We start from the raw sequence: 68,665 nt of genomic DNA, 5'->3' as shown, positions 1-68,665 counted from the left end.
TTGAAAAGTATAAAGAAATATAGAAATGCATGGCATCATTTTTAGTTCTGTTCTAACCTGGAACACTTCATAGGCTGCACAACTTCCTTTTTCTCCTCAGGGCAGCTCTTATAATGTTCCGCATAAGATCACTCTTGTATGGAGACATTTGAAGGCAGAAATGACTGACTTCTCATGATAATACAGTCACTTGTAGATGCTTCTACCAGTGATAGTGACTCAGCCAGAGGACCCTCTTGGCAGAGTCTGGGATGGGATGGACCCTGGCTGCTTACAGCCATGTGTCCATTGTCCTGAGCTCATTTTATGCCTTTGTGCAATTCCCTTCAAGGTACATGACTCCAGCTTCAGGCTCAGCCCTGGAGCAAGTGCTATCTGTGCAGTACAGTGTGGTGATCCCGCTACTGAACCCCCTTATCTACAGTCTGAAGAACCAAGAGGTGAAGGCAGCTCTAAGACGGATGCTGGCCAGGAAGCCCAGGCTTAACTTCTAAGCCAGGCTCTACTGCCTCCTCACAACTGGAAAAAAAATCAAGAGAAGGAAGAGGAGATAGCTTCATTTCTTAGATATCTCAGCATGAATTCTTGTCCAAATGGAAGTCTTAGTTCCTCTGACCCTTGTGCCCTCCCTTAGTCAACCGAGATGGAAGAACCTCCACAGAACTGATGGCATCCATCCACAGATGACCCAGTCACTACACAAGAAAACTTTCTCAAAAACCATATAGAGGAATTCTCAAAAAGTGAAAAATAGAAACACCAAATGTCCCAGCAACTCCACTTCTCGGAATAGAGCCAAAGAAAATGAAAACACTAACTCAAAAAGATATATGCAAGAACGTCTATGGTGCTCCAGTGGTAAAGAATCTGTCTTGCAACGCAAGGGACGTAGGTTCAATCCCTGGTCAGGGAACTAAGATCCCACATACAGAGGAGCAACTAGGTCAACGAGCTACAGCTACTGAGCCTGCACACTCTAGAGCCCATGAAACCAGGCCCCTCAAGAAGCCTTTGGAGAGCAGTGAGAGAAGCCTCTGTGGGGCAAATAAATACACCCACAGCCACCTCAGCTAGAGAAATTTTGCACAACTCCCTGACCCTAGGGGCCACAACAAAGACCCAGCACAGCCAATAAGTAAATAAATAATAAATATCTTTTTTAAATTTATGAGCTCCCATGTTGTTGCAAGCATGTGACTCTTTCTGACCCTATGGACTGTAGCCCTCCAAGCTCCTCTGTCCATGGGATTATCCACCCAAGAATACTGGAGTGCATTGCCATTTCCTCCTCCAAGGGATCTTCACAACCCAGGGATTAAATCCCTGTCTCCTGTGCCTCCTGCATTCCAGGCAAATTCTTTATCACTGAGCCGTGGGGGAAGTCCCAAGTTCATAGCAGCATTATTTACGGTACCCAAGGCATGGAAAGAACCTAGGTGTTCATTAATGGATGAATGGATAATAAAAGGTATGGAAAAAGCAATGGAATATTATTCAGCCTTAAAAATGAGGAAATTCTACCACTTGTGACAACATGGAAGCTCCTTGAAGGCATTATGCTGAGTGAAATGGGTCAGACATAGAAAGAAAAATGCAATATGATGTCACATACATGTGGAACCTAGAGATCAGCCAAACCCATAGAAAAAGATATCAGACGTGTAGTTATCAGGAGTGGAGGGTGGGAGGAAGGTGATCAAAAGGTACAAATTTCCACTGTAAAATATGTACTACAGATGTACACGACATGGTAACTATAATTAACACCACTGTATGATATACAAGGAATCTGTTAAGAGAGTTAATCCTAAGAGTTCTCATCACAGACAGAAAAGATTTTCCTCTTTCTTCTTTCTTTTCTTTATGTGATATCTTTATGAGATAATGGGATTTTGTTTTTAGGAATAGAGGAGTTTTGTTTGAGCCAAATTTAGGGCTATAGCCCAGGAGACGACAGCCTCTCAGATAACTCTGAGAAACTTCCCCACTGAAGCATGATTTTTACCATGATCACCTACCTTATCAGAACAAAGAACATACATCAAACATAACAGGGGTATATTCCTCAAGTGTCCAAAAAGAGGCAGCTATAGTCCATATAGAGCGAGACAGCAGGACCCTAATGTCTGGGAACAGAAACATACTTTGAGGATGTTAATGTGTATGTCATGTGAAGGGAGTTTATTATCCTTATTTTCAAAACAGACATTCTTTATCACGGAGCTTAAAACAGATAACCTCCGTGAGTTTGACAGGCTGTTCTAGTTCAACAAAATTCAAGCTGAACCATGTAGGGACCAAAAAGACTTTCCCTTACCTCAATGTGTGAAAATGTTCTACATCAGAGAGAACTCTCAGGATTTTCCCAATTAGTTCTTTTGAGATGATGCATATTAATTAAACCTATTGCAATGCATAGATATAGATATAGATATAGATATAGATATAGATATAGATATAGATATAGATACAGATACATGCATGCGTGCTCAGTCACTTCAGTCGTGTTCAACTCTTTGCAAGCTTATGGACTGTGGCCCACCAGGCTCCTCTGTCCATGGGATTCTCCAGGCAAGAATACTGCAGAGGATTGCCCGTTCTTCCTCCAATATATATATCTATAAAACGATCATGCTGTAAGCCTAGAATTTACACATTAATTTATGTCAATTATCTCTCCATAAAACTAGGGGGAAAAGGTAAAAAAATCTTTACAATCCCATCAGCCATTTCCACAGCTTTTGCTTTTTCTCCCATTTCTTGCCCTTTCCACAGCTCCTCTTCGCCTCTCCCTCGCTTCTTTTACTTCTGTCTATGCACAAAGTAGAAATCTGACCACTAGTAATTACCCCACTTCATTCCGTGCAAGTCCCATCTCAGTACCGAGAACTTCTTTGTTTTCATACCAAAAACTGCCTGGCAAAATCTAGAGCTCCAGAGTAACTTGGAAAGAAATGAAATAAAATCAATATATTCTCTTGTCTTTGTCTTTAATAAGTAACACATGAAGTAGAACACTGCAAATGTAAATCCTCAATAACTATTTGCTGATTATGGGGTGAATGAAGGAATGAATAGTGGACCTGTCTGAGGAGTCCATTCTCTTATATGGTCCTAGGAAATAGGAGGGACTATCCTCCTCTAACGGAGAAGGCAATGGCACCCCACTCCTGGGTTGCCTGGAAAATCCCATGGACGGAGGAGTCTGGTAGGCTGCAGTCCATGGGGTCGTGAAGAGTCGGACACGACTGAGCGACTTCATTTTCACTTTTCACTTTCATGCATTGGAGAAGGAAATGGCAACCCACTGCAGTGTTCTTGCTTGGAGAATCCCAGGGACAGAGGAGCCTCATGGGCTGCCGTCTATGGGGTCGCACAGAGTCGGACACGACTGAAGTGACTTAGCAGCAGCAGCAGCAGCATCCTCCTCTAAGGACGTTCTAGGTGGCACTAGTAGTAAAGTCAATGCCAGAGGCATAGGAGATGTGAGTTCAACCCCTGGGTTGGGAAGATTCCCCTGTAGGAGGACATGGCAACTGACTCCAGTATTCTTGCTGGGGAATTCCATGGACAGAGGATCCTGGCAGGCTACAGTCCATAGTGTCGGAAAGAGACACAACTGAGCAACTTAGCACATATGCACATATCCTCCTTTAAAACCTTGTCTAACAGACTCTATATCTCCAATGTTTAGTATGTTCCATTAGTATTAATAAAGTGTCAAATCTCTCAGTCCTGTCTGACTCTTTGCAACCCCCATGAGCTATACAGTCTATGGGATTCTTCAGGCCAGAGTACTGAAATGGGTAGCTTTTCCCTTCTCCAGGGGATCTTCCCCACCCAGGGATCAAACCCAGATCTCCCTCATTGCAGGCGGATTCTTTACCAGCTGAGCTACCAGGGAATAGTGTGCAAAGAAAAAAATGAATTAGAGAGAAGGAGCATATGAAAAAAAGAAAAATGTGTGTCCTTCATGACAATACAGATGTCAGAGGGAAGTACTATAGGAGAGATCCGGATCCAAAGAGATAAGAGTCCAAATTTCGGTTCACCACCCAAGGTCATTATCACAAGAGCTTGCCAAAACATGGGCACTCTGACCCCCTGCCCAGAGTCTCTCCATCACCTATCTGAGCCTGAACCATTTCAGATCCCTGACTTGGTTCAAAACCTGTTCCAGGCATAGAGGAAGGAAGAGGAGTTAGAGAATGCAGAACAAATGCTCAACTGCCACCCCATCTCCCATTCAGCTCTCAAGAGTGTTCTCAGAAAGACAGCAGCAATTGTTCTACCCAAAAACTGACAGGTCACATCAGCCAAGACCACTTCCATGCCAGCTCCCTGAATTCTATCTGTTCTTGATCCTTTGACCCTCAGGCTAAGATCCTCTCTGCAATTGTGTTTCCTTCAGCAAAGCCCTCTGAAAATCATGGGCTCATATGTGGTACATTCACAGGGGAAATTTCCAAGATGAGGCTATTTCTTTGGAGGTGAAGGCCAGGGATGTGGAACTGAGCCAAACAGTTCCAGCTTCAGCAGCATTTCTGCTCTGCACACTTGGTGGAGCTGGTCCTTTATAATTTCCAGAGCATATGCCTTCCTGGGGGTGTAACTAAGGCAAAATAATATGTAGATGTACAAGATCAGTGGAGGAATGGCCATTCAATCCTCCCCACCCACACACAACACACAGGAATTATTCCTAAAACCCTATAGATTGGGAAGACTATTATCTCATAATTGGGGAAGAAAATACATGCAATATCCCTGGGAGATGTGTCACATTGTGTTCAAATTCAGATTAAAATCATGTTATGAAAGCCAAGTTATTTCCTGAGAGTTTGGTTTCATTAACTATAAGATAGGGCTGTCTTGTCCACCACTTGCCAGGGCCTATATGTCCTTTAACAGGCTATGGAGGCTTCATTTGGGAGATGCTGTTCCCTGAGACAAGAGAAATATGGTCTGAATGCCAAAAGTACCAGTGGGTATAGAGTGTAGGAAGAGAGAATTAGGAAATAAATAACTTGGCTAAGACAGAAATGGGGTATCTTGTTTTTGGTTTTTTTCCCCAATTGTTTTTATTAGTTGGAGGCTAATTACTTTACACTATTGTAGTGGTTTCTGTCATACATTGACATGAATCAGCCATGGATTTACATGTGTTCCCCATCCTGGACCCCCCTCCCACCTCCCTCCACATCCCATCCCTCTGGGTCATCCCAGTGCACCAGCCCCAGGCACTTGTCTCATACATCCAACCTGGACTGGCGATCTCATTCACCCTTGATAATATACATGTCTCGATGCTATTCTCTCAGATTATCCCACCCTCGCCTTCTCCAATAGAGTTCAAAAGTCTGTTCTGTACTTCTGTGTCTCTTTTTCTGTTTTGCATATTGGTTTATCATTACCATCTTTTTAAATTCCATATATATACATTAGTATACTGTATTGGTCTTTATCTTTCTGGCTTACTTCACTCTGTATAATGGGCTCCAGTTTCATCCATCTCATTAGAACTGCCTCAAATGTATTCTTTTTAATGGCTAAGTAATATTCCATGGTGTATATGTACCACAGCTTCCTTATCCATTCGTCTGCTGATGGGCATCTAGGTTGCTTCCATGTTCTGGCTATTATAAACAGTGCTGCGATGAACATTGGGGTGCACGTGTCTCTTTCAGATCTAGTTTCCTCAGTGTGTATGCCCAGGAGTGGTATTGCTGGGTCATATGGCAGTTCTATTTTCAGTTTTTTATGGAATCTCCACACTATTCTCCATAGTGGCTGTACTCGTTTGCATTCCCACCAACAGTGTAAGAGGGTTCCTTTTCTCCACACCCTCTCCAGCATTTATTGCTTGTAGACTTTTGGATAGCAGCCATTCTGACTGGCGTGTAATGGTACCTCACTGAGGTTTTGATTTGCAAGAAATGGGGTATCTTGAATGGAATTTTGGCAAGGTGAATTGTCAAAGCAGGATGAGGTCTCAGAAAAATCACTGGACCAAAACCTTCATTTAATGATGAAAAAATTGAGCGACAGAGACAGAGATGACATGCCCAGATTTGGACCATCAGTGTGAAGCATAAACAGACTTTAGGACTAGATCTAATTTCCTTCTTTCACATTTCCCATGATTGAATTACAATAAAGTTCTGCAAACCCACCCTTTAAAGGCCAGTAAAGCAGCAAGGAAGAGTAACGGAGTGCAGGGTCCTAACCACAGGCCCCAGCTGTTCAAATGTTTCAACTGCTAAGTTACTGTCATATATATATATTTTTTTTTAATCAGTTAATTTTTATGGCAGTATAGCTGCTTCCCTGTAGCTCAAACAGTAAAGAATCTGCCTGCAAGGCAGGAGACCAGGGTTCAATCCCTGGGTGGGGAAGTTCCTCTGAAGAAGGGAATGCAATCCACTCCACTATTCTTGCCTGGAGAATTGCATGGACAGAGAAGCCTGGTAGGACACAGTCCATGGGGTCAAAAAGAGTTGGACCCGACTGAGTGACTAACACACACACATAGATGCTTTGTAAGGCTCTTAGCTTCTGCTGCACAGCAAAATGAATCAACCATATATATATATATCTTCCCTTTTAGATTTCCCTCCCATTTAGGATACCACTTTATGTGCATCAAGAGGCATTCTCTGTGTTTTACACTATGTTCCCATCAGTTGTCTATTTTATGCACAACATCAGTAGTGTGTATGTATCAATCCCAATCCCCCAATTACTCCAACCCTTTCCGCCTAGGTATCCATACATTTCTTCTGTCTCTATTTCTGCTTTGCAAAGAAGATCATCTATACAATTGCTGAGCACCAAAGAATTGATGCTTTTGAACTCTGGTATTGGAGAAGATTTTTCAGAGTCCCTTAGACTGCAAGGAGATCCAACAAGTCCATCCTAAAGGAAATTAGTCCTGAATATTGATTGGAAGGATTGATGCTGAAGCTGAAACTCCAATATTTTGGCCACTTGATGCAAAGAACTGACTCACTGGAAAAGACCCTGATGCTGGAAAAGATTGAAGTTGGGAGGAGAAGGGGACAACAGAGGATGAGATGGTTGGATGGCATCACCAACGCGATGGACATCAGTTTGAGTAAGCTCCTGAAGTTGGTAATGGCCAGGGAAGCCTAGCATGCTGCAGTCCATGGGGTCGCAAAGAGTTGGACACAACTAAGCAACTGAACTGAACTGATACCATTTGTCTAGATTCCACATATATGCATTAATATATGATATTTGTTTTTCTCTTTCTGACTTACTTCACTCTGGACTAACTAGTCCATCCATGTCTCTACAAAAGAAAAGATTTTGTTCCTTTTTATGGGTAATAGCCCATTGTATAATCTCCAAAGTATCAAAGCAGCCCATGCAGTTCAAAATCAAAAAAAAATTTTTTTAAGGGACAGAAGACCTAGATACACATTTCTCCAAAACAGACATACAGATGGCCAACAAACGCAAGAAAAGATGCTCAACATCACCAATTATTAGAAAGATGCAAATCAAAATTGCAATGTGGTATCACCTCACACCAGTCAGAATGGCCATCATCAAAAAATCTACAAGCAATAAAGCTAGTGAGGGTGTGGAGAAAAGGGAAACGTTACACTGTTAGTGGGAATGTAAACTGTAAATATGTAATGTGAAATGTATGTATGTATGAATGTAAATGTATGTAAATGTAATGTAATATACATTATGAATGTATGAATGTAAATACATTTTGAATGTAATTGTAAATGTATGTATGAATGTAAATGTAAAAATATGAATGCAAAATGTAAATATGGAAAACTATCTGGAGGTTCCTTAAAAACTAAAACTAAGACTTCCCTGATGGTCCAGTGGTTGAGCATGCCAATTGGGAACACAGGTTGGATCTTTGGTCTGTGAAGGTTCCAGGTGCCACAGGGCAACTCAGCCTGTGTGCCAAAACTACCGAAGCCCACGTGCCCTAGAGCATGTGCTCTGCACAAAGAAGCCATCACAATGACAAGCCCATACACTGAAACTAAAGGGCATCCCCACTCGCCACAGCTAGAGAAAGCTCATGTGCAACAGTGAAGACCCAATACAGGCAAAAACAACACATAATTTTTCAACTGTACTCTACTCTCTGAGAGGGCTTCCCAGGTGGTGCTAGTGGTAACGAACCCGCCTGCCACTGCAGGAGACATAAGAGACATGGGTTCGATCCATGGGTCAGGAAGATCCCCTGGAGAAGGGTATGACAACCCACTCCAGTATTCTTGCCTGGAGAATCCCTTGGACAGAGGAGCCTGATGGGCTACAGTCCAACCAAGGCAGAAAAGGCAGTATGAATTATTAGATGTAACTGGGTAGGAGACATTCTCCTGATTTTCCTTGATCTTAGAATGCATGGGAAAGAAGGGACCCTACAGTCCATAGGGTCACAAAGAGTCAGACACAGCTGAAGTGACTTAGCACACACACACTCTCTGAGATTGTTTTCTTCAAATGAGTCATGGATTACTGGGAGAGAAATGGAAGCCTGGCCAACCAGATGAGCACGAAATGGCTCACACAAACTATCCTCACATTCCATAGAGTGAAACACAGATTTCTGCTATTCGGTGTTTTAGTGATGTTGATGAACTATTGATACCCTTTGCTTCACATACTTTTCTCTCAGACTGAGGTAGCCGTATTTGGTTATCTATACCAACATTTCTTATTGTTTCCAAATATCCACATGACTGCCTTTTAGAAAGTTTGATCTGGACATAAGTTACCATCTCTACATTGATTCTGTGGTATTAAATGCTAAAAGGGTCATTGCCATTTAAAAGTAATTAATAAATTGTTTAAAAAACTAAAAATAAAAAAAAATTTTAATAAAAAATACTTAAAAAAACATACACACCGAGGAAACCAGATCTGAAAGAGACACGTGCACCCCAATATTCATCGAGCACTGTTTAAAATAGCCAGGACATGGAAGCAACCTAGATGCCCATCAGCAGATGAATGGATAAGGAAGCTGTGGTACATATACACCATGGAATATTACTCAGCCGATAAAAAAGAATTCATTTGAATCAGTTCTAATGAGATGGATGAAACTGGAGCCCATTATAGAGTGAAGTAAGCCAGAAAGATAAAGAACATTACAGCATACTAACACATATATATGGAATTTAGAAAGATGGTAACGATAACCCTATATGCAAAACAGAAAAAGAGACACAGAAGTACAGAACAGACTTTTGAACTCCGTGGGAGAAGGTGAGGGTGGGATGTTTCGAAAGAACAGCATGTATATTATCACAGGTGAAACAGATCACTAGCCCAGGTGAGATGCATGAGACAAGTGCTCGGGCCTGGTGCACTGGGAGGACCCAGAGGAATCGGGTGGAGAGGCAGGTGGGAGGGGGGATCAGGATGGGGAATACGTGTAACTCTATGGGTGATTCATGTCAATGTATGACAAAACCCACTGAAATGTTGTGAAGTAATTAGCCTCCAACTAATAAAATAAAATTTAAATAAATAAATAAATAAAAAACTAAAAATAGAACTACCATCTGACCCAACAATCCCACTGCTGGGCATTACCCAGAGAAAACCATAATTCAAAAAGACACATGCACCCAAATGTTTATTGCAGCAGCATGAAAGCAACCAAAATGTCCATCAGCAGAGGAGTGGATAAAGAGATGTGGGACACCTATTGTTTCTAGAAAGATTTCCTCTCATAGCAATTTCTGAAGGGTATGTTCTTATCTCAGGGTAAGGAAATACCTCAACCCCCTTCAAGTTACCCGTTTCAGATTCTTGGAGTCCCTGCGCTTCCTGTCCTTTTCCCACTCCACATCTCTACCTGTGAAAATCCCACCAACATTTCAGAAAAGCTTAAATTCATTCCTGTGCCGTTGTGGGCGCTGAGCAAGGATCAAAAGTCAGAGCACCAGTAACGTATCCCTGGAGAATAGTCCCTGCATGTCCAATGGTGTCACTACAGGGCCCGGGGCTCAGACACAAATTAGCTTCAAGAAAGTACAAAGAAGCAAAATAAGGTGGCCACAGGGAAAAGGAGTTCCAGGAACAGAAAGAGGGCAGAAGCAGCAAAGACAGCAGGTGTTCACAGCTTCTCATAGAGCTGCTGACCCAGCTTCTCAGAACAGAATGCTTTATGGGCCAACCTGATCAAAAAGGAGACAAGGCAGGTTGACTGACAGGATCTTAGCTTGACTTCCATCTACCTTTGTCCCCAGGAAAGCTGAGGTGGAAGAGTGAGGGTGAAAATTAAAACCAAAAAGATTTTCCTGGCCAGCTTGCAACAGACACTGAGCCACCTCCATTTTTTTTTTTTTTAAACTCCGAGAAGATAGTAGGGCCGTGGTACAAAGAGCTTGCCTTAGGGTTTAGGTCTAAACAAGTCAAATTAAATGTGCAAGACCCATTAAAGGAAATCCTCGGTTTCAGCCCTCTATTAGGGAATCGTTGTTAGGAAAATTGTTAAACAAAAGTGGAGTAAGTGAGGCTTGAAATCTGAGTCTGCTTGATGATTTCTGTTTAGAAGACTACATTCTAGCTTAAAATACCAGGATATAAAGAAAAAGGGCTATGGTAATAGAACTAAAGAGCTCAGAAGGAGAAGAAGGTAAAGGAGAAAATAGAACGGGGACTCTCCAGGAGTTAATTCCTACTTTATCCAGAACCTTCTTGACACACATAATGTCATCAGTAAGGTCATCATCCAGGAACTCTGGCAGGAGTTACGGGGGGGTGGGGCATGAGAGAACTAAGTGTTACCCAGAAAGGTAATGAGTGTCTCTGTTCCCTGGTCCTTCTCGGAACTAGAGATTTGTGCTTGTTGTCTTTCCATATGAGAAATCCAATGCAATAATGCCTCCCACTAGGTAAGGACTCCCTTCGCTTTTCTCAGGCATCACCAGAGTAATTACCATCTTCATCAACTGAATTACTCTGAAAACGCCAGAGTATTAGACTTCAAGATCCCCAAAGAGCTCACAATGTCTCCCCGTGAACTTCAATAAGCTATCTGTGAATTTAGTGATGATGAAAATTTCTAACAGCCTCTTGCTCAGTGTTATCAAGACCCACAGTTGATGTGGAATCCAAGACAGTGAAGCGAGAGGTGTGCTTGATACCAAAAAGAAGATTGTCACAGGAGTAGGCAATCTCAAAAAGAAAATCAAACCTGGAGGCTCACACTTCCCATTTTTATGTGTTAGTACAAAGCAATAGCAAATAAAACACTATGAGATTATGAGGCATAAAGACATACATATAGATGAATGAAACGGGTTGGAGATCCAAGAAATCAACCCACCATCTATGGTGAACTGATGTTAGACAACAGTTAGCAATATTAACTTGTAGGAAAATGGTGTTTTTAACAAATAGTGCTGGGCAATTTTCTATCCACATGAAATTGAACCCTTTCCTCCTACCATATACGTAAATAACTCAAAATACATAAAAAGCTTGAACGTTAATAAGTAAAATTACAACCAACACACCATATCCATGGATTCAACCAACTCCAGATTGAAAATATTAGGAAAAAGAAATTACAATGTTTCAAAAAGTAAAACTAGAATTTTCCCTATACCAGCAAATATTTACATAGTATTTACATTGCAGGTACAATATTTATATAGCATTTACATTATATTAACTGACATAAGTAATCCAGAAATTATTTAAAGCAAATAGAAAGATGTGCCTATGTTATATAGAAATACTATACCATTTTACATAAGAGACTTCAGCACACATGGATTTTGATGTGCCTGGATGTCTTTGAACCAATGCTCCACAGATACCAAACGGTGACTCTATAAATGCTCCAATAAAACATTGAGATAAATCTTGAATTTATTGGTGATTTCTTAGACTTGAGAGCAAAGCACAAGCAATGAAAGAAAAAATAGATAAAATGGATTTCCTCAAAATTAAAAACCTTTTTGCATCAAAAGTTACAAATCAGAAAGTGAAAATATAGCCCATAGTATTTAAGAAAGTATTTGCACATTATTTATCTGATGTATCATTATCCAGAGTATATCAAGAACATTTGCAATTTGACAACATAAAGACAAACAATCCAAGTTTAAAAATGAGTAAATGACTTCAACAGACCATTCTCCACACAAGACATATAAATAGTCAACAAGTAGATGAAAACATGTCAAACAGCATTAGTCATGATGGAAATGCAAATTAAAACAGCAATGCAACAATTCCTTCGCATACTCTATAATGGTTAAAATCAAGAAATCTAAAAATAACATAGGTTGGCAACAGTGTGCAGAAATTAGAAGTTTTAAACATTATTTGAAAAAATGGAAAAGATGCAGCCTAGGTTAAGACTATAAATATACAATTAACATATGGTTCAACAACTCCACTCCTAGATATATACCTCCAAAGAAATGATAACAGATATACAGATATATTGATAACAGCACTGTTCACGATAGCCAATAGGTAAAAACAAGGCAAATGTCCATCAATGGATAAAGGGATAAACAAAATGAATACATCCATAGACAACCGTATTATTGACCATACGAGGAATAAAGTAAGATGATTCGGCCACTGTGGAAAATAGTATGGCCAATCTTGAAAAACTTAAACATAGAATTAAAGTATGATCAATCAATTCCACATAAGAGTATATACTCAAAGGACTGAAAGCAGGGACTAGAAAAGATATAGGTACACTTATATTCATAGCAGCATTAACCACAAGAGCAAATGGATAAACTAAATGTGGCATAGACACAAAGTAATATAATTCAGCCTTAAAAACAGAAGCAACCATACATAGGTGTTGGATTTTTTCCAAAGATTTTTCTGCAATTATTGAGGTTATCATATGATTTTTATCTTTCAGTTTGTTAATATGGTATATCACATTGATTAATTTGCATATATTGAAGAATCCTTGCATCCCTGGCATAAACCCCACTTGATTATGGTATATGATCCTTTGAATGTGTTGATGGATTCAGTTTACTAGTATTTTGTTAAGAATGTTTGCATTGGTGTTCATCAGTGATGTTGTTCAGTTGCTAGGTCATGTCCAACTCTTTGCGACCCCATGAACTGCAGCACGCCTGTCTTTCAATATCTCCCGGAGTTTGCTCAAATTCATGCCCATTGAGTCAGTGATACCATCCACCCACCTCGTCCTCTGTTTCACCCTTCGTCTCCTGCTTTCAATCTTTCTCAGCATCAGGGTCTTTTCCAATGAGTCGGCATTTCCCGTCAGGAGGCCAAAGGATCAGAGTTTCAGCTTCAGCGTCAGTCCCTCCAATGAATTATCAGGACTGATTTCCTTAGGATTGACTGGTTTGATCTCCTTGCAGTCCAACAGACTCTCAAGAATCTTCTCCAACACCACAGTTCAAAAGCATCAATTCATTGGCCCTCAACATTCTTTATGGTCCAACTCTCAGATCTGTACATGACTACTTGAAAAACCACTGCTTTGTTTAGACAGACCTTTGTTGGCAAAGTGATGTCTCTGCTTTTTAATACACTGTTTAGATTTGTCATAGTTTTTTTCCAAGGAATAAGTCTCTTTTAATTTCATGACTGCAGTCACCATCTGAAGTGATTTTGGAGCCCAAGAAAATAAGTCTGTCACTTTCCATTGTTTCCCCATCTATTTGCCATGAAGTGATGGGACCAGATGCCATGATCTTCATTTTCTGAATGTTGAATTTTAGCCAGTTTTTTCATTCTCCTCTTTCACCTTCTTCAAGAGGCTCTTTAGTTCCTCTTTGCTTTCTGCCATTAGGGTGGTGTCATCTGCATATCTGAGGTTTTTGATATTTCTCCCAGCAATCTTGATTCCAGTTTCTGCTTCACCCAGCCCAGCATTTAGCCTGATGTACTCTGCATACAAGTTAAATAAGCAGGCTGACTATAAAACAGCCTTGGCATACTCCTTTCCCATTTTGAACCAGTCCTTTGTTCCATATCCAGTTCATCAGTGATACAGGCCTGTAATTCTTTTTTTGTGGTATCTTTGTCTTGTTTTGATATCAGGGTGATGGTGGCCTCTTAGAATGAGTTTGGGAGTGTTATTCCCTTTGCAATTTAATGAAAGAGTTTAAGGATAGGTGTTAGCTTTTCTCTAAACTTTTGATAGAATTCACCTATGAAAGCTTCTGACCCTGAGCTTTTGTTTGTTGGAAGATTTTTTTCATAGTTTCCATTTCAGTGCTTGTGACTGGTCTGCTCATATTTTCTGTTTATTCCTGGTTCATTTCGGAAGGTTCTACTTCTCTAAGAATTTGTCTGTTTCTTTAAGGTTGCCCATTTAATTAGCATATAGTTGCTGGTAGTAGTCTCTTAGGATCTTTTGTATTTCTGCATAGTCTGCTATAACTTCTCCGTTTTCATTCCTAATTTTATTGATTTGAGTCCTCTCCCTTTTTTTCTTTATGAGTCTGGCTAATGCCTTATCAATTTTGTTTATCTTCTCAAAGAACTAGCTTTTAGTCTTATTGATCTTTGTTTTCTTTTTCTTCACTTCTATTTCATTTATTTCTGCTCTGGTTTTTATGATTTCTTTACTTGTACTAACTGTGGGAAGGTTTTCATTCTTCTTTTTCTAGATGCTGTAGATGAGAGGTTAGGATGCTTATATGAAGTATTTCTCATTTCTAGAGGTAGGATTGTGTTGCTATCAACTTCTCTTTTAGAAGTGTTTTGCTGCATCCCAGAGGTTTTGGGTTATCATGTTTTTATTGTCATTTGCTTCTAGGTATTTTTTATTTCTTTTTAAATTTGTTCAGTGATCTCTTGGTTATATAGAAGTGTATAAAATAGCTTCAATATCTTTTTTCACCTTAAATGTATCATCATTTTATTTTTATAACCATAAATATTATTTAAAGTGTGACAAAATGAGACAGAATGGAAGGAGGGAGGGAAGAGAGGTAGGAATTCCAAGCTTTGAAATAAGAAACCTTAGAACTCTATTATATTTTTTCTTTAAAAATTATTGGCCACCCAAGGGTACCTCTTAGGTGATGCAACTCTCTGAAACAAGACTAATACAGGGAAGAAATAGCTGGCCCTGGAGAACTCATTCAGATCAGAACAAGCCTCCATCTTAAGGGCCTCTCCAGGGATCCTTTAGACACTCTCCAAGGTCTAAAACTGAGATAAAGTCCCTCTAGCCATTGTTATTCTGGAGGCAGAGTCAGAAGTCATCCCATTGGACAGAAGGACTATAGGAATATTTCCTTGCTCAGAAGCCCCACCTATGCATCTTCTAAGGGAAAGTTGAAGGAACCGCATGAAGTCTTACTTATAACCGTGGCTTTGCTCCAGTGTTAAAAAGAATGCTATTCAGGTATCCTCCACTGAGAACATCTTCTTGTTGACCTAAGGAACGCAGGGGAAGAAAAATATCCTTCTCATTCAGCTACATCTTCTCCTAAAACTATCCAATCTGGGAACTTGTGAGTGTACAAGCCACAAATAGGACCTGGATCCTCATTCATCATCCTCTTGGTTAGCCTTCAAGAGGAGAGAGGCCATCACTTGGTGTTCTTGTGGTCTAGACTAACCCCTCTCACTGTCCATCTTACCAGGTATTCTAGGGAGTCTTTTTTCTCTGCTCTTTTTTTTACTATCACACTACTGTCTCTGTGATGCACAGACGTGGTCCAAATTTGACTTGACTTTATCCATATCCTCTGGTACCAACTCAGAGAATTCATTGCTTTCATAGACTCTAGCATTAAGTCCTGAAATTACAGTGTGAACAGTGACCATTATAAATTCATGGAAATTCTGAAATGGGAACCTGTTGGAATAACTGATGTGCACAGCCCTCACCTCCAAGTTGAAGGTTTCCTCGTGCCTGGCTCCCATGAAACCAGACTATGACTGTGCCACTTCTGTATGGGTTGACACAGAAGGGGAGAAATTTCCATTTAGTACCAGAGATATCCAAGGAAGATTGTCTTCAATCTGTTTTGTTTAAATATGTTTATTTTTATTTATTTATTTGGCTGTCCTGGGTCTTAGTTGTGGCACTCAAGGTTTTCAATCTTTGTTTTGTGGTATGGTGGATTTTTAGTTGTGGTATGAGAACACTTAGTTGAGGCATGTAGGATCTAGTTACCTGACCAAGGTTTGAACCTTGGCTGCCTGCATTGGGAGTGCAACATCTCAGCCATTGGCCCACTAGGGAAGTTCATCTGCAGTCTTCAGAATTTCTAAGGTGGTATGGACTTTAGAAACAATCTAAAGTTTTCCAAGTTTTTTTTTAAATAAGAAGTGCAAGTGACTTATTCATGAACTTACAGTGACAGAGAAACGTTCTGTGCTATCATCAACTCTCACAATACTTGTATTAATCATTCAATGTGCATCATGCACTATCAGCCAGATGGTTGGTCAATATCTTTATTGCTTACTAACTATGCCTGTGAGGCTTCCTGTGGTTTGAACTCTGTTGCTTTCATAACTGGAACAGCACTTCTCAGTGCCCTGGAGACTATTTCCACTCCTTTCGTTTCCTTCTTCAGTCTGAATAATGTCTTTTCTCTTCTCCTTCCTTTCTAGGTTTGATTCTCTACACTCTTCCTTCTCACCTTCTCCACCTTATCCAACAGATTATTGCCCTGAGTTGGGCAGGGTTGATGAGATCTGACATGGCTAGGCTGCCCCTGCTACATGAACTGTCCTTGGTCAGTCCTAAAGCTTTATTCATAACACCTCATCCCCAGCCATGCTGAGACTCATAGCACACTGGAACATTCTTTTCTGTTCTTGTCCCACTGAAGGGACTCTCTAATGCTCCATGGAAGTTGGCAACAAAACCAGAGTCACTGTGTTTGTTCTTCAAGGACTATCCAACAACCCTCACATCCAGATAGTACTATTTGTAACTTTCCTGGTGATTTACCTCCTGATCCTCACAGTGAACCTGCTGATGCTGCTGGTGATCAGGACTGATGCCCACCTCCACGCCCCCATGTACTTCTTCCTCAGTCAGCTTTCCTTCCTGGATGCTTTCTATTCCTCAGTCATTGTGCCTAAGCTGCTAGAGAACCTGCTTTCTAAGCAGAAGACTATATCCCTCCTTGAGTGTTTCACCCAGATCTCCTTGGTTATATTTTCAGGGGGCACTGAAACCTGCCTCCTTTCAGTCATGGCCTATGACCGGTACCAGGCTGTGTGCCACCCGCTGCTGTATGTGGTGACCATGAACAAGAAGATATGTATTGGCCTGGTGGGAGCCTCCTGGGCCATAGGAATGGGGACTGGCCTACTTAACACCATTCTCCTGGCTCAGCAGGATTTCTGTGGCCCCAACCTCATCCGCAATTTTGCCTGCGAGTTTCCTCCAGTGCTCCTGTTGGCCTGTTCTGACCCCTACGTGACCATTGCCTCCATCCTGACCACCATGGTGGTCCTTGGCCTTGGCACCTTTGTCCTAGTGCTGGTTTCTTACACTCATATCATCATGACAGCCTTGGGGATCGACTCTGCCTCAGGTCAGAAGAAGATCTTCTCTACCTGCTCATCTCATGTTCTTGTGGTCACCATCTTTTACGGTTCAGGAATTTTCAGGTATGTCATTGTTATACCTCGGGAATGTAAATGCAGGATATTTCTCACTCTAAGATAATCTTGAACTACAGAACAAAACATTGCAAAGTAGCAGAAAAAGAGTTGTACTGGAATTCAGAAGTCCTGGGTCCTATTTATGGCTCGTTTGTGAACTCGATGTGTGAATTATAAAACATCCATTTTCTTTCTGAGAGTTGAGTTTTTACACATCTAAGCTCAACTTTAATATGTATTACATCACAAAAGAAATATTATTAACTTCATTTTCCAATTAGAAACCTGAGTTTCAGAAGTAACCTGGTACTTTATCAAAGTTGCCGGAACAACTAGGAATCAAATCAAAATATAAACCAAGTCTCACCGACTTGAAACCTCAACCCCTTTTCTACCAAGGTTCTCTCAAGCATAAACAGCTGTAGCTAATGTATAATCCCAGGAAACAAAGTAACTAATGGCCTGTGCTCTCTCCAAGTGAACTAGAGATGGATTTGCACAAGTCACTCTATACTTTCCTCATCTGGTTGTTACTTGGAGGGAACTCAGGAGTGGGAAAGAATAAGGAATGATCTAGAAGAGTTCACTTGAGCCTGAGAGCAAATCTCTCCAGCTATCTTTGTCTCAGTTTCCTCATTTGCCATAAAGGTGTAATAAAATTACTCCCACCCACATCACAGAAATGTTTGGAGGAATAAACTAAAAGATAAAAAATAAGAATAAAATGAGTATATTTTTAACTTAGCATGCAAAACCCACAAGGACCATTCCAATGAAAATAGCACAATTCCAAAAAAAAAAAAAAATTTGTGCTTCTTTGGGAAATACTCCTTGTGACACTTAAGTACACTAAAAATTTTAATATTACTATTTTGAATTCATATCTCATGCTGGACACATATTTATCTTTCATTTTATTTGCATAGCTTGGATTATTTTCTAAGCCAAAGACAAACGTGCTTAAAAGGACAAGTGATTGTTCCACTAAGCATTAGAATAATAATGTGCTGTGATTCAGGGGTATTTCTCAGAGTCATAAATGTTAGAAAAATGATATCATTATTGGACTAGCATTTAGTTTTGTAAGGAACAATCATCACAAGATTGGAACATGCATATATAGGGAAAAGAAGAGGGAAAAAAAATTCTCTTATTATCATCATAACTATTAAAGTAAGTCACTTTGAAAACTGTGAAGTGCTATAGAAATACCTGACATTTTCTTTAGTTCTAGTCTAACCTGTACCATTTGATATCCTGAAGAGCTTCCTTTTCCTTTGGAAACTCCTCTAACATTTTGCATAATATCACTCATGTATGGAAGCATTTGAAGGCAAAAATAACTGACTTCTCACTAATAATACAGCCATTTCTAGACGCTTCTACCAATGATAGTTGACTCAGCTCTGAGGACCCTCTTGGCCAGTCTGGGATGGGATGGATTGTGGCTGGCAATGGCATTGTGGCCACTGTCCTGAGCTCGATTTATTCCTTTGTGCAATTCCCTTCAAGGTACATGACTCCAGCTTCCGGCTCAGCCCTGGAGCAAGTGCTATCCATGCAGTACAGTGTGGTGACCCCACTACTGAACCCCCTTATCTACAGTCTGAAGAACCAGGAGGTGAAGGCAGCTCTTAGGAGGATGCTGACCAGGAAGCCCAGGCTTAGCTTCTAAGCCAGCCTCTACTGCCTCCTCATAATCGAAGAAAAAGTCAAGAGAAGGAAGAGGAGATATAAAGAGCTTCACTTTTAAGCTATCTCAGCATGAATTCTTCTCCACAACAGACGTCTTAGTTCCTCTGACCCCTGTGCCCTCATCCGGTCAAGCAAAATGGGGAAACCTCCACAGAACTGATGGCACTCCTCCACAGATGACCCAGTCACCACACAGGAAAATCTTCTCAAAACCCATACAGAGGAATTCTCAAAAAACTAAAAATAGAACCACCCTATGTCCCAGCAATTCCACTTCTGGAAACATGTTCAAAGGATATGAAAATACTAACTTAAAAAGATATCTACACACTCATGTTCATAGCAGCATTATTTACAATAGTCAACATATGGAAAAGAATCTAGGTTTTCTTAATGGGTAAATGGATAAAGAAGGCATGGAAAAGCAACTGAATATTATCCAGCCATAAAAATGAGGAAATTCTACCATTTGTGACAACATGGATGGACACTGAAGGCATTATACTCAGTGAAATAAGTCAAAGAAACACAAACACTATATGATCTCACATGCAGAACCTAGGGAAAAACCAAACTCATAGATAATAACCATGTAGTTGTCAGGAGTGGAGGGTAGGAAGAAAGGGAACTGGAGGAAGGTGATAAAAAAGTACAAATTTTCAGTGTAAGGTAAGTACTAGGGATGTAATGTACAACATAATGACTAACACCACTGAATGATACATTTTGGGGGCTCCAAAATCACTGCAGATGGTGATTGCAGCCATGAAATTAAAAGACGCTTACTTCTTGGAAGGAAAGTTATGACCAACCTAGATAGTATATTAAAAATCAGAGACATTACTTTGCCAACAAAGGTCCGTCTAGTCAAGGCTATGGTTTTTCCACTGGTCATGTATGGATGTGAGAGGTGAACTGTGAAGAAAGCTGAGAGTCGAAGAATTGATGCTTTTGTACTGTGGTGTTGGAGAAGACTCTTGAGAGTCCCTTGGACTGCAAGGAAAGTCAGCCAGTCCATCCTAAAGGAGATCAGTCCTGGGTGTTCATTGGAAGGACTGATGTTGAAGCTGAAACTCCAATACTTTGGCCACCTCATGCGAAGAGTTGACTCATTGGAAAAGACCCTGATGCTGGGAGGGATTGGGGGTAGGAGGAGAAGGGGATGACAGAGGATGAGATGGCTGGATGGCATCACCGACTCGATGGACATGAGTTTGAGTAAACTCTGGGAGTTGGTGATGGACAGGGAGGCCTGGCGTGCTGCAATTCATGGGGTCGCAAAGAGTCGGACACAGTTGAGCGACTGAACTGAACTAATGATACATAGAAAATATGTTAAGAGAGTAAATCCTAAGAGTGCTCATCACAAAGAAAAAAATTTTTTGTCTTTTTTTTTGCTTTTGCTTTTCTGTTTTTTATATATTTATTTTTAGGACATGATGGACTTTTTAGGAATAGAAGAGTTATATTTGAGTACCAGTGAGGACTGTAGCCCAGGAGACAGCTCTCAGATAACTCTGGGAAATTGGTCAGTTGAATCTTTTTTTTTTTAATAGTAATATAACTTATCAGAGCACAGAACATACATCAAACATGACAGGGGTATGTATATTCCTTCAAGTTTCCAAAAGAGAGAAGTTTAGTAAAGATAGGGTGAGACAGCATGATGGTCATGTCTGGAAATAGAAACTTATCTTTCAGGGAATGTTAATATGGATGTCAAAAGGAGGGAGATTTTTATCCCTGTCTTCATAACAGACATTCTTTGCCTTAAATATTGAAGCAGATATGCTGTGTATGACTGACAGGCTCACCACATAAAATTCAGGCTGAACAGTATATTATATTAGTCCAAATGACTTCCCCAAAACTCAATGTGTGAAAATTCTCTCCATCAGAGGGAATTTTCAGGTTTTCCCAGTTTGGAGTTTTGTGATGACGGATATCAACCGAACCTATTGCAATACTCATTTGTATATGTATATAAGAACATCCTGCTATATACATTGAAACTATACAGACTTATACAGTAATGTATGTCAATTATCTCTCCATGAAACAGGGAGTCGGGAGAGTAAAGATTATCTTCACAGATCCCCAGCTGTTTCCACAGCTATTGCTTTTCCCTCTCATTTCCTGCCTATTCAGCCCCTCCCTTTTGACTCAGCCTCACTCCTTTATTTTGTCTATACACAAAGTGGAAATCTGACCACTAGAAAATTTACAACTTGATTTTGGGAGAATTCCATCTTAGTACTGAGAGCCAGCTCCTCCTTTGTTCCCATACCAAAAACTCCCTGCCAAAACCTACAGCTCCAGAGAAACTTGGTTTTAGAAAAGGCAGAGGAACCAGAGATCAAATCACCAACATCTGCTGGATCATCGAAAAAGTAAGAGAGTTTCAGAAAAGCATCTATTTCTGCTTTATTGACTATGCCAAAGTCTTTGACTGTGTGGATCACAATAAATGGGAAAATTCTGAAAGAGATGGGAATACCAGACCACCTGACCTGCCTCTTGAGAAAAGTTTATGCAAGTCAGGAAGCAACAATTAGATCTGGACATGGAACAACAGACTGGTTCCAAATAGGGAAATGAGTACATCAAGGCTGTATATTGTAATCCTACTTATTTAACTTATATGCAGAGTACATCATGAGAAATGCTGGGCTCAATGAAGCACAAGCTGTTACCAAGATTGCTGGGAGAAATATCAATAATCTCAGATATGCAGATGACACTAACCTTATGACAGAAAGTGAAGAAGAACTAAAGAGTCTCTTGATGAAAGTGAAAGAGGAGAATGAAAAAGTTGGGTTAAAACTCAATATTCAGAAAACTAAGATCATGACATCCGGTCCCATCACTTCATGGGAAATAGATGGGGAAACAGTGGAAACAGTGGCTGACTATGTTTTTTGGGCTCCAGAATCACTGTGTATGGTGATTGCAGCCATGAAATTAAGAGTCTTACTCCTTGGAAGGAAAGTTATGACCAACCTAGACAGCATATTAAAAAGCAGAGACATTACTTTGTCAACAAAGGTCCATCTAGTCAAGGCTATGGTTTTTCCAGTGGTCATGTATGGATGTGAGAGGTGGGCTGTGAAGAAAGCTGAGGGCCGAAGAATTGATGCTTTTGAACTATGGTGTTGGAGAAGACTCTTGAGAGTCCCTTGGACTGCAAGGAGATCCAACCAGTCCATCCTAAAGGAGATCAGTCCTGGGTGTTCATTGGAAGGACTGATGTTGAAGCTGAAACTCCAATATTTTGGTCACCTGATGCAAAAAGCTGACTCATTTGAAAAGACCCTCTTCTTGGGAAAGATTGAAGGCAGGAGAAGGAGGGGATGACAGAGGATGAGATGATTAGATGGCATCACGGACTCAATGGACATGAGTTTGTGTTAACACCGGGAGTTGGTGATGGACAGAGAGGCCTGGCATGCTGCGGTTCACGGGACCGCAAAGAGTCGGACATGACTGAGCAACTGAACTGAAATGAACTGAAAGTAGAACATTGAAAACAGTAAATCCTCGATAACTATTTGTTGATTATGGAGTGAATGAAGGAATGAATGGTGGATCAGTCTGAGGAGTCCTTTCTCTTGTATGATCTTAGGATATAGAAGGGACTATCTACCTGTAAGCCTTGGAATATAGCAGACAAAGGTGTGATATTTAGCAATCAGAGAAACACATGGCATAAAAGGTCTTATAGAGTTCTGTCTCATCACAGTCATTTTAAACAAGGAACTAATATCGAGAAAGTTAATGTACACTGGAGTTGAAGTTTTTAAAATAAACAAATTTACCTAAATAAATAAAATTTTTAAATGAAGTGTAAGTCTTGAGAGCAAAACCATATCTAAGCCTTCCGTATTCCCAGTGTCTAATAGGTCCTGTTACTTAATTGGCTAACAATTAGTGTGCAAAAAATAATAATAATAAGAGAGAAGGAACATATGAAAAGAAACATTTAATTTTGTTTAGTAAAACTGCTGCCTTCACGACAATACAGATGTCAGAGGAAAGTAGCATGGAGGAGAGATCGGGATAGAAAAAAAGAAAAAGAGTCCATATTTTGAGACATCATCCTGGGTATTCTTCCCAAAAGCTCGCTGAAACCTGTGCATTATGACAACTCCTGACTTGAATCTCTCCACCACCCACCTGAGCCTGGACTACTTCAGATCCTTGACTGGTTCAAGACCTCTTTCACGCTTACAGGAAGGAGAAGTAGTTGGGGAGAGCAGAACAAGTGTTATGCTTCCACCCCATCTCCCCTTCAGCTCCAAAGAGAGTTCTCAGAAAGACAACAGCAACTGTTCCATCCACATACTGACAGGTCAACATCAGCCAAGACCACTTCCATGCCAGCTCCCTGAATTCTATCTGTTCTTGATCCTTTGACCCTCAGGCTAAGATCCCCTCCTCAGTTGTCAGGTTCCTTCATCAAAGCCCTCTGAAAATCATGGCCTCATATGTAGTACACTCACAGGGGAAATTTCCAAGATGAGGATATTTCTCTGTAGATGAAGGCCAAGGATGTAGAGCCAAGCAAAACAGTCCCAGCTTCAGCTGCATTTCTGCTCTGACCATTTGGAGAAACTTATGCTTTACATTTTCCAGAGCATATGCCTTCTTGAGGCTGAAACTGAGGCAAAGTTAAGTAGATGTGTGAGATCAGTGGGAGGAATGGCCATTCAATCCTGCCTTCACATACAACCCAACCACATACAGGGATTATTCCTACAACCCTGTCAACTTGGAGGAAAGTCCTTTACCCCATGATTAGGGAGGGAAATGTATACAGTACCCTCTGGGCGATGTGTCACATTATGTTCAAATTCAGACTAAAATCATAGGATAAATACCAAGTTATTTCTTGAGGCTTAGTTTTCATTAAGTATAGGAGAGAGATGTCCTGCCCACCATTTGCCTGGCCCTTTATGTCCCTAAACAGGCTATGGGACCTTCATTAGGGAGCTGCTGGGCTCTGAGACAAGAGGAATATGGTCTAAATACCAAAAACTCGAGTGTGTATATAGGGTAAGAAGAGGGAATTAGAAAATGTAACTTGGCTAATACAGAAATGGGCAATTTAAATGGAACTTTGGAATACTTTGTTTTGGAATGTCAAAGCAGGAAGAGATCTCAGAAAAATCACTAGACCAAAACCTTCATTTAATAATGAGGAAACTGAGCCACAGAGGCAGAGATGACTTGCCCAGCTTTGGACCATCAGTGAGAAGCAGAAACAGATTTAGAACTCAGATCTCCTGATTACCCTTCTTTCACATTTTTCATAATCAAATTAGAATAAAGGAAACATCCTCCTTAATGATCAACCAAGAAGTAGGAGTAATGAAATCGAGTCCCAACAACAAGGTCCCAGGGGTCCAGATTCTTCCATTGCTCAGCTCTCCTCCTCTATTGTTTTCAGAAAGAGTTCCTCTCACAGCAATTTGTGAAAGGTATTTTTTTACCTCAGAGGTAAGGAAATAACTCAAACCCCCTTCAAGTCACTCATTTCAAATACTTTGAGCTCCTGCCCTGGCTGTCCTTTTCGCATCACACATCTTTACTTGTCAGAATCCCACACCAATACTTCAAAGCAAGCTTAAATGTCACTCCTCTCATGAATCTTTCCTTGAGCACTTTTCCCCACAGCTCCCCCACCAAATATAAATTATCTTTCCTCTTAAGAACACTTAGGGCACATTTCTAATCTCTCTCATGATACTTGTGACACTATAGCTTGCATTTTAATTAATTCTTAATGTTTATCTTATCTTTCTTACTATTCCTTGAGGAAAGAGATGGTTTCAGCCAACTTTAGATTCCCTCCATCTAAGGTGATGATGGAATTCCAGCTGAGCTATCTCAAATCCTAAAAGATGATGCTGTTAAAGTGCTGCACTCAATATGTCAGCAAATATGGAAAACTCAGCAGTCACCACAGGATTAGAAAAGGTCAGCTTTCACTCCAATCGCAATGAAGGGCAATGCCAAAGAATGTTCAAATTACTGTAAAATTTTGCTCATTCCACATGCTAGTAAGGTTATGCTCAAAATTCTTCAAGCTAGATTTCAGCAGTACGTGAACTGAGAACTTCCAGATGTACCAGCTGGTTTAGAAAAGGCAGAGGAAGCAGAGATCAAGTGGTCAACATTCACTGAATCATGAGAAAGCAAAGGGATTCCAGAAAATCATCTACTTCTGCTTCATTGACTATGCTAAAGCCTTTGACTGTGTGGATCACAACAAACTATGGGAAATTCTTAATGAGATGGGAATACCAGATCACCTTACCAGTCTCCTGAGAAACCTGTATGGAGGTCACGAAGCAATAGTTAGAACCAGACATGGAACAATAGACTGGTTAAAAATTGGGAAAGGAGTACATCAAGTCTATATATTGTTACCTTGCTTATTTAACTTCTTTGCAGAGTACATCATATGAAATGCTGGGCTGGGTGAATCACAAACTGGGATCCAGATTGCCAGAAGAAATATCAACAATCTCAGATATGCATATGATATCACTCTAATGGCAGAAAATGAAGAGGAACCAAATAGTTTGTTGATGGAGTAAAAGAGGAGAGTGAAAATACTGTCTTAAAACTCAACACTCAAAAGACTAAGATCATTTGTCCCATCACTTCATGGCAAACAGATGGGGAAAAAGTGGAAGCAATGAAAGGTTTTATTTTATTGGGCTCCAAAATCACTGCAAACAATGACTGCAACCATGAAATTAAAAATTACTTGCCAACCTAGATGTCCATCAACAAAGAAGCTGTGGTACATGTATACAATGGAATACTGCTCAGCTATAAAAAGGAATGATGCACATGAGTCAGTTCTAATGAGATGGATGAACCTATAGCCTATTACACAGAGTGAAGTGAGTCAGAAAGAGAAATATAAATATTATATACTGACACATATAAATATACGGAATCTAAAAATATGGCACTGATGAATTTATTTTCAGGATAGCAATGGAAAAATAGACATAGAGAACAGACCTATGGATGTGGGGGGAAGGGAGGAGGGAGAAGATGAGATGAATGGGGAGAGTAACATGGAAACTTACAATACCATATGTAAAATAGATAGCCAATAAGAATTAACTGTGTGACTCAGGGAAGTCAAACAAGGACTCTGTGACAGGCTGAAGGGACAGGTGGGGAGATGGGAAGGAGGTTCAAGAGGGAGGGGCCATGGGTGTGCCTATGGGTGATTCTTGTTGATATATGACAGAAAACCACAAAATTCTGTAAAGCAATTATCCTTCAATTAAAAAAAATTTTTGAAAAGTGGCTTCCTCCTTGGAAGGAAAGTTATGACAAACATAGACAGTATGTTAAAAAGCAGAAACATTACTTTCTGTCATCAAAGATCCATATATTCAAAGCTATGGTTCTTCCAGTAGTCATATATGGATATGATAGTTGGACCATAAAGAAACCTGAGCATTGAAAAATTGATGCTTTTTAATTGTGGTGCTGGAGAAGATTCCTGAGAGTCCCTTGAACTGCAAGGAGATCAAACCAGTCAATCCCAAAGGAAACCAACCCTGAATATTCATTGGAAGGACTGATACTGAAGCTGAAACTCCAATCCTTTGGCCACCTGATGTGAAGAGCCAACTCATTGGAAAAGACCCTGATGCTGGGAAAGATTGAAACCAAAAGGAGAAGGGGGCAGTGAAGGACGAGATGGTTAGACAGCATCACCAACTCAATGGACATGAATTTGAGCAAACATCGGGAGACAGTGGAACAGAGGGGCCTGGCATGCTGCAATCCATGGGGTCACAAAGAGTTAGATACTTCATAGCAATTGAACAACAACACTGGATCTATTTGTCACCTCCACTGTATTATCATAAGAGATTTGATAATATTATCATAAGGATCATACCTGAATATCCTGGGGATTTTCCCTACTTTCTTCAATTTAAGTCTGAATTTTGCAATAAAGAGTTCATGATCTCAACCACAGTTAGCTCTAGGTCTTATTTTTTTGCTGACCATATAGAGCTTCTTCATCTTCAGCTGCAGACACTATAATCAGTCTAATTTCAGTATTGACCATCTGCTGATGTCCATGTATAGAGTTGTCTTGTGTTGTTGGAAGAGGCTGTTTGCTATGACCAGTAGGTTCTCTTGGCAAAACTTTGCCTGCTTCACTTTGTACTCCAAGGCCAAACTTGCCTGTTATACTGGGTATCTCTTGACTATATACTTTTGCATTTCAATCCCGTATGATGAAAAGGACATCCTTTTTTGGTGTTAGTTCTAGAAGGTCTTGTAGGTCCTCATAGAACCATTCAACTTAAGCTTCTTTGGCGCTAGTGTTGGTGCATCAACTTGTATTACTGTGATGTTAAATGGTTTGCCTTGGAAACGAACTGAGATCATTCTGTCATTTTTGAGATTGCACCCAAGTACTGCATTTCAGACTCTTTTATTGAGGGCTACTCCATTTCTTCTAGGAGATTCTTGCACACAGTAATAGATACAATGGTCATCTGAATTAAATTCACCCATTCCTGTTCATTTTAGTTCACTGTTTCCTAAAACGTTGATATTCACTCTTGCCACATCCTGCTTGACCATGTCCAATTTACCTTGATCCGTGGACCTAACATTCCAGGTTTCTATGTAATATTGCTCTTTATAGCATTGGACTTTACTTTCACCACCAGACACATGCACAACTGTGTGTCATTTCTGCTTTGGCCCAGCTCTCTTTCTGGACCTATTTCTCTACTCTTCCCCAGTGGTATATTGGACACATTCTGACCTAGGAGGCTCATCTTCTGGTGTCATATCTTTTTGCCTTTTTATACAGTTCATGGGGTTCTCAAGGCGAGAATACTGAAGTGGTTTGCCATTCCATTCTCCAGTGAACCATGTTTTGTCATAACTTCATTGAGTTACACAAGTCCTTTTGCAACAGCAATGCTGTGATCCATGTGATCATTTTGGTTAGCTTTCAGGGATTGTGGTTTTTATCATGGAGGTTGTGGGACTCTAGTTCTTGTTTCTTCTGACTGCCTTCTGATGGATGAGAATTCAAGGCTTATGCAAGCTTCCAGGATGGGAGGGACTGGCTGTGCAGAAAGCTGAATCTTCTTCTGGTAGGCAGAGCTCTGCTCAGTAAAATTTTAATCTAAATGTCTGCTGATGGGTGGGGTTGTGCTCCCTCCCTGTTAGTTGTTTGTCCTGAGGCAACCCAGTCTACAGAGTCTACAGGCTCTATAGTAGGGCTATTGGAGAACTTCAAGAGGACTTACGCCAACACGTGCCTCCCAAGACTATTACTACCAGTGCCCCAGTCCTGAGGCAGGCCACTGTTGACCCGCACCTCTGCACGAGACCCTCAAACACTCACAGGCAGGTCTGTCTCAGCTCCTGTGTGGTCACTACTTTTTCCCCTGGATCCTGGCATACACAGGGTTTTGTTCGTGCCCACCAAGAGTCTCTGTTTCCCCCAGTCTAGTGAAAGTTCTGTAATCAAATCCTGCTGCCCTTAAAAGTCAGATTCCCCGGGGATTCTCAGTCCCTCTGTCAGATCACCAGGCTGGGAAGACTGACGTAGGGCTCAGAACCTTCACAACAGTGTGAGAATTTCTTTGGTATTATTATTCTCCAATTTGTGGGTCACCCACCTGACTGGGAAAGGATTTGATTTTAACATGACTACACCCCTCCTACGGTCTCATTTCAGCTTCTCCTTTCTCTTTGGATATAAGGTATCTTTTTTGTGTGTGGGTTCCAGCATCTTCCTGTGTCATAATATTTTACAAGACTGCTTGTGCTCCTCCTTCGGCCATCACCCATGCCTTGCAGGCTTGCCCTGGTCTACTACTCAATTTCTGCCAGCTTTTCCTGGTTTTCCTTGAGCTCCCTACTGTAGGCTCTAACCACCACTGCCACCACCAACAACCAGCTGCCCAGCTGAGCACATCCAGCTTCAATCATGTGTGAAGTAAGGGTGTTCCTGGCTGAAGCTGCTCACATGTGCCCACGTTCCTGGCTGATCTAAAGAATGAGCACATACACATAAGTGACAGGAAAAGCCCAGCAGAAAATCAAATCCAGAGCATCCCAACTTTGAATATGCTCTTCAACACCTATCCTTGTAGCTAATAGAGCACCTAATGTACCTCTCAAACATAATAGACTTGCTTCTAGTGTCTATTCATAATAGACAATAAAAAAAAAATGCAACCTTATTTTTTGTAGTGGGTAGTTGGAGGTAATTGGTCAGCTAGGAAATCTGTTTTAGAAAGATAAAGATTTAACCTATTACAGAAGAGATCCCAAAATAAAGTGCATCAAACAAAATGAAAGATTATTTTTCTCTTAACCCCAGACATGAACCTGATAGTCCAAAGTGAAAACTCCAAGTTCCTTCTACATTGTTCTTTGTTATCTCCTAGGGACATTTCATGCAAATATGGGCACAATAAAGGACAGAAATGGTATGGACGTAACAGAAACAGAAGATATTAAGAAGAGGTGGCAAAAATACACTGAAGAACTATACAAAAAAGATCTTCATGACCCAGATAATCACGATGGTGTGATCACCAACCTAGAGCCAGACATCTTGGAATGTGAAATCAAGTGGGCCTTAGGAAGCATCACTACAAAAAAGCTAGTGGATGTGATGGAATTCCAGTTGAGCTATTTCAAATCTTAAAAGAAGATGCTGTGAAAGTGCTGCACTCAATATGTCAACAAATTTGGAAAACTTGGCAGTGGCCACAGGACTGGAAAAGGTCAGTTTTCATTCCAATTCCAAAGAAAGGCAATGCCAAAGAATGCTCAAACTACCACACAATTGCACTCATCTCACACGCTAGCAAAATAATGCTCAAAATTCTCCAAGCCAGGCTTCAACAGCATGTGAATCGTGAACTTCCAAACGTTCAAGCTGGATTTAGAAAAGGTCGGAAAACCAGAAATCAAATTGCCAACATCTGTTGTATCATTGAAAAAGCAAGAGTGTTCCAGAAAAACATCTACTTCTGCTTTATTGACTATGACAAAGTCTTTGACTGTGTGGATCACAATAAGCTGTGGAAAATTCTGAAAGAGATGGGAATACCAGATCATCTGACCTGCCTCCTGAGAAATCTGTGTGCAGGTCAGGAAGCAATAGAAAGAACTGGACATAGAACAACAGACTGGTTCCAAATAGGGAAAGGAGTATGTCAAGGCTGTTTATTGTCACCCTGTTTATTTAACTTATATGCAGAGTACATCTTGAGAAACACTGGACTGGATGAAGCACAACTGGAATCAAGATTGCCGGGAGAAATATCAATAACCTCAGATATGCAGATGACACCACCTTGATGGTAGAAAGTGAAGAACTAAAAAGCCTCATGATGAAAGTGAAAGAGGAGAGTGAAAAAGTTGGCTTAAAGCTCAGCATTCAGAAAACTTAAGACCATGGCATCTGGTCCCATCACTTCATGGCAAATAGATGGGGAAACAGTGGAAACAGTGACAGAATTTATTTTGAGGGGGCTCATAATCACTGCAGATGGTGACTACAGCCATGAAATTAAAAGATGCTTACTCCTTGGAAGAAAAGTTATGACCAACCTAGACAGCATATTCAAAAGCAGAGACATTACTTTGCCAACAAAGGTCTGTCTAGTCAAAGCTTTGGTTTTTCCAGTAGTCGTGTATGGATGTGAGAGGTGGACTATAAAGAAAGCTGAGGGCTGAAGAATTGATGCTTTTGAACAGTGGTGTTGGGGAAGACTCTTGAGAGTCCCCTGGACTGCAAGGAGATCCAACCAGTCCATCCTAAAGGAAAACAGTCTTGAGTATTCATTGGAAGGACTGATGCTGAAGCTGAAACTCCAACACTTTGGCCACTGGATGCAAAGAGCTGACTCATTGGAAAAGACCCTGTTGCTGGGAAAGGTTGAAGGCAGGAGGAAAAGGGGATGACAGAGGATGAGATGGCTGGATGGCATCACCTACTCAATGGACATGAGTTTGAGTAAACTCCAGGAGTTGGTGATGGACAGGGAGGCCTGGCATGCTGCAGTCAATGAGGTCACAAAGAGTTGGACGTGACTGAGTGACTGAGCTGAACTGAACTGATCTCCTAGGGATTTATTCAGTCAACCATCATTAGGTCCTTATCCATGGCAAAGACTGATAATGGTTCTTCAATACCTATCCTTCCCTTCTTCCTTTGAACAAGTCCATGTTTAGATGCTTGACGGTTCATATAGCATAGAGATCACATTTTTCAGTCCATGTGGTCAAAGATGGATAATAGTCAATGAGTTGATAATTGCTGAAGCTGGATAATGGATACAGAAGGATTATTACAGTATTCTTTTTATTTTAATACGTCTAAATTTTTCCATAATAAAAAGTTTTTATCACAGTTAAAAAAATTTTAAGTTTTTTTCCTTTCTTAATTGAAGTTAGATGACTTAAAATATTGAGTTAATTTCGGATGTACATAAAAAAACTTCAGCTATGCACATATATATTCTTTTTTATATTCTTTTCCATTATGGTTTATGACAGTATATTGACAATACTTCTCTGTGCTACACAGTAGGAACTTGTTGTTTATTCATTTTATACATGCTACTTTGCATCTGCTAACCCAAAACAGTTTTATGATTTTTAATCGATTGGATTTTTCTGAATTGCAATAAATAAAAGAATTAGTTTTGGATACCATAATAAATTTGTATTTTCTCTTGCTATCATGAAAATATCTTTAGTATACTTATTCAATTTTATAACACCTAAAATATCTTTTCTCCTATTATAGATATTATCATTATATTTCTATATCATAAATATTATATAAACTTGGAAAAAGAGGACATCCCTGGTGATGCAATGAATGGGAATCTGCCTGCCAATGAAGGGGACATGAGTTCTATCCCTAGTCCAGGATATTCCACATGTCAGGGAGCAACTCACTTCCCGCATCACAACTTCTGAGTATTCATTCTAGAGCCTGCAAGCCACACAGCAATGAAGAGTAGCCCCCACTCTCTGCATCCAGAGAAACCACACACTCAGCAACGAAGACCCACTGCAACCAAAAATAAATTTGAACAAATAAATGCGTGTGTGTATTAAAAGAGAAGGAAAGAAAGGAGGGAGGGAAGAGGAAAAGGAATTCCAAGGTTTAGAACTAAGAAAATTTAGGACTCTCTCTATACTTTTATTTTTAGAAATTATTGGCCACTCAAGGGTAACTCCTGGATGATGAAACTCGCTGAAACAAGAATAACACAGGGAAGGAACTCTGGCTCTGGAGAACAGGCCTCCTGCTTAAGGGCCTCTCCAGGGACCACCAACACTCTCCAAGGTCTAGAGCTGATATCAAGTCCCACTGGTCATGATTTTAGAGGCAAAGTCAAGAAAACTTCCCCTTGGACAGGACTATAGGGATATTTCCTTCCTCAGAAGCACCACCTCTGCATCTTCTAAAGGAAGGACAAAGTTCAGGAAAGCTCATGAAACTGAAACCCTAGCCATTTCTGTGGCTTTTGCTCCAGTGTTGGAAAGAATGACAATCAGGTGCCCTCCATGAAGCCCTAGCCATATCTGGGGCTTTTGCTTCAGTGTTGGAAAGAATGACAATCAGGTGCCCTCCACTGTGAGCATCTCTTGTTGACCTAGGGAGCCCAGGTAAAGACAAATATTATTCTCATTCAGCTCCATCTTATCTTAAAACTCTCCATTCTGAGAACTCATGACAGTACAAGGCATAAATAGAAATCAGGTTCTCATTTATCACCCTCCTGAGTCACAACACCTCCTGAGTTCAAGGGGAGAGAAGTGAATATTATATCTTGCTTTGCTCTATACTAAATGCTCTAATTCTCCACTTAGCCACATGTTCTAGGTGGCCTTTTATTTCTCCTCTTTTTTTCTTTTACCATCTCTGTGATGCACAGAAGGTGCTCCAAGTTTGAGTTGGCTTCATCCAAATCTTCTAGTACCAACTCATAGAATACCACAGTCTTCATGAACTCTCATGTTAAGTACAGAGATGACAGTGCAAACAGTGGACATTATAAATTCACAAAAACCCTGGAATGGGAAGCCCTTGGAGTCACTGCAATATATAACCCTTGTCTCCCATTTGAGGGCTTCCTTCTACCAGGTTTCTGTGAAATGAGGCTATTCCTGTGCTGCTTCTGCTTGTGTTGACACAAAAGGGGAGAGAATTTCCATTTAGTACCAGAAACACCCAAAGATTATCCCCCATTCTTTAGAATTTCTAAGCTGGAAAGAACTTTTCTAGTTTTCCTAGATTATTCTTTAATGAGAAACCCAAGTTACTTATTCATGAACTTACAGTGATAGAGAAAGGTTCTGTGCCATCAACAGCTGTCACAATACCTCTGCCAGTCATTCAAACATGCATCATAGACTATCAGCCAGATGATCGGGCAATATCTTTATTGCTTACACACACTATGCCAGTGGGCCTTCCAGTTGTTTGAACTCTGTTCCTTTTGAAACTGGAGAATGGTAATTCTCAGGGCATTGGGGTCTATTTCCGTTCCCTTCATTTCCTTCTTCAGCCTGTATAAACTCTTTTCTCTTCCCCTTTCTTTCTAGGTTTGATTCTCTATTTATTTCTTTCCCACATCTCCACCTTAGCCAATAGATTACTGCCCTGAGCTGGGCAGACGTGATGAGGTCTGACATGGCAAGGTTGCCTCTGCTGAAGCTTGATTCATAGCATCTCATCTCCAGACATTCTCTGAGACTCATAGCACATTGGAGCATTCTTTTCTGTTCTTGTCCCTCTGAAGGGAATCTCTAATGCTCCATGGAAGCTGCCAACACAACCAGAGTCACTGTGTTTGTTCTCCAAGGACTATCCAACAACCCTCACATCCAGATAGTACTATTTGTAATATTCCTGGTGATTTACCTCCTGACCCTCACAGGGAACCTGCTGATGCTGCTGGTGATCAGGACTGATTCCCACCTCCACACCCCCATGTACTTCTTCCTCAGTCAACTCTCCTTCCTGGATGCTTTCTATTCCTCAGTCATTGTGCCTAAGTTGCTAGAGAACCTGCTTTCCAAGCGGAAGACTATATCCTTCCTTGAATGTTTCACCCAGATTGCCTTAGTCATATTTGCTGGGGCCACTGAAGCTTGCCTCCTTTCAGTCATGGCCTATGACCGGTACCAGGCTGTGTGCCACCCACTGCTGTATGTGGTGACCATGAACAAGAAGGTGTGTGCTGGCCTGGTGGGAGCTTCCTGGGCCATAGGAATGGGGACTGGCCTACTTAACACCATTCTCCTGGCTCAACAGCAATTCTGCGGCCCCAACTACATCCGCAGCTTTGCCTGTGAGTTTCCTCCAGTGCTCCTGTTGGCCTGTTCTGACCCCTACATTAGCATTGCCTCCATCCTGACCACCATGGTGGTCTTGGGCCTTGGCACCCTTGTCCTACTCCTGGGATCCTATACCCATATCATCATGACAGCCTTGGGGATCAACGCTGCCTCAGGTCAGAACAAGATCTTCTCTACCTGCTCATCTCATTTTCTTGTGGTCACCATTTTTTATGGCTCAGGCGTTTTCAGGTATGTCATTGCTATACCTCCGGAATGTGGATGTAGGATATTTTTCACTTGAAATCAATGGTGATCTGTAGAACAGAGCACTGCAAAGTAGTAAGAAAAGAACTGCACAAGAATTTGGGAAGCCCTGAGTTCTAGTTCTCGCTCTGATGTGTGAAGTCTTAAAAATTTATTTTCTTTCTGAGACCCCAATTGTCTAACTCTGAAAAATAAGCTTATACAAGGACTAAAGGGTTTCCTAATTTCATTAACCTATGATCTTAGAGTGTCAGAAGGAAATCAGAGAGACTTTAGTAGGCTTTTATTCAGAGTTGGACAAAACATGTATAAAATATATCATACTTGAAACAAATGCCATTTCTCTTTCCCACTGAAAGATCCAAAGCCTATTTGTCCTGTAACTATTGATTAGGCAGCTACTTACAACTGCTTTGTACAATCAAGATCAATTTTAGTATGTGTCATACCACAAGATAAATGTTATTAATCTCATTTTTGGATTTAAAAAAAAAATGAGTTTCAGGAGTAACCAGGTGCTTTATCAAAGTTGCCAGAACAAGCTAAGAATGGAGGCAAAATATAAACCGAGTCTCACTGGCTTGAAAACCTCAAGCTCTTTTCTACCATGTTTCTCTCAAACATAAACAGCTCTGGTTTATGAGCGCTTGGTTCCCAGGAAATAGAGTCACTACTGGCCTGTCCTCTCTACTAGTGAATCTGGAGATGGATTTGCACAATTAGTCTTACCATTATTGGATTCATAATCATTTAGCATTCATATCATACTAAACATACTTTTATCTTTCACTTTATTTACAGATCTTGGCTTCTATTCTAAGCCAAATTTGATAAATGCTTGAAAAAGGACAAATATTTCTTCCACTGAGCATTAGAAAAATAATGTGCTGTCATTCTGGGGTAATTCCAAGAACCATAAATGTTGGGGGAAATGACAGCATTATTGGACTATCATATAGTTTTGTAAGGAACAATCATGACAAGATGGGAACATACAGTTGTATATATATAAAAAAAAGAAAAAACATTCTTCATATTCTCTACATAACTACTAAGGAAAGACGCTTTGAAAAGTATGAAGTACTATAGAAATGCATGACATCATTTTTAGTTCTGTTCTAACCTGGAACACTTCATAGGCTGCAGAATTTCCTTTTTCTCCTCAGGGCAGCTCTTATAATGTTCGGCATAAGATCACTCTTGTATGGAGGCATTTGAAGGCAGAAATGACTGACTTCTCATGATAATACAGTCACTTGTAGATGCTTCTACCAGTGATAGTGACTCAGCCAGAGGACCCACTTTGCAGAGTCTGGGATGGGATGGACCCTGGCTGCTTACAGCCATGTGTCCATTGTCCTGAGCTCATTTTATGCCTTTGTGCAATTCCCTTCAAGGTACATGACTCCAGCTTCTGGCTCAGCCTTGGAGCAAGTTCTATCCGTGCAGTACAGTGTGGTGACCCCGCTACTGAACCCCCTTATCTACAGTCTGAAGAACCAGGAGGTAAAGGCAGCTCTAAGAAGGATGCTGGCCAGGAAGCCCAGGCTTACCTTCTAAGCCAGGCTCTACTGCCTCCTCATAATTGGAGAAAAACTCAAGGGAAGGAAGAGGAGATAGCTTCATTTCTTAGATATCTCAGCATGAATTCTAGTCCAAATGGAAGTCTTAGTTCCTCTAACCCTTGTGCCCTCCCCTAGTCAAGCGAGATGGAAGAACCTCCACAGAACTGATGGCATCCATCCACAGATGACCCAGTCACTACACAAGAAAACCTTCTCAAAAACCACATAGAGGAATTCTCAAAAAGTGAAAAATAGAAACACCAAATGTCCCAGCAACTCCACTCCTGGGAATAGAGTCAAAGGAAATGAAAACACTAACTCAAAAAGATATATGCAAGAATGTCTATGGTGCTCCAGTGGTAAAGAATCTGTCTTGCAATGCAGGGGACGTAGGTTCAATCCCTGGTCAGGGAACTAAGATCCCACATACAGAGGAACAACTAGGTCAACAAGCTACAGCTACTGAGCCTGCACACTCTAGAGCCCATGAAACCAGGCCCCTCAAGAAGCCTTTGGAGAGCAGTGAGAGAAGCCTGTGTGGGGCAAATAAATACACCCACAGCCACCTCAGCTAGAGAAATTTTGCACAACTCCCTGACCCTAGGGGCCACAACAAAGACCCAGCACAACCAATAAGTTAATACATAATAAATATCTTTTTAAAATATATGAGCTCCCATGTTGTTGCAAGCATGCTCAGTCACACCTGACTCTGTGTGACCCTATGGACTGTAGCCCTCCAGGCTCCTCTGTCCATGGGATTATCCACCCAAGAATACTGGAATGCATTGCCATTTCCTCCTCCAAGGGATCTTTACAACCCAGGGATTAAATCCCTGTCTCCTGTGCCTCCCGCATTCCAGGCAAATTCTTTATCACTGAGCCATGGGGGAAGTCCCAAGTTCATAGCAGCATTATTTACAGTACCCAAGGCATGGAAAGAACCTAGGTGTTCATTAATGGATGAATGGATAAAAAAAGGTATGGAAAAAGCAATGGAATATTATTCAGCCTTAAAAATGAGGAAATTCTACCACTTGTGACAACATGGAAGCTCCTTGAAGGCATTATGCTGAGTGAAATGGGTCAGACATAGAAAGAAAAATGCAATGTGATGTCACATACATGTGGAACCTAGAGATCAACCAAACCCATAGAAAAAGATATCAGACGTGTAGTTATCAGGAGTGGAGGGTGGGAGGAAGGTGATCAAAAGGTACAAATTTCCACTGTAAAATATGTACTACAGATGTACACGACATGGTGACTATAATTAACACCACTGTATGATATACAAGGAATCTGTTAAGAGAGTTAATCCTAAGAGTTCTCATCACAGACAGAAAAGATTTTCCTCTTTCTTCTTTCTTTTCTTTATATGATATCTTTATGAGATAATGGGATTTTGTCTTTAGGAATAGAGGAGTTTTATTTGAGCCAAATTTAGGGCTATAGCCCAGGAGACGACAGCCTCTCAGATAACTCTGAGAAACTTCCCCACTGAAGCATGATTTTTACCATGATCACCTACCTTATCAGAACAAAGAACATACATCAAACATAACAGGGGTATATTCCTCAAGTGTCCAAAAAGAGGCAGCTATAGTCCATATAGAGCGAGACAGCAGGACCCTAGTGTCTGGGAACGGAACCATACTTTTGAGGATGTTAATGTGTATGTCATGTGAAGGGAGTTTATTATCCTTATTTTCCAAACAGACATTCTTTATCTCAGTGGTTAAAACAGATATGCTCCGTGAGTTTGACAGGCTGTTCCAGTTCAACAAAATTCAAGCTGAACCATGTAGGGACCAAAAAGACTTTCCCTTACCTCAATGTGTGAAAATGTTCTACATCAGAGAGAACTCTCAGGATTTTCCCAATTAGTTCTTTTGAGATGATGCATATTAATTAAACCTATTGCAATGCATAGATATAGATATAGATATAGATATAGATACAGATACATGCATGCGTGCTCAGTCACTTCAGTCGTGTTCAACTCTTTGCAAGCTTATGGACTGTGGCCCACCAGGCTCCTCTGTCCATGGGATTCTCCAGGCAAGAATACTGCAGTGGATTGCCCCTTCTTCCTCCTATATATATATATATAAAATGATCATGCTGTAAGCCTAGAATTTACACATTAATTTATGTCAATTATCTCTCCACAAAACTAGGGGGAAAAGGTAAAAAAATCTTTACAATCCCATCAGTCATTTCCACAGCTTTTGCTTTTTCTCCCATTTTTTGCCCTTTCCACAGCTCCTCTTCGCCTCTCCCTCACTTGTTTTACTTCTGTCTATGCACAAAGCAGAAATCTGACCACTAGTAAATACCCCACTTCATTCCGCGAGAGTCCCCTCTCAGTACTGAGAACTTCTTTCTTCCCATACCAAAAACTGCGTGGCAAAATCTAGAGCTCCAGAGTAACTTGGAAAGAAATGAAGTAAAATCAATGTCTCCTCTTGTCTTTGTCCTTAATAAGTAACACAAGAAGTAGAACACTGCAAATAGTAAATACTCAATAACTATTTGCTGATTATGGAGTGAATGAAGGAATGAATAGTGGACCTGTCTGAGGAGTCCATTCTCTTATATGGTCCTAGGAAATAGGAGGGACTATCCTCCTCTAACGGAGAAGGCAATGGCACCCCACTCCTGGGTTGCCTGGAAAATCCCATGGACGGAGGAGCCTGGTAGGCAGCCGTCCATGGGGTCTCGAAGAGTCGGACATGATGAGCAACTTCACTTTCATTTTCACTTTCATGCATTGGAGAAGGAAATGGCAACCCACTGCAGTGTTCTTGCTTGGAGAATCCCAGGGAGGGAGGAGCCTCATGGGCTGCCGTCTATGGGGTCGCACACGACTGAAGTGACTTAGCAGCAGCATCCTCCTCTAAGAACTTTCTAGGTGGCACTAGTAGTAAAGTCAATGCTGAAGGCATAGGAGATGTGAGTTCAACCCCTGGGTTGGGAAGATTCCCCTGTAGGAGGACATGGCAACTGACTCCAGTATTCTTGCTGGGGAATTCCATGGACAGAGGATCCTGGCAGGCTATAGTCCATAGTGTCGGAGATACAATTGAGCGACTTAGCACATATGCACACATCCTCCTTTAAAACCTTGTCTAACAGACTCTGTATCTTCAATGTTTAGTACGGTTCCTTAGTGTTAATGAAGTGTGAAATCTCTCAGTCCTGTCTGACTCTTTGCAACCCCCATGAGCTATATAGTCTATGGAGTTCTTCAGGCCAGAGTACTGGAGTGGGTAGCTTCTCCCTTCTCCAGGGGATCTTCCCCACCCAGGGATCAAACCCAGATCTCCCTCATTGCAGGCGGATTCTTTACCAGCTGGGCTACCAGGGAATAGTGTGCAAAGAAAAAGAATGAATTAGAGAGAAGGGGGTGAGAGAAGGAGCATATGAAAAAAAAAAAAAATGTGTGTCCTTCATGACAATACAGATGTCAGAGGGAAGTACTATAGGAGAGATCGGGATCCAAAGAGGTAAGAGTCCAAATTTCGGTTCACCACTCAAGGTCATTATCACAAGAGCTTGCTAAAACATGGGCACTCTGACCCCCTGCCCAGAGTCTCTCCATCACCTATCTGAGCCTGGTTCATTTAAGATCCCTGACTTGGTTCAAAACCTGTTCCAGGCATAGAAGAAGGAGAAGGAATAGAGAATGCAGAACAGATGCTCAACTGCCACCCCATCTCCCATTCAGCTCTCAAGAGAGTTCTCAGAAAGACAGCAGCAATTGTTCTACCCAAAAACTGACAGGTCACATCAGCCAAGACCACTTCCGTGCCAGCTCCCTGAATTCTATCTGTTCTTGATCCTTTGACCCTCAGGCTAAGATCCTCTCTGCAATTGTGTTTCCTTCAGCAAAGCCCTCTGAAAATCATGGTCTCATATGTGGTACACTCACAGGGGAAATTTCCAAGGTGAGGCTATTTCTCTGGAGATGAAGGCCAGTGATGTGGAACTGAGCCAAACAGTCTCAGCTTCAGCAGCATTTCTGCTCTGCACACTTGGTGGAGCTGGTCCTTTACATTTTCCAGAGCATATATGCCTTCCTGGGGGTGTAACTAAGGCAAAATAATATGTAGATGTGCAAGATCCGTGGAGGAATGGCCATTTAATCCTGCCTGCACACAAACAAACACACACAGAGATTATTCCTAAAACCCTGTTGACTTGGGGGAAAGCCTTTTGTCCCATAATTAGGGTAGGAAGAGCATGGGAATACACTGGGTTCAAATTCAAAATAAAATTATGTGATGAATACCAAGTTGTTTTCTGAGTCTTAATTTTCATTAAGAACAGGTGAGGAACTATTTCTGCTGTATGACCCCTAAAGGTATGGTAACATTTTCCAGTTTCTACACTCCATAGTTTACAAGTCTTATCAAAGGAACCAGTGGCAATTTTGTCACTAAGATTTAAAAAATATATATGTGGAATTTGAAAACAAAATCAATCACAGTATTTGATACACAGAATTAAGACAAGACATTAACACACGGATCTCTATTTAGAAATCTACTTCACTTTTTATACTTCAATAAAATTAATTTTAAAAAACAAATAAGCAATTTATTACTCAGTAATTTATTTACCCTCAGGAGTCCTGAGGATGGGAAGTGACACTCTCCACCCTACCCCCACAAAAAATTTTATTTCACTTTTAAAATAATAAGCAATCCAGTAAATCAACTATACTCCAATATAAAATAAAAAATTTAAATAAGCTAAAAAAAAAAAAAAGAACAGGTGAGGAATGTCCTAGCCACCCCTTGCCCAATACTATATGTCCCTAAGCAGGCTATGGGGACTTCATTAGGGAGCTGGTGGACTCTGAAACAAGAGAAATATGGTCTGAATGCCAAAAGCCCTATTGGGTATATAGGGTAGGAAAAGGGAATTAGAAAATATAACTTGGCTAATACAGAAATGGGGTAATTTAAATTGGATTTTGGGTAGGCTGGATTGTCAAAGCAGGAAAAGATCTCATAAAAATCACTAGACCAAAACCTTCATTTAAAAATGAGGAAAGTGAGCCACAGAGACAAAGATAACTTTCCCAGGTTTAGACCATCAGTAAGAAGCAGAAACAGAGTTTAGGACTCATATCTCCTGCTTCTCCATCTTTCACATTCCTTATAATCAAATTAGAATAAAGCTCTGCAAACATCCTCCTATAAATCAGAGAAGCAGCAAGGAGTAATAGTGTGCAGGGTCCCAACCAAATGGCCCCAAGTGTCCAGATTCTTCAGTTACTGAGCTGTTTTAATCTATTCTTTTTATTTATTTTTATTAATTAATTTTTATTGCAGTATAGTTCCTTCAAAATGTTGTATTAGTTTCTACTCCATAGCAAAGTAATCAGCCTACATACACATATATCACTTCCCTTTGTGATTTCACCATTTGGGATACCACAGTGCATTAATTGGAGTACCTGTACTATACAGTATGTTCCCATCTTTTGTCTATTTCGTACACAGTATCCAACCCCAATGTGTCAACCCCAATCTCCCAATTCCCTCCCTATCCCTTTCTCCCTTGATCTCCATACATTTGTTCTCTAAGTCTCTATTTCTGCTTTGGAAATGTGGCAGTGAAAAGGAAAAAAAAGAGAGAATGAGTTTTTTTTCTTTCTCTTTCCTGAGAACAAAGAAGATAAAGAGAACAGTGAGCAGGACTGAACATTTCTAGTGTTTTGTTTTGTTTTTTTCCCTTTAACTGCTCCTAATTCTGCATGTCTATAACTAAGTTTGTTTTTCTGCCCCTAACTCTGCAGGAGCTACACTTTGCACCTATTTTCCTTTGTCTCTGTGCTCAATACATCCTGAATATTTAGGTGTTTACCCTTATAACACCCTTCCCCTTGTAGTTAAATATTAGAAAGAAGGCCACAGAGCCACTGAACTGCCACGCTCAGTTACTGTGTTACAGATGCCAGCCTATGGCTGCTTTTGACAAGATCCTAAAATCCTTGCTCCTCATCATAGATTCCTGCCTGGGAACCCTCATCTTAGAATATAAGCCTCTAGAATCTTCATGGAGTGGGAGCACAGTTCTTGAGGCATGAACCTACTATATTCCCCTCTCTGCCAGCTGAGAATTAAATCAACTCTCTATCTCCAAACTCTGTCTCCATATTTTTTATTCAGCTCTGGTGGACAGAGTAAGCCAAGATTTTGGCCAGCAACAGAAATAAGGTCATCAATACCACTTTTCTAGATGACAAACACATGAGAAGATGCTTAACATCACTAATTACTAGAAAACTACTGTAAGGTGTACCCTCACACACGTCAGAATGGCTATCATCAAAAAATCTACAAACAATAAACGCTGGAGAGGGTGTGGAGAAGAGAAACTCTTACACTGTTGGTGCTAATGTGAACTGATAGAGCCACTGTGGAAAACAATACGGAGTTTCCTTAAAAAACTAAAAATAGAACTACCATATGACCCAGCAATCCCACTCCCAGGCATAGACCCAGAGAAAATCATAATTCAAAAAGACACATGCACCACTATGTTCATAGCAGCAGTATTTACAAAAGCCAGGACATGAAAGCAACCTAAATTTCCATCAACAGAGAAACAGATAAAGAAGGTATGGTACATCTAGATGGTAACCAATTTGTGAAGGGTATTTTCTTATCTTAGGGGTAAGGAAGTACCTCAACCCCCTTCAAGTCACCCATTTCAGATTCTTGGAGCCCCTGCTCTTCCTGTCCTTTTCCCACTCCACAGCTTTACCTGTCAAAATCCCACCAATACTTCAAAATGAGCTTAAATTCACTCTTGTCATGAATCTTTCCTTGAGCCCTTTTTCTCACAGCCTCCCACCAAATATAAATTATCTTTCCTCTTATCAATACTCAAGGCACCTTCCTAACCTCTCATAATATTAATGATACTGTATCTTGTATTATAAGTATTTATTAATGTTTATTTTATGAGTCCAACTAGTCCATGAGGGAAGTGATGTTTTTAGCCAGCTTTAGAGTCCCTCCAAAGCTCTTTGAATTATGCTAGGTGATCAATAAAACTTGGTTGAATTGAATTGATACAGAAAGGAATCTCCATCTTTGAGTTGTTGTAAGTTCAGCCTATTTCCTCTTTGGTAGAGATGAAGGTGGCTATGACCCTTGGCCATGTCCACCTTTCAGCCTGTTGCCTCTCTCTCCCTCCAGGAAGAAAATAACAGCCAACCACTCAAAATCAAGCCCTTTATTTAGGACACAGGAAAGTGTAGTGAAAGTGCCACTGGAGGCCCTGAGCACGAGTCAGAAGCCTCAGAGCACTGTTCACCCATCCCTGGAGAACAGCCCTTGTATGTCCAACAATACCACTAGAGGGCCCGCATCTCAGAGACAAATTAGCTTCAAGGGGTACAAAGAAGCAAAATGAGGTAGCCAGAGGGCAGAGGAATTTTCAGGAACAGAAAGAGGGCAGAAGCAAAGGCAATAGGTGTTCACAACTTCTCACAGAGCCACTGATCCTGCTTCTCAGAACAGAATGCTTTATGGGCCAACCTGATCATGAAGAAGGAGACAAGGCACGTTGACCAACTGGATTTTAGCTCAAACTCCCATTCAGTTTTATCCTCAGGAGGGCTGAGGTGGAAGTGTGGGTGAAAACTACAGACAGAAAGACTTTCCTGGCCAGGTAGCAAGGGACACTGAGCCACCTAGTGGAATAAGGTCCATTTTCTTAAACTCCAAGAAAATTGTAGGGCGGTGGTAACAAGGGTTTGTCTTAGGGTTTAGGACTAAACAAGTCAAATCAGATGTTCAAGTCCAGGTGAAGGAAATCCTGGGACTCAACTCTCTACTAAGGAATCCTTGTTAGGAAAGTTGCTAAACAGCAGTGGAATAAGTGGGGCTTGAAAATTGGAAAGCTGAGTCAGCTTGATGAGTTTTGTTTTGAAAACGATATTCTAGCTTAAAACCAGGAAATAGAGAGAAAGGGGTATGGTGCTGGAACTAAAGGGCTGAGAAGAGGGAGAGGAAGTGTAAAATAGAAGATAGAATGGAGACTCACAGTAGTTAATTCCTACTTTATCCAGAATCTTCTTGACACACATAATGTTATCAGTAAGGTCATCATCCAGGAACTCTGGCAGGAGTTATAGGTGGAAAAAATGAGAGAGTTAAGTATTGCCCAGAAAGGTAATGAGTTTCCCTCTTCCCTGGTCCTTCTCTGAATTAGAGGCTTAAGCCTGTTGCCTTTTATGTGAGCAATCCAATACAGTAATGCCTCCCCCTCGGTAAAGACTCCCTTCCCTTCTCTGGGGTATCTCTGGAGGAATTATCAACTTCATCAGCTGACTTCCTCTGAAAATGCAGAGTATTAGACTTCAAGATCCCCAAACAACTCAGATCATCTACCCATGAACTTGAAGGGACTGTCTGGGGATTTGGTGATAATGAAAATTTCTAACAGCCTCTTAATAATATCAGTTCAAGTCCCACACTTGATGTAGAGTCCTAGGCAGTGAAGCCAGAGGTGCACTTGACCCGGAAAAAAGAATTTATCTGAGAAGTAGGCAATCTTAAAAAAGAAGATCAAAGTCGGATGCTGTCTCACTGTATTTCACGATGCGCACTGTTCGCTGAACCCATGGTAGGCACAGTGTGAGCTGGGAAGCTGGAAGAAAACTCAAGGAGCTGGAGGAGCTGCAGACGTGTTCATTCTCTCCTGGCTGCGCAGCAGGAGTGGCAGCAAACACACTACATTCTCTTCCTCTCATGGCTCATCCAGCAATATAACCATAGGCAGTCACACGGAGCCATAAGGCCGCCTCAAGGACTTCTCAGATGGTGCTTCTACAGGCATATTGCACAAGGTAGTCATGACCAAGTGTACAGTGACACGCATGTACAGTGCTATAAATGATCTCAGATGTTACATAACCATGCATTTTTTAAGTTTTATTTATTTATCTATTTATTTTATATTGTAGTGGTTTTTGCCATACATTGACATGAATCAGCCATGGACTTACATGTGTTCCCCATTCTGATCCCCCCTCCCGCCTCCCTCCCCATTCCATATCTCTGGGTCTTCCCAGTGCACCAGCCCTGAGAACTTGTCTCATGCATCCAACCTGGGCTGGTGATCTGTTTCAAAACCCTTGATACTATACTTGTTTCAATGCTATTCTCTCAGAACATCCCACCCTCGCCTTTTCCCAGAGAGTCTAAAAGTCTGTTCCGTACATCTGTGTCTCTTTTTCTGTTTTGCATATAGGGTTATCATTACCAACTTTTTAAATTCCAAAAAATATGGAATGCCTCACGAATTTGCACGTCATCCTTGTGCAGGGCCATGCTAATCTTCTCTGTATCATTCCAATTTTAGTATATGTGTTGCCGAAGCAAGCACCATAACCATGTATTTACCAAACGTGGGGCAAGAGAGCCTGACCACCATCTTGGCTAATTTGCTCTCTCCTATAGATGCTCACACTTCCCATTTTTACACATTAATATAAAAAACACTAAATAAAACACTATGAGACTAGCATAAAGATATACAAAGAGATGAATGAAATTGAAAGGAAATCACAGAAATAAACCCAACCATCTATGGTGAACTCATTTTAGACAATAGTCAACAACATTAAATTGGGGGAGGGTGGGGAAAGGGTGTTTTCAACAAACAGTGCTAAGCAATTGGTCATCCACATGCATAGCAATGAAACTGGACTCTCTCCTCCTTCCACATACAAACATAACTCAAAATACATAAGAGGCTTAAATGTAAGAAGTGAAATTACAGTCAACATCCAATATCCACAGGCTTCACATTTCTAGAGTTCATTTAAAGCATACAGGATTTAAGAAAATATTTGCACATTATATAGCTGATAAATCATTATCCAAAGTATCTCAAGAACGTTTACAACTCACCAACACAAAGATCACAAAAATAATTGTAATAACGGATAAATGACTTCAATAAACTATTCTCCACACAGGTCTTACAAATTGGTCACCAAGCACATGAAACCATGTCAAAGATCATTAGTCATGATGGAGATGCAAATTAAAACCGCAATGCAGCAACTCCTTCACATATTCTAAAATGGTTAAAATAAAGAAATCTAAAAATAACAAGGGTTCACAACAATGTAAAGAAATTGGAAACTTTAAACATTACTTGTAAAAATAGAAAAGGGTGCAACCTACATTTACAATGTGATGTGTTAGCCTCTCATTCATTTCCGACCCTTTGGGACCCTATGGGCTGTATCTCATCAGGTTCTTCTGTCCATGGCAATCTCCAGGCAAGAATACGGGAGTGGATAGCCAATCCCTTCTAAAGGGAATCTTCCTGACCCAAGGATCAAACCCAGGTCTCCTGCATTGCAGACAGATTCTTTACCATCTGAGAAGATGGGCTTACCCCCAAGGAAGTCCACATTTACAATATAACTATATAATTAGTATATTGTTCAACAACTCCATCCTAGAAATATACTCCCAAAGAATTGATAACAGGTGTACACATATTGACAGCAGCACTGTTCACAATAGCCAACAGGCAAAAATTATGCAAAAGTCCATCAGTGGGTAAATGAATAAACAAAATTGTGTAGATCTGTAAACAGATGTATTATTCACCATAGAAGGAGTAAAATAAAAGAGTAAAGTCTCTGTGAAAAACACTATGGCAGTTCTTCAAAAGCTTAAATATAGAATTAACGAATGATCCATCAATTTCACATCAGGGTACATACCTAAAAGGTTGAGAGCAGGGACTGGAACAGATATGGATACACTCATATTCATAGCAGCATTAACCACAAGAGCAAAAGGTAGAAGCAACCCAAGCGTCCATCAATAAATGAATGGGTAACCTAAACGTTGCATTCACAAAGAAATATAATTCAGCCTCAGAAACAAAGGGAACACCAACACATGCTACAATGTATGTTAACCTTAAAGTCTTTATGATAAGTGAAATAACCCTGTCACAAAATGACAAAAATATGTGAATCCACTTACATGAGGTATCCACAGAAGTCAAACTCAAAGACAGAAAGTAGAACGTCAGTCCCAGGGACTCCGGGAATTAGTATTTAATGGCTACAGAGTTTTACTAGTGAAAATTGGAATGCTCTGAAGATGGTTGTTGGGGGTATGGTTGTACAACAATGTGAATGTAATTAATCCCAAAGAACTGTATATTTTAAATGGTTTGAATAGTATATGTTTGTATATTTAGGCACAATGAAATAAATGAAGGAAATACTGATACATGTTACAGCATGGATGAACATTGAAAACACCCCAAGTGATAGAAGCCATACAGGAAAGGCATCAGTGTTGTGGATAACCTGGATGTGATAGAAACAGTGGGATTTTGTAGATAGAATCTACACCATCTCCTGCAGGAGACCCAGAGCCACATCAGAAATCGACGAGTGCCTGCTTTTATAGGAAATCCAGAGTCAGGTCAGGGGCCAAGATTCTCGCAGATTGAACCTGCAGCTGCTCCTGCAGAGGACGCAGAGTCAGGTCAGAAACCAACACCCGGGCAGGTTGAACCTGCTCCTGCTCTTGCAGGAGACGCAGACCAGGTCAGGGTATAGAACTCCTCATGGAGAAGCTGCTCCTGCCCTGCAGAGCCACATCAGGAACCTTCGCCCCTGAAGACTGAAAACGGCTCCTGCAGCAGACCCATGTGGATTCACCACTGCTGCGGGGGATCCTGCTCTGGCTCCTGCAGGAGACTCTGGGCCAGGTCAGGAACCAGTGCCCTTGCAGGTTGAACTACACCTGTTGGAGACCCAGAGTCATTTCAGGAATCACCACCCCCAAGGGCAGATCTAGATCTGCAGCCACCATCACTTCTGATATACATCATCAACCCGCTTCTTCATCCAAACTTTGCTTTCTGTCTCCGGTCATTGTTTGTGTTACAGTTTTTATTGTTTTGTCTTTTATATTATTTACAGCATTGTAGATTTTGTGTTTTAAGTTTATAATAATACAATTTAAGCCTTTTTAATATTGCATATTGCCATTCAGGAGCATTAAATGCACTCATGATACTGTGCAACCATCACCACCGCCTGGTTACTAGTTTCTACATTTTATTCCCCAAATAAAACCCTATATCCAAAGAATGCAGCTCCCAATTCCTCCTCTCCCAGACTCTGACAACCATAATCCTCTTTGCTTCTTTTTTTTTATTCGTTTATTTATTTATTTTACTTTACAATATTGTATTGGTTTTGACATACATTGACTTGAATCCTCCATGGATGTACAATGTGTTCCCCATCCTGAACCCCACTCCCACCTCCCTCCCCATCCCATCCCTCCAGGTCATCCCAGTGCACCAGCCCCGAGCACCCTGTCTCATGCATCGAACCTAGACTGGCGATTCATTTCACATATGATAATATACATATTTCAATACCATTCTCCCATATCATCCCACCCTCACCCTCTCCCACAGAGTTCAAAAGACTGTTCAATACATCTGTGTCTCTTTTGCTGTCTCGCATACAGGGTTATCGTTACCATCTTTCTAAATTCCATATATATGCGTTAGTACACTGTATTCGTGTTTTTCTTTCTGGCTTACTTCACTCTGTACAATAGGTTCCAGTTTCATCCACCTCATTAGAACTGATTCAAATGTATTCTTTTTAATAGCTGAGTGATATCCTATTGTGTATATGTACCACAGCTTTCCTATCCATTTATCTGCTGATGGGCATCTATGTTGCTTCCATGTCCTGGCTTTTATAAACATGCCGCGATGAACATTGGTGTACACATGTCTCCTTCAATTCTGGTTTCCTCAGTGTGTATGCCCAGCAGTGGGATTCCTGGGTCATTTATTTATCTTTGGCTGCCCTGAGCTTTCATTGCTGTACCTGCTTTCTCCAGCTGCAGTGAGTGGGGGCTACTCTCCATTGTGATGCACAGGCATCTCATTTCAGTGACTTCTCTTGTGGAGCACAGGCCCTAGGGCTTGCAGGCTTCAGTAGCTGCAGCACACAGGCTCTGTAATTATGGCTTGTGGGCTGTAAAGCACAGACTCAGTAGTTGTGGTGCTTGGACTTAGTTGCTCCTTGGCCTGTATAATCTTCCCTGACCAGGTAATCAAACCAGTGTCTCCTGCATTGACAGATTCTTATCCACTGTACCACCAGGGAATTCCTCTTTCTCTGTTTCTTTACCTATTCTCAATGCTTCCTATAAATGAAATAATATAAAAATGTGGCTTTTTGTGTCTGTCCACATATTTTAAGAAGTAACTGGTTGATTTTTATTTTTATTTTTATCTGAAATAGCATTTTTGTTACTTGAAAGAGGAATTCAGATGCATTACAGATGAGATATACAAAATGAGATTTTAAACATAGGAAATATGAGCATAAAATTGGGATACACACTGCTGTTCTAAGTGTGACACCAAATGATATGATGCATATACTCCTATTAAAGGAAACTCATGTGACTACAGAAGGTATGGAACAGAAACAACCTCACAAGCATAGAGAACAGACTTATGGTTGCCGAGAAGTAGGAGTGGGGTGAGAGTTGAATTGGGAGTTTGGGACTAGCAGATGCAGATTATAAAGAGAATAGATAACAACAAAGTCCTATTGTGCAGCACAGGGAACAATATTCAATATCCTGTGATAAATGATAATGGAAAAAATGTGTAGGGAGATGCTCAAACTCACTAGTTATTAATGTCATAATTTAAAACAGCAAAGAGATGACACTCCACACCTGATAGATGACCAAATATTAGTTAGTTGGCAAGTGTTTTGTGATAGAGAAACCCACAAGGATTACAGTGAAAGTTGCAACCTCTCCAGTGAAAGTGAAAGTCACTCAGTCATGTCTGACTCTTTGCGACCCCATGGACTATACAGTCCATGGAATTCTTGAGACCAGAATACTGGACTAGCTTTTCCCTTCTCCTGGGGATTTTCCCAACCCAGGAATCAAACTCAGGTCTTCCGCACTGCAGGCAGATTCTTTACCAGCTAAGCCACCAGCAACCTCTCCAAGGCATGAGTATTTGATCAAACTATGCCTACACATAACTATGTCCCATATACTTTTCATCTGGGTAAAATTCTCAAAAATATTGCAATGTAAGTTCTTGAGGAAATATGTATTAAATGTTTATTGCAGACAACCCTGTCCAACTGGAGCTACAGACCGACAGTGCTAATTCAGACATGGATTGGTGAGATCCAGCCACTCCAGAGCCTGAAAAACTAGTGAGAAAACCTTCTGCTGCCCAGGAGAAGAAAACCACCACACTCTAGCAAAACCACTGCTAAGTTATCCACTAGCACCATAATAACTCAGGAGGAGCTAGGTGAAATAACCCTTGATTCTCCCCCTCCTAACTGCCACGCTGGGCCAATGGAGACTATCCACTCTGGGAACTTGTGAGTGTACAAGCCATAAATACTAACTACATCCTCATTCATCACCCTCCTAAGTTACCCTTCGAGGGGGGAGGGGTGACCATGCTATATTCCTTTCCTCTACACTAAACCCTCTAACTTTTTATTTTATCAGGTGTTCTGTACAGTCTTTTCCTTTGATTTTTTTTTTCTTTTTCCATCTCTGTTATGCACAAGAGGTGGATATGCACAGAAGCCAAATTTGACCTGGTTTCATCCAAATCCCTACTACCAACTCAGAGAATAGTATGGTCTTCCTGGGCTCTAATGTTAAGTTCTGATGTTAAAGTGCAAACAGTGGACATTATAAATTCACAGAAGCCCTTGAGTAACTGATGGGCACAGCCCTTGCCTCCCATTTAAGGGCTTCCTCTTGCCAGGCTTCCATGAAACCAGACTACTCCTGTGCCAATTCTTCTTGTGTTGACACAGAAAGGGAGAGGGCATCCATTTAGTAACAGAGAAACCTAAGGAATGCTGTCCCCAAATTTTTAAAAAATATTTATTATTGTTTATTTATTTGGCTGCACTGGGTCTCAGTTGCAGCATGCAAGATCTTCAGCCTTTGTTTTGTGACATTCCAGATCTTTAGTTGGAGAATGTGGGAACTAGTTCCATGATCAGGGATTGAACCCAGGCTGCTTGCATTGGGATTGCTGAGTCTCAGCTACTAGACCTTAGAATTCTAAGCTGAAATGGATTTTAGAAACCATTTGTTTTTCCCAGAGTTTTTTTAAGCAAGAAACCCAAGGGAATTATTCACAAATTTACAGTGGCACAGAAAGGTCTTGTGCCAGCTGTCACAATACCTCTAGCAATCGTTCATTTCTATTTCTGCTTTATTGACCTATGCCAAAGCCTTTGACTGTGTGGATCACAATAAACTGTGGAAAATTCTGAAAGAGATGGGAATACCAGACCACTTGACCTGCCTCTTGAGAAACCTGTATGCAGATTAGGAAGCAACAGTTAGAACTGGATATGGAACAGTCGACCGGTTCCAAATAGGAAAATGAGTACATCAAGGCTGTATATTGTCAGCCTACTTATTTAACTTATAGGCAGAGTACATCATGAGACATGCTGGGCTGGATGAAGCACAAACTGGAATCAAGATTGCCGGGAGAAATATCAATAACCTCAGATATGCAGATGACACCACCCTTATAACAGAAACTGAAGAAGAACTAAAGAGCCTCTTGATGAAAGTGAAAAAGGAGAGTGAAAAAGTTGACTTAAAGCTCAACATTCAGAAAACTAAGATCATGGCGTCTGGTCGCATTACTTTATGGCAAATAGATGGAGAAAGAGTGGGAACAGTGGCTGACTTCATTTTTTTGGGCTCCAAAATCACTGCAGATGGTGATCACAGCCATGAAATTAAAAGAAGCTTACTCCTTGGAAGGAAAGTTATGACCAACCTAGACAGCATATTAAAAAGCAGAGACATTACTTTGTCAACAAAGGTCCGGCTAGTCAAGGTTATGGTTTTTCCAGTAGTCCTGTATGGATGTGAGAGTTGGACTATAAAGAAAGGGGAGCACCGAAGAATTGATGCTTTTGAACTGTGGTGTTGGAGAAGACTCGAGAGTCCCTTGGACTGCAAGGAGATCCAACCAGTCCATCCTAAAGATCAGTCCTGGTTGTTCATTGGAAGGACTGATGTTGAAGCTGAAACTCCAATACTTGGCCACCTGATGGGAAAAGTTGACTCATTGGAAAAGACCCTGATGCTGGGAAAGATTGAAGGCAGAAGGAGAAGGGGATAACAGAGGATGAAATGGCTGGATGGCATCACCGACTCAATGGACATAAATTTGGGTGAACTCCTGGAGTTGGTGATGGGTGGGGAGGCCTGGCGTGCTGCAGTTCATGGGGTCGCAAAGAGTTGGACACGACTGAGCAAGTGAACTGAACTAACTTGATACCTTCCTGAAACTGTAACTGAAGCAAATAATAAGGAGATGTGTGAGTTTGGTGGGAGGAATGGTCATTCAATCCTGCCCTCCCACATACAACTGTGAACAGGGATTATTCTTAAAACCTTGTCGACTTGGGGAAAAGCATTTTGTCCCATAATTAGGGAAGGAATAGCATGCAGTACCCCTGGGAGATGTGTCACATTGTGTTCAAATTCAGACTAAAATCATATGATGAATACTAAGTTACTTCCTGAGAGTTTGTTTTCATAAGTGTAAGAGAGAGATGTTCACTGCTTGCCAGGGCCTCTACGTCCCTAAACAGATTAAGGCAGCTTCATTTGGGAGCTGCTAATCTCTGAGACAAGATAAATATGGTCTGAATGCCAAAAGCCCCAGTGAGTATAGAGGTAAGAGGAGGGAATTAGAAGATATTGACACATCTCTAACCTCTCTAATGATCCTTATGACACCGTATCTTGTATTATGTTGTCGTTGTTGTTGCTGTTCGGTCACTAAGTCATGTCTGACTCACTCTTTGAGACCCCGTACTGCAGCCCACCAGGCCTCCCTGCCCCTCACCATATCCCAGTGTTTGCCTAAGTCCATGTCCATTGAATCTTGTATTATAATTATTTATTAATGTTTGTATTATACTAGTTGAGGCAAGAGATGCTTTTAGTCAACTTTAGATCTCCTCCATAGTTCTTTGAATTATGCTAGGTGATCAATAAAACTCTGCTGAATTGAATTAATACAGAAAGCAATCTCCATCTTTGAGTTGTTATAAGTTCAGTCTATCTCCTCTTTAGTAGAGATGCAGGTGTCTTTGACCCATGGCCAGGTCTACCTACTCACCCTATTTCCTCCCTCTCCTGCCAGGAAGAAAATACAGTCAGTCACTCAAAATCAGGCCTTTTATTCAGGACAGAAGTGGAATCCACTATGGTATTAAAAGTGCCATCAGGGGCACTGAGCCAGAGTCAAAAGTCCAGAGCACCATTCATGCATCCCTGGAGATTAGTCCTTACATGTCCATTGTCACTACAGGGCCCAGGGCTCAGAGATGAGTTAGCTTCAAGAGGGTACAAAGAAGAAAAACGAGGTAGCCATGGGGCAGAGGAGTTCCAGGAACAGAAAGAGGGCAGAAGCAGCAAAGACAGCAGGTGTTCACAACTTCTCACAGAGCCACTGATCCAGCTTCTCAGAACAGAGTGCTTTATGGGCCAACCTGATCATGAAGAAGGAGACAAGGCAAGTTGACTGACAGGATCTTGGTTAGATTTACATCTAGCTTTATCCCCAGGAAGGCTGAGGTGGAAGACTGTGAGTCAAAATTACAGACAGACTTTCCTAGCCATATGGCTAGCGGCACTGAGCCACTTAGTGGAGTAAGGTCCATTTTTTTAAAACTCCAAGAAAATTGTGGGGCAGTGGAACAAAAGGCGTGCCTTAGGATGTAGGACTGAACAAGCAGAATTAGCTGCTCAAGTCCTGGTGAAGGAAATCCTGGATCTCAGCCCTCTATTAGGGAACCCTAGGTAGGAAAATTGCTAACGGGAGTGAAGTGAAGCTTCAAAATTGGAACCCTGAGTCTGCCTGATGATTTCTGTTTTGAAGATTACATTCTAGTTTAAAAGGCCAGAAAATAGAAAGGGATATAGTGCTGGGACGAAAGGACTGAGAAGAAAGAGGGGAAAGATTAAGTAGAAAATAGAAAGGTGACTCACCAGTAGTTAATTCCTACTTTATCCAGAATCTTCTTGACACACATAATGTCATCAGTAAGGTCATCATCCAGGAACTCTGGCAGGAGTTATAGGTGGAAAAAATGAGAGAAATAAGTATTACCCAGAAAGGTAATAAATTTCCCTCTTCTCTGGTTTTCTCTGAACTAGAGGCTTATGTGAGAAATCTAATACAGTAATGCCTAGCCCTAGGTAAGGACTCCCTTCGCTTCTCTGGGGCAGCGCCTTAGGAATTATCAACTTCATCAACCAACTTAGTCTGAAAATACAGGGTATTATACATCAAGATCCCCAAACAGCTCAGGTCACCTACCCAAGAAGTTTAAGAAACTGTCTGGGAATTTGGTGTTACTGAAAAATTCTAAGAGCCTCTTACTTGGTATTATCAAGTCCCACAGTTAATTTGGAGTCCAAGGCAGTGAAGCCAGAAGTGTGCTTGACACCAAAAAAAAGGAGGTTATCCCAGGAGTAAGTTCCAGAAAAACACAGGAACAGGGTAAGAAGAAGTCACTCACTGTCACAGGAGATGTTACAGATGTTGCTTGAGTGAGGGTTCTGATCGTCTTTGCACCAAATTTTATTGTTGATCTGGAAGAGTCCATATTCTGCGCTGTCATCATTTTGTACTATGGCTTGTGTGTCATAACCACTGGTATGAAATGTGGTACAGACCCCTGAAAGAAAGATGAAAAAAAGATTTCACAAGGTTGTTCATGTATAGCATAAATGAGGACCTGTATTCCCAGACAGAAAAAGGCTCTCCAACCAATCTCCAAATATGGCAGACCACAGAGTATCTCTTGATAAGGTGAAAAGAGTTCCAAAGGATCAGACAATGGGAAAAAGGAGAGATAGATAAATAAATGTAATAAAAGAGTAAGCAAATAAGAGAATCGTTCAATAATGAAATTAAAAGTAGAGGGGGGAAAAGAGGATGAAGAGAATGGAGGGAAAGAGTGAAGAAGATGAATTATGGGACAAAGCAAAATAGCAGCAAACTCACATTCAGGCAAACTGACACCTCCGTAGTCCTTCAAGTCTTTTAGCTTATGGAACACCTCACATTTTGTTAATTGTTCAGCCTGGATGGCATGGAATAGGATGCCCACCAGGAGCAGAGAGACAAAGGACATCATTTTGGTTACCCCCCAAGATCCTGAAATGGGGTCACCACACTGCTCACCTCCTTTTATTTGTGAAAAAAGCCTCAGGGGCCCTGGCATCAAGCCTTATATCCAGGAAGAGGATGACGAGAGAGGCCAGCCAAACCAACAAAGAAACATTGAGCCTGCTAGCTTCCTTCAGTAATTTCACCCCACTTTTCCTTTCCTCCCCAGAATCTCTAGTCCATATTAGGTATTGTTACCTGCCCAAAGAGTGTTACAAACATGATCCTGTTTCCCATTTGGCTTTATTTATATGTTTGTTTCTGGTAGTGTTGGTTCTAGGAAGCAAGATGTGCCCAGCCTACTTCAGGAACAAAGGGGGCCTCAGGGGTAACACAAGTGAAGCAATCAGAAAGTGCACAAAGGGTCCATGGCCAACTCCTCCTTCCTCTTAGAGACACAAGGAATATGGGAAAGGAGTGTACATCATCATATGTCATGGTCCCAGGATTAGAGCTGCCACTGGCCCACTCAACCCAGGCATGAAACAAAAGAAATGTCCCTTGATATCTTAGTTCCTTATTGAGTGGTCAGGAATAGAAATAGAATATGACAACAGAGACTGAGAATCATATATAACTTGGATCCAGAGACTTTCTATTTTACAAAAATGGAGAACTTGAAAAGTGTGTTTCACAGTACCTAGCTACCCTCTGAGCTGCTATCAGCCTCCCCATCCCCAACCACCAATACCACTTAATAGCCAGATACCACATTGTAAATCTAAAACTAACAATTTGTAACAAATGTGTTCATAAATACACAAACTTGTAGACAGACTTAGAGTTGGCCACAGAAGGTTAAAAAAGAGTGACCCAATCTTTTGGGAAAGGTGGGAAACCTGGACTTTAAGCACTTTAATATTGGGGTAGTATACACCTGGTAGTTCAGCTGGTGAAGAGTCCACCTGCAATGCAGGAGACTCCAGTTCAATTCCTGGGATGGGAAGATCCCCTGGAGAAGGAATAGGCTACCCACTCCAGTATTCTTGGGCTTCCCTGGTGGCTCAGATGGTAAAGAATCTTTCTGCAATACAGGAGACCTGGGTTCAACCCCTGGGCTGGGGAGATCCCCTGGAAGAGGGCATGGCAACCCACTCCAGTATTCTTGCCTGGAGAATCCCCATGGACAGAGGAGCCTGGTGGGCTACAGTTCATGGGGTCACAAAGAGTCAGACACAACTGAGCAACTAAGTACAGCACAGCACAGTGTACACCTAGAGCCTATAAAACCAGATTCTGAACCCGAGCTTTAAGATCAGTGTCCTGAAGCAAGTAGACTTTAGGATACTAGTTCTGAATGGTTCCTTCAACTTTCTGGCATCAAGCTTCATGCTACAGTACCAATAGCTGTTAGCTTCTTGTTTGCCAGGGCTCATTCTCTCTGCCTCAGTCTCTAAAACCTGATTTCTTATATTGCAGAGTGTACCCATCCTAAGTAAATAATTTAAGACGTCCAAACTGAAGGTATTCTAAACTTTTATATCCTACAGCTCTTCAGAATCAGGGCAAATTCTTCTTCTGTTTTATCCTATATTCTGTATCATGGATTATCACTATCAGTTCAGTTCAGTTCATTCGCTCAGTAGTGTCCTACTCTTTGCGACCCCATGGACTGCAGCATGCCAGGCTTCCCTGCCCATTACCAACTCCCGGAGCTTGTCCATTGAGTTGGTGATGCCATCCAACTCTTCCATCCTCTGTCATCCCTTTTCCTCCTGCCTTCAATCTTTCCCAGCATCAGGATCTTTTCCAATGAGTCAGTTCTTCGCATCAGGTGGCCAAAATATTGGAGTTTCAACTTCAGCATCAGTCCTTCCAATGAATATTCAGGACTGATTTCCTTTAGGATGGACTGATTTGATCTCCTTGCAGTCCAAGGGACTCTCAAGAGTCTTCTCCAACACCACAGTTCAAAAGCATCAATTCTTCAGCACTCAGCTTTCTTTATAGTCCAACTGTCACACCTATACATGACTACTGGAAAAACCATAGCTTTGGCTAAACAGACCTTTGTTGGTAATGTTTCTGCTTTTTAATATGTTGTCTAAGCTGGTCATAGCTTTTCTTCCAAGGAAAAAGCGTCTTTTAATTTCATGGCTGCCGTCATCATCTGAAGTGATTTTGGAGCCCAAGAAAATAAAGTCTCTCACTGTTTCTATTGTTTCCCCATCTATTTGCCATGGAGTCATGGAACCAGATGTCATGATCTTAGTTTTCTGAATGTTGAGCTTTAAGCCAGCTTTTTCACTCTCCTCTTTTACTTTCATCAAGAGGCTCTTAGTTCCTCTTCACTTTCTGCCATAAGGGTGGTGTCATCTGCATATCTGAGGTTATTGATATTTCTCCCGGCAATCTTGATTCCAGCTTGTGCTTCACCCAGCCTGGCATTTCACATGATGTACTCTGCGTTATCACTATATGAAGTACTGATTATCACTATATGAAGTACTGATAATCACTATACGAAGCACTAAAACTAAACAGGACCCCCTGGGGCTTCTGAAAATAGAAGTCTTTTCAAGTCCCCCATTTCTTGTTTGTAGGGAATAGACTCCAGCCTCTATGACCTTACCTGCATTCCAAAGGATAGATTCAAAAAATTGCTAACCAGGGAAAGGTGGAGATGCAGAGACAAGGAGGAGCAGCCAAGAAATAATAGCACAGCCTTGGGGCAGGGTCCTAGTTTCACCTTAAGGGATATGCATAACAATATCTTTGAGCTCTTCACAGAATTAAAACCTCCAACAAATGGAAGATGCTAGCATTCAATTCAGAGAAAACCACCTGAGGCCAGATTAAAGGAGTGAAGGCCCCGAACACATCCTACTCTTCTCAGCAACCCTGCCCTTGAACCATTGCCAAAAAACTCCTGACCAAATCTTCCCAGGTTGGGACACACAGTTTTGAGGGGCATGAGCCCATTGTGTCCCCCTTTGCTTTGAAAAGCAATACAGCTATTATCTTCTACTTCACCCAAAACTCTGTCTCCAAGATTCAATTCAATGCACAGAGACCAAGTTTTCGGCATCAGCACCATGAGTGAAATGAGTGTAGAAGATCTTAGTGTTTCAAGAGCGATGAGCAGAAAGTCCTAATATCAGAGATATGTGTTTAGAAACACAGCAAAAGTGCTTCCACTGCATTTCTCCTCCATTCCATTCAGAGGCATTGGAATAGTACATGTAGACCAGGAATAGAAATTCTATCACCCTAAGCAAGTATGATTGAAAATATGGCTGGGAGTGAGAGGATGACCTTGAACCATGTGGAAGAGGGATAGATGAGAAAATCTAGTCCTAAAGATTCGTCTTTCCAATAGAGGTGCCTGCTGTAAAATGTCTCCTGCCCAGGGCTGTGGACTAAGTACCTGTAATAGAATAAAATGATGGGCCAGGATGTCATGAATCACAGGGGCTTTCTTACACTTCCAGCCAAGTCAAGGTTTATGGCAGTAGCCTGTTTGCCTACCATTTGGTAGTATCTCTGCCCTTCCAAGAAACAGCATATTAGGCAAGGAATCACAACTAAATGCAAAAAAGAAAAGAAACATACCTCAGGCAAGAGGAACCATTATTTCCTTAGAAATGTTTATAAAATAGCATATCTGGGGTTGTCTGATAAAGAAGATAGATATCTATTGGAAACAATAACAAACTTTTCAGAGAAAGATGTCAGTTCTTAGAGATGAATCAAAGAAGAACAAACAACAATCTCAGCACTAAGGAAGTGTATGGAAAGACATGAGCATTGCTGATGAAGGAAAGCCCCTGCCAAAATCTCTCCAGAGACACAGGGTGCTCTCTATGCAGGCCAAGATCTGGCTCAAGGAAGTGAAGAGATATTTACAAGATGTTGGATTTTTCAGAAATACGCTAGGAAGCTATGCTCATTCCCTTGGATGCTTTTGAGGGTGAAATTTTGATGGTAAAAATCAAAGTTTCTCAAACCAGTCCTATGGAGGACTTCCAGAGATTGAGGAATCAGAAGCACCTTCTTCAAAACACATTTGGCAGCAGTCATCTGACCCAGTAGTTTGCAGATAACTAGTAATTGATAGAGACCTCAGCCACCACTTGGAAGGAACACCCTGAGAGCCACAATAATATTGACCATTACTCCTTACAGTTACGATTACAGACCATTACTCCTTACTCCTTACAGGGGCTTCCCTGGTGGCCCAAACAGTAAAGAATCTGCCTGCTATGCAGGAGACCCACGTTCGATCCCTGGGTGGGGAAGATCCCCTGGAGAAGGGAATGGCAACCCACTCTAGTATTCTTGCCTGGAGAATTCCATGGACAGAGGAGCCTTGCGAGCTACTGTCCATGGGGTTGCAAAAAGTCAAACATGACTGAGTGACTAACACATACACCTTACTGTTAATATTCTCACCATTTTCTGCTTCCTCCTATAATTAAGGTAAGTCATCACTAGGTGAAAAATAAAGCTAGAGCTTAGAATTGAAACCCAAATTTAGACAAATTCCTAAATGAATTAGTTATTTAAAGCAAATAAAATTTGGGGAGTGAGTGCTTTTTCTGACTTGTTTCCTTTAGCATAATCAAGTTTCATCCATATTGTTGGACTGGCAGGACTTCTTGTTTTTTAAAGCTGAATAATATCTCTTTGTGTACCTGATGCTACATCAACATTATATTTTTATTCTAATAAGCTATGCAGTTTATATTCTGAAAACTGTTTTTAAAATAAGTTTCCTTTACATGTGTTCCCCATCCTGAACCCCCCTCCCACCTGCCTCCCCATCCCATCCCTTTGGGTCATCCCAGTGCACCAGCCCTGAGCACTTGTCTCATGCATCCAACCTGGACTGGCGACCTGTGGCTGATTCATGTCAGTTCAGTTCAGTTCAGTTCAGTCGCTCAGTCGTGTCCGACTCTTTGCGACCCCATGAATCGCAGCATGCCAGGCCTCCCTGTCCATCACCAACTCCCGGAGTTTACTCAAACTCATACCTACCTAGTCGGTGATGCCATCCAGCCATCTCATCCTCTGTTGTCCCCTTCTCCTCGTGCCCCCAATCCCTCCCAGCATCAGGGTCTTTTCTAGTGAGTCAACTCTTTGCATGAGGTGGCCAAAGTATTGGAGTTTCAGCTTCAGCATCAGTCCTTCAAATGAACACCCAGGGCTGATCTCTTTTAGGATGGACTGGTTGGCTTTCCTTGCAGTCCAAGGGACTCTCAAGAGTCTTCTCCAACACCATAGTTCAAAATCATCAATTTTTCGGTGCTCGGTTTTCCTCACAGTCCAACTCTCACATCCATACATGACTACTGGAAAAACCATAGCCTTGACTAGACGGACCTTTGGCAAGTTGGCAAAGTAATGTCTCTGCTTTTTAATATGCTATCTAGGTTGGTCTAACTTTCCTTCCAAGGAGTAAGCGTCTTTTAATTCCATGGCTGCAATCACCATCTGCAGTGATTTTGGATAGTAGGATACAAATTCTATTCATGTTCCCATAGACTATAAACTAGTAGACACTGAAACGTATCCAGAGACATAAAACAAGATGAAAAAGTGTCATGGTTTAAAGGTATTGAAATCATGCACAGTCCATTCTCTTATCACTGTGGAATAAATTTAGAAATCAATATAAAAATATATTTGAAAATAACCCACATATGTTTAAGTGCAATGTGACATTTACCAAGAGAGATGTTTGACTTAACCATCAAAAGCCTCCATAAAGTTAGACTGAAAAAAACACAGAGGGTGATTGCAGAGAAGAAAGCATTTAAATGAGAAATTAATAATAAATTAATATTGAAGATACTTTGCCATAAGGGTGGTGTCATCTGCATATCTGAGGTTATTGATATTTCTCCCGGCAACCTTGATTCCAGCTTGTGCTTCATCCAGTCCATCATTTCTCATGATATACTCTGCATATAAGTTAAATAAGCAGGGTGACAATAAACAGCCTTGATGTACTCTTTTCCCTATTTGGAACCAGTCTGTTGTTTCATGTCCAGTTCTAACTGTTGCTTCTTGACCTTCATACAGATTTTTCAGGAGGCAGGTCAGGTGGTCTGGTATTCCCATCTTTTTAAGAATTTTCCACAGTTTGTTGTGATCCACAAAGTCAAAGGCTTAGGCATAGTCAATAAAGCATGAGTAGATATTTTTCTAGAACTCTCTTGCTTTTTTGATGATCCAATGGATGTTGGCAATTTGATCTCTGGTTCCTCTGTCTTTTCTAAATTCAACTTGAACATCTGGAAGTTCACAGTTCACGTACTGTTGAAGCCTGGCTTGGAGAATTTTGAGCATTACTCTGCTAGCGTGAGAGATGAGTGCAATGGTGTGGTAGTTTGAGCATTCTTTGGCATTGCCTTTCTTTGGGATTGGAATGAAAACTGACCTTTTCCAGTCCTGTGGTCACTGCTGAGTTTTCCAAATTTGCTGGCATATTGAGTGCAGCCCTTTCACAGCATCATCTTTTAGGATTGGAAATAGTTCAACTGGAATTCCATCACCTCCACTAGCTATGTGAAGAAGACATACAGATGGCTAACAAACACCTGAAAAGATGCTCAATATTGCTCATTATTAGATAAATGCAAAGAAAAACTACAATGAGATATCACCTCACACTGGTCAGAATGGCCATCATCAAAAATCTACAAACAATAAATGCTGGAGAGGATGTGAAGAAACTGGAACCCTCTTGCACTGTTGGTGGGAATATAAACTGATACAGCCACTATGGACGATGGTATGGAGATTCCTTGAAAAACTAGGAATAAAACCACCATATGACCCAGCAATCCCACTCCTAGGCATATATCCTGAGGAAACCAAAATTGAAAAAGACACATGTACCCCAGTGTTCATTTCAGCACTGTTTATAATAGCTAGAACGTGGAAGCAACCTAGATATCCATTGAAAGACAGATGGATAAAGAAATTGTGTTATGTATATACAATGGAATATTACTTAGCCATTAAAAGGAATGTGTTTGAGTCAGTTCTAAAGAGGTGAATGAACCTAGAGCCTATTATACAAAGTGAAGTAAGTCAGAAAGCTAAAGAGAAATATCATATATGAACACATATATGTGGAATCTAGAAAGATGGTACTGAGGAAATTATTTGCAGGGCAGCAGTGGAGACACAGACATAGAGAACAGACTTATGGACATGGTGGGGAGAGGGGGAGCGGAGGGGGAGATGTACAGAGACAGTAACATGGGAACCTACATTACCATATGTAAAATAGATAACCAGTGGGAATTTGCTGTATGCCTCAGGGAACTCAAACAGGAGCTCCATATCAGCCTAGAGAGGTGGGATGGGGAGGGAGATGGGAGGGAGGCTCGGGAGGGAGGGGACGTGGGTTTACTGATGGATGATTCTTGTTGATGTCTGACAGACAAAAATGAAATTCTTTAAAACAATTATCCTTTAATTAAATAAATTAAAAATAATATACATTTGTATTTTAAATTAAAATAAGAAAAATCACATTGTAAAAAAAGTTTAAAAATAATTTTAAAAAAAGAAAGAAAAGAAAATTTTCCAGCAAGGAAAAAAAAAAACTCTGTAAAACAATTATCATTCAATTAAAAAATAAATTAATTAAAAAACGAGTGATTCCTTCGTGGTCCAGTGGTTAAGACTCCAGGTTCACAAAGCAGGGGCCCTGGGTTTGATCTCTGGACAGGGAATTAGATACCACATGCTTCAACTAAGAACTGGCACAGCCAAATAAATAAATTTTTTAAAAAAATCACTAAGATAATAAATTTTCCAGACTTTTAGCAGTAATAATAGATGTCAAAATACAAGGAATTACATCAAAGTTTTGAATGAATATAAGTTAGAAATCAGGCATTCTCTTCATACTAAGTCAAACAAGTAGAATCAAAATGTCGTAAATTTTTTTAGCTAGGCAAAAATTCATAAATTTTCTAAATGGTTTTTCCTTACAATTTCTCTTTGTTGATATTTGTGTTTTGTTCATGTATCATTTTCCTGATTTCATTTAATTGTCTCTCTGTGTTCTCTTAATTCATGAACATCTTATGATAATTATTTTGAATTCTTTGTCTGGTCATTCATATACTGCCATTTCTTTAGGGCTGGTTTCTGGAGTTTTAATCTGTTCCTTTAAATAGGTAGTGTTTTTCTGTTTCTTTCTGTATAGCTGTTTTCTGTTAGAACTTCAGCATTTGAAAACTCAGCTCTTAGTTTTTGTGGTCTGGTTTCCTCAGGGAGGACTTTCTCCAATAAGCCCAGCTGGAGAATCTGGAGACCTCTCAAGCCTTTTCTGGGGATGCAACCTCTTTGGACACATGTCATCTCCTAATTAAGAAGTTTACCAGTTCTTGCTAAGATCTCCTCTTTGTATCTGCAATACTCTATATAGTTTCGCTGACACTGTAGAAAGTTGCGGTACTCGAGTTCCACCTAGTGTCTATCTGTGGTACTGCAAACTGGTGCTAGACCAAGCCACCTTGATTGCCTCTGTTGTCAATGACCCTCCAACATGATGTCCAACTCCTCTTAGTGCTTAGACTCAGACAAGACAGAAACAAGTCCCTTGGCAGCACCACAAAAACTCAGAATATTGGATATACATTTCACTTCATTCCTTCCCAAGGAAGAATTCAGGAGGTAGAAGTTTCCTTAATTATGCCATGTCATTCTGAGGGAAAGTTCTCTGGTAAATGAATGCAAAGAACCTTCCTGCCGGGCTTCATGTTTGCTTTGGGAGCAGAAATTTCTCTCTCTCTCTCCCTCTTTCTCTTTTTTAAACACAAAATAGCCTTTACCCCTTTCAGGCCAAAAATAGAAGTATGCATTTTCTTTTACCCCTGTTTCGGGCCTGCTGGCCTCAAAAGATGAGAGACAATAGTTTGCACCCATTTTCAGGGATGGGTACATCTAAATGGCATAACCTTTCAAATCTGAGGATTTTACTTTCACAGAATTACAAATGGCTTATTTCTACAGACATCCACAATTCTTCCTCTGATACAAGAAGTGAGGAATGAAAGATACATTTCTTCAGAACCATTTGGAGAGCAGTTTGGCGCCACTGTCCCCAGACTCAGGGCAATTTTGTCTCCAGCTGGGACAGGAAAGCCTGCAAGCTAGTCTCATGGAATCACCAGGAGGAGAGTTGAGGAAGGATATTTTACCCACTTATCAAACCTTAGGAGAACCAGGGTCTCCCACTCCACTGGGGCCTGCCACATTTTAATGAAGAAAGCACTGGATTGTCACCGTTTACGTTGTTTCAGATTGTCATTTTATTGAAAGATGAAGAGGACAGCCAGTTAGTAGCTGAAGCTGAAAGAAGAATCTGAACTCCCAAAATCTAACAGGAAGATCTCTATCCCAGGAATTTCTTAACTGGATTCTAGACTTCTCACAGAGGCAATTGGTTCATATATTGTTAAATCCTTGTCTCCAGGGGCGAAGGAATTTTTGAGGTTTCCTATTAGGCCATCTTGCTAATGTCCTTTATTGCCTCATTTTTGTCTGCCTAATGGTCACATTTCTCTGCTTCTTTGCATTTCTAATGATTGTTTTATTAGATGCTAGACGTTAAGGGTGTTTTGTTATTGAGCATCTGAATTGTATTGCCTTCCTTTAAAGAGTTTTGGCTTTGTACTGCTAGACAGTGAGGATACTTAAGGTTCAGTTTAATCTTTTGAGACTTGTTTTCATATTTTGTTAGAGCAGGTCAGTTGTGCTCACTTCACATACTAGCAACATTATGCTCAAAATCCTTCAAGCCAGGCTTCAGCAGTACGTGAACTGAGAACTTCCAGATGTATAAGCTGAATTTAGAAAAGGCAAAGGAACCAGAGATCAAAGTGCCAACATTCATTGGATCATGAAGAAAGTAAGAGAGTTCCAGAAAAACATCTACTTCTGCTTCATTGACTTATGCTGAAGTCTTTGACTATGTGGATCCCAACAAACTGTGGAAAATTCTTAGAGATGGGAAAACCAGACCACCCTACCTGTCTCCTGAGAAACCCGTATCAGGTCAAGAAGCAACAGTTAGAACCGAACGTGGAACAACAGACTGGTTCAAACTTGGAAGGGGACTATGACAAGACTGTATATTGTCACCTTGCTTATTTAACTTATATACAGAGTACTGGATGAATCACAAGTTGAAATCAAGATTGCCAGGAGAAATAACTTCAGATATCCAGATGATACTATTCTAATAGCAGAAAGTGAAGAGGAATTAAAGAACCTTTTGATGAGGGTGAAAGAGGAGAGAGAAAAAGCTGGCTCAACATTTTTTTAAAAAATTAAATATTTAACTTAACATTAAAAAAACCTTGGATCATGGGATCTGATCCCATCGCTTCATGGCAAATAGAAGGGGAAAAAATGGAAGCAGGAACAGATTTTATTTTCTTGGTCTCCCAAAGAGATGTTGACCGCAGCCATGAAATGCAAAGACGCTTGCTCTTTGGAAGAAAAGTTATAACAATCTTAAAACAGCATATTAAAAAGCAGAGACATCATTCTGCCAACAAAGTTTGGTTTAGTCAAAGCTATGGTTTTTCCAGTAGTCATGTATGGATGCGAGAGTTGGACCATAAAGAATGCTGAGCACCAAAGAATTGATGCTTTTTAACTGTGGTATTGGAGAAGACTCTTAAGAGTCCCTTGGACTGCAAGGAGATCCAACCAGTCCATCCTAAAGGAAATCAGTCCTGAATATTCATTGGAAGGACTGATGTTGAAGCTGAAACTCCAATAGTTTGGCCACCTGATGCGAAGAACTGACTCATTTGAAAAGACCCCGATGCTTGGAAAGACTGAAGGCAGGAGGAGAAGGGGATGACAGAAGATAAGATGGTTGGATGGTATCACCAACTCGATGGACATGGGTTTGAGCAAGCTTCAGGAGTTGGTGATGGACAGGGAGGGCTGGCGTGTGGCAGTCCATGGGGTTGCAAAGAGTTGGACACAATTGAGCGACTGAACTGAACTCCTGAGAGAGGAGAGATGATTGACGTGAACTAGCCTACTACCATGGCTTCCTGCCTTTCCAGACTCAAGATCAAAGAAGGGGCAAGGCATGATTATCTCACTGAGTTGAAGTGACAAAGATCAGCATTTGGGGAGGCAGAAATCGTCTGAATTTGTGGGCAGTAGAGGAGGGAGACATGAGGAAAGAGAATTTTAGAAGCCTGTATACAGATAGCCACAAGACTTTAGCTGAGTATTATTGCAGTATAGATTGAGTAACTACTGGAATTCATGCAGAGTGGGAGATATTGAAGGTCCAATCAACCAGAGTGGAGACGTCTTATTGAAAACTGGGAGCATTCAATAGAACCTCAGAGAGACTACACTTTAGAAACAGGATAATATTAGCCCAAGAATAAAGGTTAAATCTTTACCTGCTCTGCTATTTTTCAGTCGCGAAGTCATGTCTGACCCTCTGTGACCCCATGGACTGCAACACACCAGGCTCCTCTGTCCTCCACCATCTCCAAGAGTTTGCTCAAATTCATGTCCACTGAGTCAGTGGTGCTATCTAGACGTCTCATCCTGCTGTCCCCTTCTCCTTTTGCCCTCAATATTTCCCAGCATCAGGATCTTTTCCAATGACTAGGTTTCTCGTATCAGGTGGCCAAAGTATTGGCGCTTCAGCTTCAGCATCAGTCCTTCTAATGAATATTCAGGATTGATCTTCTTTTTAAATGCTTTTTAATATACTGTCTAGATTGGTCATAGCTTTTCTTCCAAGGAGCAAGCGTCTTTTAATTTCATGGCTATAGTCACCATCTGCAGTGATTTTGGCGCCCCAAAAAATAGTCTCTTATTGTTTCTCTCAGGGGTTACACTCCTGTGTTATATGTTTTCCAATAGCTATAAACAGATACTTCACATATGTGTCAATTATGTAATTGTTTACATTAGGAGAGCTAACTTGGTGTCTGTTTACTCCTTAATAGGTGGAAGCTGAAGACACGACATCATTGTTAACTTTCTGAAGTCTTTACTGTCCTTTAAATCCTAGTTCATATTCCACCCTACCCATTCATTTCCCTACTCCTTTCTCTATAATTTCAGTAAACTGTGTAGCTCTTTTATGGCAGTTATCCCATTCCATATTGTACCATAGTTATCTACAGGAAAATTCTATGTCTTGACCATCCCATAATGCCCTACATGTTGTAGGGTTCAAAAATACATTTATTAAATGAGATACCCCAAAATATATTGTCTTCTTATCAGTAGAAACACATAACCAAAGGATCAATAACCCTCCTGCTTGGTGGAAGGTTGGGATATATACGGTGGTGCTGTATCTATTATATGTAATGAATATTATATGATTGTTTTAAATGGAGAAGCAATATAAAATGTTTACAATAAAATGTTAGGTGAAACATCAGGATTAAAATTGTATGTATGATAATAATTACAACTATTTATAAAATGCATATAAAAAAATTGGAAGGAAAATAATTTGGAGTAATGGAATTATTTTAAGGTGCATGTGCTATTCACATGTTTTTATTGCCATGATCTATAATTAGTCTTGAAAGATAATTAGCCTGGCTATCTAACTACCTTCATGAAGGATGGCATGGTCTGACCAGTTATTCCAAAAGCCAAGCTTTACTTTTATTAAATATCTTCCAATATTTGTGGAAAACTATATTTACCACTGTTATAGTTGCCTTGATAGTTCTGCTTTGTGGACCCTGAATTTTACAATGTATTATGAACTTTGTAACCTGAAGGTTGATGCCATTCTCCCTAATTGGCAGTTGGAGAGCCAGGGAGCAATATATTCCTATGAATGATGCTCATAATATGAGTTAAGAGCA

The 68,665-nt window shown here is 40.8% G+C and overlaps 4 protein-coding genes and 1 non-coding gene across 5 annotated transcripts in view; 3 read left to right on the top strand and 2 right to left on the bottom strand.

The window, feature by feature from the left end:
- Positions 1 to 494, top strand: part of LOC136167543 (olfactory receptor 8S1-like) — a 2,364-nt gene extending 1,870 nt beyond the window's left edge. The window contains exon 2 of the mRNA XM_065935068.1: positions 332 to 494. Coding sequence (XP_065791140.1) covers positions 332 to 494 — 163 coding nt within the window. The remainder of the gene's footprint in view (positions 1 to 331) is intronic.
- A 16,346-nt stretch (positions 495 to 16,840) lies between these two features.
- On the top strand, positions 16,841 to 19,282 carry LOC136167542 (olfactory receptor 8S1-like). The gene is made up of 2 exons (XM_065935067.1): positions 16,841 to 17,613; positions 19,120 to 19,282. Exons 1-2 carry the CDS (start codon positions 16,841 to 16,843, stop codon positions 19,280 to 19,282), a joined length of 936 nt encoding a protein of 311 aa, XP_065791139.1.
- A 14,880-nt stretch (positions 19,283 to 34,162) lies between these two features.
- Positions 34,163 to 36,510, top strand: LOC136167541 (olfactory receptor 8S1-like). The gene is made up of 2 exons (XM_065935066.1): positions 34,163 to 34,935; positions 36,348 to 36,510. The coding sequence occupies exons 1-2, from the start codon at positions 34,163 to 34,165 to the stop codon at positions 36,508 to 36,510; spliced, it is 936 nt and encodes a 311-aa protein (XP_065791138.1).
- Positions 36,511 to 45,820: 9,310 nt separating this feature from the next.
- On the bottom strand, positions 45,821 to 45,926 carry LOC136168019 (U6 spliceosomal RNA). Its single transcript, XR_010663185.1, has one exon. It is a non-coding gene; the product is annotated as a U6 spliceosomal RNA (small nuclear RNA).
- Positions 45,927 to 54,080: 8,154 nt separating this feature from the next.
- Positions 54,081 to 55,794, bottom strand: LALBA (lactalbumin alpha). Its single transcript, XM_065932142.1, has 4 exons — positions 55,662 to 55,794; positions 55,174 to 55,332; positions 54,641 to 54,716; positions 54,081 to 54,141 (listed from the first exon to the last, which is right to left on the bottom strand). Exons 1-4 carry the CDS (start codon positions 55,792 to 55,794, stop codon positions 54,081 to 54,083), a joined length of 429 nt encoding a protein of 142 aa, XP_065788214.1.
- Positions 55,795 to 68,665: the final 12,871 nt, after the last annotated feature.

Source organism: Muntiacus reevesi, chromosome 4 (assembly GCF_963930625.1).
Source record: "Muntiacus reevesi chromosome 4, mMunRee1.1, whole genome shotgun sequence".
In the NCBI taxonomy this organism is placed as follows: domain Eukaryota; kingdom Metazoa; phylum Chordata; class Mammalia; order Artiodactyla; family Cervidae; genus Muntiacus; species Muntiacus reevesi.
This window is presented reverse-complemented; position numbering and strand designations above follow the sequence as displayed.

What these genes read in the sequence shown, in the direction of transcription:
- LOC136167541 (XM_065935066.1), top strand. Translation starts at nt 34,163, where the DNA reads ATGGAAGCTGCCAACACAACCAGAGTCACTGTGTTTGTTCTCCAAGGA. An exon ending in TATGGCTCAGGCGTTTTCAG is followed by an intron (nt 34,936 to 36,347) that starts GTATGTCATTGC and finishes ATTCCCTTCAAG; the next exon opens with GTACATGACTCCAGCTTCTG.
- LALBA (XM_065932142.1), bottom strand. Translation starts at nt 55,794, where the DNA reads ATGATGTCCTTTGTCTCTCTGCTCCTGGTGGGCATCCTATTCCATGCC. An exon ending in AGGTGTCAGTTTGCCTGAAT is followed by an intron (nt 55,333 to 55,661) that starts GTGAGTTTGCTG and finishes TCTTTCTTTCAG; the next exon opens with GGGTCTGTACCACATTTCAT. An exon ending in CTGTAACATCTCCTGTGACA is followed by an intron (nt 54,717 to 55,173) that starts GTGAGTGACTTC and finishes AACTCCTGCCAG; the next exon opens with AGTTCCTGGATGATGACCTT.
- LOC136167542 (XM_065935067.1), top strand. Translation starts at nt 16,841, where the DNA reads ATGGAAGTTGGCAACAAAACCAGAGTCACTGTGTTTGTTCTTCAAGGA. An exon ending in TACGGTTCAGGAATTTTCAG is followed by an intron (nt 17,614 to 19,119) that starts GTATGTCATTGT and finishes ATTCCCTTCAAG; the next exon opens with GTACATGACTCCAGCTTCCG.